Raw genomic sequence first — 72,089 nt, 5'->3', positions numbered from 1 at the left:
ATTAGTGTTATATTATGTTATATTTGTAGGCCGTTGTGTTGTACTACATTGTCATAGACTGTCCAACAGTTTCATTATAGCGTACTCTACATGCTATTCCATGTCAATGCTCTCCATCAGGTGGGTGAGATCTGCGGGCAGATGAAGGAGCACATGTACACTGTCTATGAGGAAAACAGCCATGCCATGCAGGTCACGCTCCAGGAGCTGACTCTGGTGCTGGAGAGCTGCAGTAAGCTCAACACTGAGCTCCACGTCTCCCAGGCCCTGGCAGGACTCAACAGGGGCCTGACTCTGCACCGGAGTACTGAGTGACTACACTCTTAGAAATAAAGGGTTCCAAAGGGGTTCTTTGCCTGTCCCCATAGGAGAACCCTTCTTGGTTCCAGGTAGTATCCTATTAGTTCCATGTAGTACCCATAAAGAACACTTTACACAGAGGGTTCCACATGGAAACCAAAAAGGGTTCTCCTGTGGGGACAGCCGAAGAACCCTTTTGGAACCCTTTTTTCTAAATGTAGTTTGACAGCCTTTGGGAAGCCATTGATGACCCCACTGTACTGTGCCAGCCCCCGTGCAGTGGTTGGTTATAGTATAACGGTGCTGGTTCAAGTGTTAACTAGCTGATTAAATATACCTGCCTTGTAGTTTCAAGTCTGGTGCTTTTGTAAGTGCTGTTTTGGTTAATAAACCTGAGTGTGTTGTTACAAAGCCAAGGCTCGCTTCTTTGTCATTTCAGTTAGTGTGATTGTGTGTCAATGGCTTTTTTGACCAGATTATGTGAAATAATGAGAAAGAAAATCATTTGCAAATGAGTCCCTAATCCTATGACTATGTCGATATGGCAGATCAATGAATTGGGATATTCTCTGTCCTCAAACAGGGCACTGATTTAGGTCAGCCGTCGGTATCACAATTACGAAATTCTACAATTCATAATTTCAAAATATGCTTTATGTACAGTTCATTTCTTTCACCTAGAAATAAATCAAATAGACCAGTTGTGAACAAATCTCTAAAGATACACATACATACTGTACAACCTCTCACCCATTAAGTGAACTTATTCCATCACATATCTTTCTAATCGATACAGATCCCTTATCAACATGCTACATGCCATTGTGACATCCCTTCGTAGTAGGAGACTGAAGCTACTGTATCAACATTCAAGCTGACATTGTATTTCAATCGTAGATTGATTGAGTACAGGTACATAAGCAAAACAAAAACCGTCTCATATTTGGACCCAGTGTTTCTTTCAGGTTGACTTTTACTTTAATATTCTCTCACCAAACAGAGGCACTTGGGGATGGAAGTCCATCAGCAGTCAGGCACACACCCTCACTGATTACTTCTCAGAAGGCAGATAGATGGGCAGCTCAAAGCTTTCCCAGTCTACTTTAAGTCCGTTATTCAGTCCGTTGTAATAGGAGGACAAGGAGGAGAGTTTACTGCTCAACAGTGAATGACTGCAGTCCAGTGATGGCTCGGCCCAGGATCAAGGCATGGATGTCATGGGTACCTAGAAGAACAAGCAAACACAACCGCATTGTGGGTAGATTATTTAATAAGAGAAATGTGCAAGTGAGGCTAAACTTTTTAATTTAAATTACATTAGATATTGTAGGGATATATAATACATACATACTGAGAGCACAGGAGGTTGGTGGCATCTTAATTGAGGAGGACAGGCTCGTGGTAATGGCCGGAGCTGAATAAGTGGAATGGTATCAAAGAGATGGTTTCCATGTGTTTGATGCCATTCCATTTACTCCGTTCCAGACATTATTATGACCCGTCCTTCCCTCAGCAGCCTCCACTGACTGAGAATTATACCACAAAACCAACAAGTAACTGTAACACTTCATTTGTACACTACTGACCTCTGTTGGTCATCCAGTCTCATTGTCTCTCTCCAATCCAGCCTACTTTCTGCTCATGTTCCAATCACCTGTTCTCCTATCCAACCTTTCCATCCTTTAAATACCATATTCAATCAATCTTCTCCTCACCTTCGTATGTGTTGACGGCCTCCAGGTTCATGACGTGTCTGATAATGTGGTACTCGTCTGCGATGCCGTTGCCTCCCAACATGTCTCGGGCCTGCCTGGCGATGTCCAGGGACTTCCCACAGCTGTTCCTCTTCAGCATGGAGATCATCTCAGGGGCCGCTCTGAGGGAGGAAGACACACAGGATAGAGATCAGTGTTTAATATAATGAACAAAGATGGACACATACAGTACACACAGAGATAGTCTCTCTTCACATATTAAAACTGAAACTAGTACACAGACGAATGCATAAACACACATTGCAGTCTCTCCTCACATCCAAAAGCAAACATTTCACTCACTCAGTGGGGACTACACTCACTTCTTGTCATCGATGAGTCTTCCTAGTGCCAGACAGGACTGCAGGCCGATGGTGATCTCTGTCAGCATGTCAGCCATCTTCTTCTGCATCAGCTGGTTCCTGGCCAAGGGCACGCCAAACTGGATCCTGAATGGACCAAAACAAAAGAGAACGAATTAGATATCAGCAACATAGAATAGGGTCCTAAAATTCTGTAAGAAGAGGCAGGATGGCAGCTTGACTCCCTTCAATACTCTTTACTACTGAGCGAACGTCTTCCTGAACAAGCTACTTCATCCGTTCATACCAAAAAATGCTCTGAATGAATAGAGTTGATGACATAATGAGTAGGGAGAGAGGTGTTTACCTGTCCAGTGTGTACTGGCGGGCAGCGTGGAAGCAGAACTCGGCAGCACCTAGAGCTCCCCAGGCGATACCGTAGCGGGCGTTATTCAGGCAGCCGAAGGGACCCTGACCAGAAATTAGACATATACAGTATTATATTTTAACAGAGCACCTTTTCTTCATCTTTAGAGAACTGACTTTGTTTTCTAGATCACATCTCAAGAGTTCTCTAAACATACACTATCTCGGCCAGTAACTTTGATTCAGTCAGAATTGTTCCTATAGTACATCATTTTATTTAAAGTATTTCTAAACATCATTATGTGTTTGAGTCCAACAGTTAGGCATACTCACAGCCAGTCCAGAGACGTTAGGCAACATATTCTCTTGGGGCACCTCCACCTCGTCCATCAGGATCATGCCCGTGGCCGACGCCCGCAGAGAGAACTTGCCCTCGATCTTAGGCGTTGCCAGGCCCTTCATGCCACGCTCCAGGATGAAGCCTCTGATCCTGCCATCCTCACACTTGGCCCAGACCACCGCGATGTCTGCCACGGGTGAGTTGGTGATCCTGGGGAATAGGGGAGAGAATACGCTAAGTCAGTTACCCATAGTGAGAGTTAGGGTATTATAGGTTCAACTACATCATATATGAGGGTAAGCGTATATAATATGGTGGGGGGGACAAGCAGGGAAAAGCTAAAGGGCCAACTAGATAAGCTCATAATTATGGCCCTGAGTTTTAATACAAGCGCAATGGGGTTACTGCTTGCATTACGAAACATATATAGAGACGTAACAGTGCCAACAGTCTGGTGTGGGCTTTGCCAACAACTGGTGTAAGGTTACTGCATCTATATATGGATGGCTATGCATGAAGCTGTGCATGAGGTCCCTCTCATAACGTTCTTTCCATAATGAGACGGTCACACGTACATCTAACCTTCATGTCATGCCACCTAAGTTTCCCACAGTGGAGACAACAAACATTGTGGAAGTACTGTTTGTTACACCTGCATTTTACAGCAGCCATATAACTGAAGGGATATGTCTCCTCATTGGGACATTTTATAGTTGACTCATAACTACTCTACCTACCTAGCCTGGTCTTTCAAAGAAGTGAACTAAAGCAGAAACGTATGTTAACCCAGACTAGAACCTCCCCAGTCAGACATACATGCCGACTGGTCAGATAGATAGACTGGTACCCAGGTTAGAAGAACCTTACCATGTCTTGGCTCCGCTGATGGTGAAGGTGCTACTGGAGGTTGTATTTGGCCTTGGTCTCCATGCCCGGGGGTCACTGCCGTGGTTGGGCTCAGTCAGGCCGAAACAGCCCAAGATCTCCCCACGAGCTACAGCATTACAGAGAGAGATGGGATTATGAAGAGGCCTTATCTAACTGGAATATGAACTCTGCTTCAGTCTGCATTAGTTTCATTCTCACTTTCGCACCACATTTACTTTGTACAACAACTTAGACTTTTGTCTATGTGCCAATATTAACTATCTATAAACACTTGTTGTTTGTTCATCTACGTTATTTTTCTTCATACTTATGAACTGAAACCCAACACAGTTTCTAAACAGAAAATGATTGATACTGACCAAACCAACCATTTATTGAGGACATTGATATCGATAATAACGATAAGAATCCTTTACTAGAGGAATGTGAAGTTTGAAATGAAGTAAGTCTGCTAATATGGGCTATTGCTAATGGGACAATTGATAGCTGAGTGAGTGCAGGTTTTTCCTTTCTTCAATCGATAGCTACAACATCTAAAGTAGTAGTAGTTTTAAGGGTAATGTAAAAAAGTAACTGGCGCACATTAATGTTATGAATTTATTGTTATTGTGATGCTTCAGTCAATTTATCAGGATATGGATTTTTTTTCCATATCGCCCAGCTCTAGTTTCTATACTATGTCATTTTACTATGGAACATATAGTAGTTATTGCTTACCTAGCCTGGGTAGCCACTTCTCCTTCTGTTCCTCTGTGCCGTAGGCGTTGATGGGTGCATGACCAGTGAGGACTGGACACTCATGACTGAGCGGTAGCCACTGTCCACCCTCTCCACCTCCCTGGCAATGAGCCCGTAGGCCACGTAGCTGGTTCCAGCACAACCATAACCTGGGTGAAGAAGAGACTAAGTTGAGGAAGATGGACAGTTAGTGGACTAATCGAGTTGAGGATGAAGATTGAGTATGAACACATCAATAACAGGATGATGCATGTTTCATATGTTATTTACCTTGGATGGTTGGCCCCAAGACACCCAGCTCTCCCATCTCTGAGACAATCTCACGGTGGAAATCTGTGGGGAGGGGGTGAACAAACAAACAGAAAGTGAGCATGAATAAATAGTTTATAGAAAGTTCCTTGTATGACATGAGAAGTCTTCTCTCCAGGCATAGCACCTCAGCCTGTGTTTACATTTGTGTCTGTTGGCCATGTGTCAGTGTTGACATTTATCTCCGTTGGCCTTGTGTCAGTGCTGACGTTCGTGTCCGTTGGCCATTTGTCAGTGCCTCAGCTTGTCGCTGTTGGCCATGACCATGCCTCAGCCTATGTCTGTGCTTACACACTGTGCCAGTGCTTACGTTCGTGTCTGTTGGCCATGACCATGCCTCAGCCTATGTCTGTGCTTACACACTGTGCCAGTGCTTACGTTCGTGTCTGTTGGCCATGATGATGCCTCAGCCTATGTCTGTGCTTACACACTTGCCAGTGCTTACGTGTCTGTTGGCCATGATGATGCCTCAGCCTATGTCTGTGCTTACACACTGTGCCAGTGCTTACGTCGTGTCTGTTGGCCATGACCATGCCTCAGCCTATGTCTGTGCTTACACACTGTGCCAGTGCTTACGTTGTGTCTGTATGACCATGCCTCAGCCTATGTCTGTGCTAACACACTGTGCCAGTGCTTACGTGTGTCTGTTGGCCATGACCATGCCTCAGCCTATGTCTGTGCTTACACACTGTGCCAGTGCTACATTCGTGTCTGTTGGCCATGATGATGCCTCAGCCTATGTCTGTGCTTACACACTGTGCCAGTGCTTACGTTCGTGTCTGTTGGCCATGACCATGCCTCAGCCTATGTCTGTGCTTACACACTGTGCCAGTGCTTACGTTCGTGTCTGTTGGCCATGACCATGCCTCAGCCTGTGTCTGTGCTTACACACTGTGCCAGTGCTTACATTCGTGTCTGTTGGCCATGATGATGCCCCAGCCTATGTCTGTGCTTACACACTGTGCCAGTGCTTACGTTCGTGTCTGTTGGCCATGATGATGCCTCAGCCTATGTCTGTGCTAACACACTGTGCCAGTGCTTACGTTCGTGTCTGTTGGCCATGATGATGCCCCAGCCTATGTCTGTGCTTACACACTGTGCCAGTGCTTACGTTCGTGTCTGTTGGCCATGATGATGCCTCAGCCTATGTCTGTGCTTACACACTGTGCCAGTGCTTACGTTCGTGTCTGTTGGCCATGACCATGCCTCAGCCTGTGTCTGTGCTTACACACTGTGCCAGTGCTTACGTTCGTGTCTGTTGGCCATGATGATGCGTGGCATTAGTTTCTCCTGGCAGTAGGTCCTGAAAGAGTCTCTGATCATCACCTCCTCCTCTGTCAGCAGGCCGTCCAGCTCCAGGGCGTCACGCCAGTTAAACTGCACCTTGGCTGTAGAGGGCCATGGGAATTAGAACATGAGGTGACACAAACATGGTGATGTCATACTGTCCACCACCACGTTTCATAATATAATACACCATGTCTGCATGTGTAGCCAGTGGCATCTAGCGGTTAAGTTTACATATGTAATACATTGGTAATGTACACAAGATGTGGTTTGTCCAATACTGTAGCTTTACGAGTTTAACTTGTATAAATGACTTACGTGCTTTTACTGGCTTCTTGGTGGTCACTTCGGCTTCTGAAAGAGTCAACGGCACAATAAGTCATCAACCGAGACCAACACAAAAGCAGCAATACAGTCTAGACACTTAAAAATGTCACTTTAATACAATCCCATTCTATGTTATTTGTTGCTCACATGTAAACTCACCGTTTTGGGCTGGTGACGCTGCTGCTGTGCCCTGTGCCCGGGAGGCTGAGACTGCAGCACGTTTCCCAGCGTTGGAGAGCAAACGAGTCACAGCACCTCTGAGAGCCATGGTACACAGTCTGAAAGAAATCACAACACAGGACACATTTAATGGTACACTAAGGAGAGTAAAGGTTATACATTTACAAAACATGATATTATCATATTATCCATTTATTTTGAGAAAAATGTATGACATTTAAAACAATGTGATGGTCAAAAATCACATTTGAAGCATTTCAGTGACAATACTGTAAGATATTGTACCAATAATGGCAGTTATAATCAAAGGAAAAAAAATCCTATGGTACAGATTCTTGTTTTAATATCATTTTCCTGGTGTTCCTCCATAGCTCTATTTGAACGAATAAGATAAGAAATGTCATGTTTTATGGTAGCTGTCCTTCATTACACAAGCCTGTTACAAAACATTGTATAACACATGTTGAACAGCAGGTTAAAAACGTTCTGAACAGTAGCAGTAAAAACAGGTCTTCCTCCGCAACAATGTAACATTGCAGTGAGCAACTTCATGCACAACATAGTATCATTACTGTACCTGTTCTTGTCTGATAATTATTTCCGATGATCTGATAACGTCGAATGGTGATGGCCTTATCTCGTGCAATGCTGGTTGTTTTGTAATCGCTCCAATGTGACGTCAAATGGCTGCGTGGGGACAGCTTTTCATCATAAACGAGTCAAGCCAATAGACACGATACCTGTGATGTTGAAGATTATGCAACAGAGTGCGTTATGAAACTTTGATTTTGTTAACCTTGAATGAAAGCATAAAAACAAAAGCATATATATTTGCATTATAAAATTATTTACAGAATGTAACGATTCATAAAGTTATGTGTGGGTTAAATACTTTTGTCATTGATTTTTCTCTTTTTGGATCATTTTCGAAAAGTGAAGAATGCCACACTCAAAATGGCGCTAATGTATAGCCATCTGACCGAGGAGCGTTGGCACACTTCCTTCCCATCTCATTGGCTGTGAGTATATAAATGCCGCGTTCAAATACTTCTCGGATTTTTTGATTTGCCAATTCGTCAAATATGTTCGTCATATGCGCCTTCAAAACAACTGGCAACTGGGAATTCGTAAATATCCGACTTCAGTGGGGTCAAGAAAACTGGAAACTCGGAAAAAACGAGCTCCGACTGGGAAATATTATTTTGAACGGTCATCCAACTCGAATTCCAAATCGGCCTAGAGGGCCGACTTGAAGATCACTGACGTCATTATTTGACCTCGTATATTTCAGTGTTCCCAGTTGTCTTGAATGCACCACTTGATTGTAAAAAAAATAGGTACAGCTGACAATGGCCAAATGGACATGTGCTTCTGAAGACTAGGTTCAAAATACTGTATCTTAACCAAGCCCGAAGAGACCACAATTGTATAGGAATATTAAAAGTATTATGCAATTATAGGGTTTATTTACCATAACCATACACATATTTGTTAAAAAAACAAAACAAAAAACATATTTGTTGAACGTTTTCAATTAAACACATTGAGAAGTGAAATGTAAGCTTTATATTAGGCAGTGGTGGAAAAAGTACTGAATTGTCATACTTGAGTAAAAGTAATGATATCTTTAATAGAAAATTATTCAAGTAAAAGTAGAAAGTCACCCAGTAAAATACTACTTGAGTAAAGTCTAAAAGTATTTGGTTATAAATGTAGCAAGTATCAGAAGTACATGTAATTGCAAAAATATACATATAAAAATAAAAGTAAAAGTATAAATCGTTTCAAATTCCCTACGAGCAAACCAGACAGCGCGATGTTCTTGTTTTTTAAAATTTATGGATAGCCAGGGGAACACTCGAACACTTAGGCAATAGTTTACAAACAAAGCATTTGTGTTAAGGAGTCCTCAGATAAGAGGCAGTAGGGATGACCTGGGATGTTCTCTTGATAAGTGTGTGATTTAACAATTTTCCTGTCCTGCTAATGTAATGAGTACTTTTGGGTGTCCGGAAAATATATGGAGTAAAAATTATGTACTTTTCTTTAGGAATGTAAGAAGTAAAGTAAAATTTGTCCAAAATATAAACAGTAAAGTACAGATACCCACAAAAACTACTTAAGTAGTAATTTAAAGTATTGTTACTTAATAAGTACTTTACGCCACTGATATTAGGCTATGTGGCATTAATCAGAATTGAATGACATAAGCCTAAATGTGTTTGTTTGGTGAACAACATGTGTGGTTGGGATATTTTCATATAGAAAAAGTAAATAGCTCAACAGGATACTTGAATAGATCGGTTTGCTGAATGAAATGTGTATAATGATTACAGTTGTCAATGCAAATGAACAACAACATACAATGCATTATGCAGAAATGATTAATTAGGCAAACATGATTACTCAAACATTCAAAGGCCAGGAAACTAAATATAAGTGTAACCTCCTTCATTATTCATGGTATGTTATGTTAGACGAATCTTGGCATAGTTCATCCACATGACACCCCTGAAAGCAAGGATAGGGTTGTCAGGCTGACCACAATAGCCTCTATTTGCCATGTCACCTGACCACACGGTTTGCCGAGGTAGGATCTCTCTCTCTCTTAAATCAATTGAAAGGGGCTTTATTGGCATGGGAAACATGCTTTGTTGCCAAAACAAGTGAAATAAACAATAAACAAAAGTGAGAAGATACAAAACAACATCAACAAAAACGATTTGAATTTAACAATAGTAAATGTTGCACTGAAAAGGTTTAAAAAATATAAAGACATTTCAAGTGTTATATTATCAGCTATGTACAGTGTTTTAGCAATGTGCAAAATAATTGCTGTACGAATAGTAGGGAAGATAAATATGAAATTGGTGGCATTTACAATGTTGTTTGTGCTCCACTGGTTGCCCTTTTCTCAAGACAATGGACCACAAATCGTGTTGCTATGAATGCACACTGCAGTATTTCACCTACCAAATATGGGAGTTTATCAATATTTGATTGTTTTCAAATTCTTTGTGGGTCTGTGGGAAATATGTATCTCTAATGTGGTCATTCATTTGGAAGGTTAGCAAGTGCAGCTTAGTTTCCACCTCATTTTGCCAGGAATGCCTACGGCGACCTCTATCAATAGCAAGGCTATGCTCACTGTCTGTACATAGTCAAGGATTTTCTTAATTTTGGGTCAGTCACAGTGGTCCTGTATTCTGCCACTGTTTACTCTATGTTTAGGGACAGATAGCGTTCCAATTTTCTCTGTTTCTTGGTTGATTCTTTCCAGTGTGTCAAGTAATTGTGTTGCTGTCCTGAAGCTCTGTTGGGTCATTTTATGTTTGTGAACAGAGCCAGCTGGCTGAGAGACTCTGCAGGTGAGAGCTTTGTGGTGGAACGTGTCGACATTGTTTCCTTTTAGGTGGTCGTAAAATTGAACAGCTCTTTTTTCTGGTGGGTCTAGTCCTAATACTCTGACTGCATTGTTTGGGGTTTTGCGTTGTACACAAAGTATATTTTGGGGTGTTTGTTCCATTTTGTGAATTATTGCTGCTGAGGGACCCCAGACCACACAACCACAGAGGGCAATGGGTTCTATAACTGATTGAAATATTTTTAGCCAGATCCTGATTGTGATGTCGAGTTTTATGTTTCTTTTGATGGCGTAGAAGGCCCTTGCCTTGTCTTTTAGATTGTTCACAGCCTGGTTGAAGTTACCTGTGGTGTGGATGTTTAGGCCGAGGTAGGTATAGTTCTTTGCAGTGGCGATTTTAGCATGTAAATCTTGGTGGGGCAAAATAAATCAAGTGGGATTTAAAAGCCACAATACAACACTAAACAATACATGAACTGTACTATAACGGTGACAAACGGTTCCCCACAAACTGTTAGGGCCTACATGAAGCTGTCCCAACAACAGCAGTTGTCTGGCAGCGAAACAGCTTCAACTGACTTTAAATAATATAATAATAATAATACTGCTACACCTGGCTACAGTCATGTGTGCATACACCTTGTCTGGTCCACGCGAACCCACACCCTGGCGTTCATTTACTGACTTTAAAAAAACATAGCTGCTATTAAACAAATATGGTTTCTAATGACAATTGAGATGTACAAACTGTGGTATAAGGGGACGACAAGTGGATAAAAGGCAATCCGTGATTTAGATTAAGACATAAATGAGCGAGTTAGGACGGACGTAGTCAATATAACCATTTTTTAAAGCACTTTTGAAATGTACAGCGACAGAATTCAGAACATGGGCCGTTCTTACAGTGTTCTCCCTGTACACCAAGTCAGAACCATAGAATAAATAAAGGGGCATATAAACACACAATGAAAGCTCTTACAATATTCTCTCAAATCTTTCTCTAAAACAGGCTATAGGCTACATGTGCACCACCAAGTCAGAACAGTAGGCGAAATTAAGATGGGTAAATAGACCAAATTATTAGGGTGAGGCACATGGGCCACTAACAGCAGCATACAATACATTTTTGGACTCACCTTGTTGTGCTGTGCTCACTTGAACAGGAAGGTGGTGTGACGGTCCTTCGTGGGCAAATTTTGCTGTCAAAATTTGGAATTCTCTGGATTTACGGTGATTTCAAAACATCTGGAAACACAGTTGAAATATGATGATGTCATAGATCTTCAGGTCGTAGCTCTAGAAAGAGGCCAGATTTACAATTCTGAGTTGGATGACCATTCAAAACTTATTTTCCCAGTCGGAGCTTGCTTATTCCCGACTTCCCAGTTGTCTTGAACTCACTGAAGTCAAGTTTTCGCAGTTACGAGTTAACAGTTGTTTTGAGCACGGCACAAATCACACTTCATTGACAGCATTGACCATGTTGAACGTTTATCATTTTAAATTTGGAAAATCCCAGATCTGGGACCCCACAGCCACTGTCACTGATTCCTTCCAAACCACACATTGTTGAATTTACGATTTCCAAATTGTTGTGTAATGTTTATGTCCAATGGCCGATGAGCACCGATACGTTTTATCTATACTTTTTCTTCATTATATATCTTTGTATGAAAAGGACTAAAAAGGATTTGCTAGTAGATTGTCGACTTCATTCATGATGATGACTGCTAGCTAAGATTTTGAAAGTATGAAGTTGACATGATCAGTCCGATCAATGCTACTGTAGATATAACATGATTTGATGCCATTTTATCTGTGGCCAATGACCTTGAGCCTTCTTGGATGGGAACTTCTAATTTAACTCTATGGCAGCATCCAAAGTGCTAGAATTTTCAAGGTCTACCCTTAGACTTGGAGGTGAAGTAGTGTCCCCATGAGTGACAGAACACTGAGCCAATCGCGCCGTAAAGTTCTGTATGTCCTGTTGGCTTGATCCACCACCACAGAAAGCACTTAGCTAGGCTGAAACACTGTCATTATGGACCTACCTGCCTTACTCAAGAAAACAAAAATAGACCATGTTTGTATGTGGCTCTATTAAGTCCATTATATATATTTTTTATTTACATTGTTTGCAAACTGATATGTGACACACATTAATGACAAAATTACATGCAAAACAGGCAAGACCCCCAGAAATGTGGGAATTAGCATACCCCCTGAGTCTCTTCCCTGTGTAACACCTAGAGGGCAACCAGTCGGCCCATCTCCTTTATACCATGTTTCTGGCAGGATGACAATGTCTATATGCCTGATTTCCTTGGTGAAGTCTGGGTTTCTGCTCTTTAGGTGAAAAGCCTCAGAACCCCCTCTCTCTCTCTCTCTCTCTCTCTCTCTCGGTTATTTTAACACAAGTGCTCTCTTTCTTCCTCTCTTCACTGCATGCACCTTTTTACTGTTTGCATTCTTTTCGATTTTGTTTGCTATCAAGTGAATTTTTCCACTCAAAGCTGTGAGAGATTTCCTTTAAGTTTTAACAACTTACAGTCTCTATATTTTATTTGCATGTTGTAAAGAATAATTTTGCCTAATGATTTTTACATTAAAATAGGCTATTCACAGTGTCTGACAGCACAACCCTTCTTCACATTCCTTTGAAGTGGCAGCAAGAAATAAATAGTTTTGGTCCGGCCTTCAGGGTTATTTAATTGGCCGAGCAAGCTGTCAGTTGTTAGTTTTTATAGCTGATTGGCCACTGTCTCTCTCTCTCGTGGTATGGAATGTATCATGATTTGGGATGGGGTCTTGCCACACAGTACGTTTGGTTTTGACAGCGAATAGGGAATCGCTCACTGTGTTATTGATGTTTTTTTCTTCGACATTTCCATGGTAACTGTCCAAAATTTGATCAGCAGGCAGCAGCGAGAACACCCAAGTATTCAACCATGGAGCTAAACGAGAAGAACCCGACTCCGGACTCGAAATATGGTAAGAAATGTTCCCTTTCTTCGCATTCTCTTCGCACTGTTATCTTAGAAAAATGGGTGTGGGTGGAAAAAAATGGAAACAATGACTCGTGAATGATGGGTGGGGACCGGCCGCGTGTGTCCCACTCCCATACAGATTTACATCGCAACATCATCATAATCAGCGTGCAGAATAATAGTTTACGTTTCCCATTAAAAATACCCTTTACAAATAATCAATCCTGCATTTATCAAAGGCTTGCAGCTGTGCTGTTTCAGCCTACATCTATCAAGAGATTTTTATTTTTATTTTGACCTTTATTTAACTAGGCAAGTCAGTTAAGAACAAATTCTTATTTTCAATGACGGCCTAGGAACAGTGGGTTAACTGCCTGTTCAGGGGCAGAACGACAGATTTGTACCTTGTCAGCGCTCGAGGGTTTGAACGGTTTTGTTTATGTTCAATTTAAGGACTAAGTGATATTCATTGTTGCCCTATTATGTACACTGATCATATGGAAATGAATAACCCCATATGGCCTCGGCAATATGTCTCCCACATGGTCCATTGTTCCCACTAAATGGAATCAGAAGAATCAGAAAGCAAAGTCGGATAGTCTATTCTACAGCCTTTGTCCATTTGACTTTAACCAGTATATAGGACAATGCTATTAGTCAAATGATGCTTTGCGGGCAATGATTAATTCATTGCCAATTCATTTATATAACAGAATAATCAGAATAATCAATAGAGTGAATGTGTACTGACAGTTTATAACGGTGAGGTTTGCTCTCTCACAGGAGCAGAAGTTGTTTGTGTGACAACACCCATGTGGTGATATCTAGAATGCCATATGGTTATTACTCACACACACACACACACACACACACACACACACACACACACACACACACACACACACACACACACACACACACACACACACACACACACACACACACACACACACACCACCGCTGCGGAAACAATTGGCCCTCAGCTATAGTACATCATTAACACTGATTTATTTAAGTTTTGCCATAACGACTTTCTAAAATGTCACTCATTGCGTGGCATGTCACATGTCTCTCAAGAGGTAGACAGATAGTCAGCCTGTCCTTCGCTGCAGTTGCACTTCCAAATGGTGGTTGGACTTTGGGTTGAGTTGTTGTTCAGAAGATCTGTTGAGTCATCGAGGTCCTCCATCCTGTTTAGCCTTAATCCCTCCAGTCAATGTCATCACATGTTGGAATAGACCTGCACTTCAAACCTCAACTGATTACCAACATAGCAGGCTTACAATACGTTGTCGGTAATTCAGCATTTAGGCCCCACCCTAGTCATATTATGATGAAGATAGAGGCCTAGGTTTGTAATAATATATATAATATATATATGCCATTTCACAGACACTTTTATCCAAAGCGACTTACAGTCATTAATTCCAAAGTAATCTAAGTCATGTTAAATTGGATTCACTGATATCCATTCAGTATGACTGGTTTGTAAGAAAGGGAGTGAGAGACGGACAATAGTTGACTTATAGGCACATTCTCTATGGCAGGGTTCCCCAACTGGCAGGTGATTTTATTTGGCCACCCAAGTTATCTGAGCCAAACAAAAATGTATTTGAATAATCATCATTTTTGGTTGGAATTTTCATTGGTGGACATAAGACTGTAAAAACACCAGAAAATCAGCTCCAAGTGATTTTAACTTTGGAAATCTGTTACAAAGTATTCCCACGCATAATAGAGACATGATCGTATACAAATGTAAGCAAGGTTTGAAATGATTATGTCATTATCTGTTTGGGCTTCTTGCAGTCAATTTGCAGTCTACAAATGATTTGTAACTATGTTCCGGCCCACCGACCATCCGCTCAAGAAAAAATAGTCCTGAATCTAGTTGATGATCCCTGCTCTATGGTTTATCTAAGGAGCCACTGATGTCAGTACAGTATCCTTGTGACTTTCCTGTTGCCATGTAAACAGGCCTTGTCCTCAGTCAGCTCCCTACCCACACATCACACATCAGCCAGAAAGATCATAAACTGAACTGGAAGGCCTTTAAACCTAATGTTTCAGGTACCTATCTAGAGAGTCAAGGAGCCTGGATCCCAGTTTTCTGCTGATCTAGCTGATCAGGGCCTGTATCCATAAAGTGTGGTCTCAGAGTAGAGGAGTGCTGATCTAGGAGGAGGAGTGCTGATCTATGAGGTAGGAGTGCTGATCTAGGAGGAGGAGTGCTGATCTAGGAGGAGGAGGGCTGATCTAGGAGGTAGGAGTGTTGATCTAGGAGGAGGAGTGCTGATCTAGGAGGAGGAGTGCTGATCTAGGAGGAGGAGTGCTGATCTAGGAGGTAGCAGTGCTGATCTAGGAGGTAGGAGTGCTGATCTAGGAGTGCTGATCTAGGAGGTAGGAGTGCTGATCTAGGAGGAGGAGTGCTGATCTAGGAGGTAGGAGTGCTGATCTAGGAGGAGGAGTGCTGATCTAGGAGGTAGGAGTGCTGATCTATGAGGAGGAGTGCTGATCTAGGAGGAGGAGTGCTGATCTAGGAGGAGGAGTGCTGATCTAGGAGGAGGAGTGCTGATCTAGGAGGTAGGAGTGCTGATCTAGGAGGAGGAGTGCTGATCTAGGTGGAGGGTAGTGCTGATCTATAAGAGGAGGAGTGCTGATCTAGGAGGTAGGAGTGCTGATCTAGGAGGTAGAGTGCTGATCTAGGAGGTAGGAGTGCTGCTCTAGGAGGTCTAGGAGTGCTGATCTAGGAGGTAGGAGTGCTGATCTAGAAGAGATAGGGAGTGCTTATCTGAGGTAGGAGTGCTGATCTATGGAGTTAGGAGTGCTTATCTATGAGGTAGGTAGGAGTGCTGATCTCGGAGGAGGAGTGGTGATCTCGGAGGTAGGAGTGTTTATCTTGGAGTAGGAGTGCTTATCTGAAACTGATCCTGAGATCAGCACTATCTCTGAGACACATACAGGCCCTGGTATCATGTCTCATTGTGCTGTTTTGCCAACAACCTGGAGACAGCAAAACAGACCAAACAGCCCACGGACCAGGCTAGTTTCCTGCCATGTTGTCTGTCTATATGAATATCCTCTGACTGTGTATTAGTGGGCCAGTGTCTTGTCTTGTCTAGTCTAAAGCACCCGCCGGTAGCAGCATGCACAGGCCTGTTGCTGAGTGTCTGATGTACCCACTCATCACACTGAGTCTAGGGGCACTGAGTCAACTCATGAACTCAAGTGGCACACACACACACAGCATATGAATGAGTGTGTTGTTTCACAATGATCCTTTGTCATGCTGTCTCTGGCTGTCAGGTCACAGCAAAACTGTTAGACAGAGTTGCTTAGTGTGATCGTAGTGAGCCATGTAGGGGAATGAGAGGGGAGCGGCAGGCAGGATTTGGGATGGATTTATTTGGCAACCAGCGGCAAGTATAGACACTTCAGAAAAGGGAATTGAACACGCCCCCCTTCAGTCTCAGGAATATCTGACGGCTTCTCTCAGGCTACTGCCAAAGAAGAGTTTACTCTGGAAGCAGTTGAGTTGTGCAGTATAAACTACACCATGACCTATTCCATATACACATCAATATGATGTACTGTTGTTGAATTGCCACCTACACCAGATAGGTGCAATGAAATGGGTTGTTTTACAGGGTCAGCCATAGTAGTACAGCACCCTGGAGCAAGTTAGGTGTCAGTGCATTGCTCAAGGGCACATCAACATATTTTTCATCTTGTCTGCTCAGGTATTAGAACCAGTGACCTTTTCATACTGACCCAACAATTTAACCACTATAGTAACCTGTGTTATTAGCGAAGTCCTTCCAAACTATTCCTGTACAGACACATGGAATTAGTAATAACTCATCAATATACAAGATTCATATCGACACTCAAATGCCATGTTTTTGAGTAACATTGGAACGAGAGGCTTCTTTCTCCACCACCTATCTGCTGCTACTGTTATGTTGGCCATCCAGCCATGGCAGTAATGCCCTGTCCCTGTGTGCTAGACCACAACAGACCAGCAGACACTAAACCATTAGATCACTAGACCACAACAGACCAGCAGACACTAAACCATTAGATCACTAGACCACAACAGACCAGCAGACACTAAACCATTAGATCACTAGACCACAACAGACCAGCAGACACTAAACCATTAGATCATTAGACCACAACAGACCAACAGACACTAAACCATTAGATCACTAGACCACGACAGACCAGCAGACACTAAACCACTAGATCACTAGACCACAACAGACCAGCAGGCACTAAACCATTAGATCACTAGACCACAACAGACCAGCAGACACTAAACCATTAGATCACTAGACCACGACAGACCAGCAGACACTAAACCATTCGATCACTAGACCACAACAGACCAACAGACACTAAACCATTCGATCACTAGACCACAACAGACCAGCAGGCACTAAACCATTAGATCAGTAGACCACAACAGAACAGCAGACATTAAACCATTGGATCACTAGACCACAACAGACCAGCAGGCACTAAACCATTAGATCACTAGACCACAACAGACCAACAGACACTAAACCATTAGATCACTAGACCACAACAGACCAGCAGACACTAAACCATTAGATCACTAGACCACAACAGACCAACAGACACTAAACCATTAGATCACTAAGACCACAACCCCATTAAGAGTGTCTAGGTAGTGGACATTCAATAGTCCCACTGGGTCTGGAAGTGGAACATGTCCATCATGACAGCACTGTGTGGCTCAGCTGGTAAGGGCATTATCCCAGCAACGTCAACCCTTGCTTATAATCATGTGACAATTGACAAGACAGCACAAACAGATCTGCTGCCAGGCTACTCCCACTCTAGGTCCCATTGTCAGACTGAAATCTGTCAATACATACAAGTCAGTATTGTCTCCGCTGTGTGTCTATCACATGGCCTTGGAGGTTGGAAGGTGGGAAGGTGTCATGGCCAGACCAGGGAGAGCATGTAGGAGGGCATATGTCCTTCCAGAACAGACACAGATATGTATGGTGGTCTATGCAGGCTGCATTTTCATTTTTGATTGAACCTTTATTTCGACTGGGAAGACATATTGAGAGCTCTCTTTTCCACATGTGCCCTGTCTAATGCAATATAAAATACACATTCAAATACACATTCAAATACAATACAGTACAAAAGAAAATGCTGGGTAGACTACAAACATTGCCAGTGTTTTGTTGAAAACTCATAAATAGACTATAGACTTATAGATCATATATTTGATAGTTAATCAATTGTTTGTAAATCATATGTAGTCTAGTTATAGATACTTTCAGCACGGTTGTGAAGGCAATCAGGAGTGAAACGTTAAAAAAATACGTCTTAACTTTGAAACAAGAAGTTAGAAAGTTCAGAGAAGTCCCATCATCGCTGGCTAGCGAGAGAACTGCCGACTCATATGAAGGATCCTCTTCCTGTAGGCTTTTTACAGATATAAGGTTGCATGTGTTATTTGAAGGAACATTCTGGATGAACCACTAGACCTAACTAAGTCATGCACAGTGCGCCACACACTGTGTGTTCTGCAGTCGACCCAGTTAGTGCATAGCCTGTTGCTATCCCCTGAATAGGAAGGGAACTGCAGTTGAGTTTTACGAATGATCCTATTATATCAGTGTCTACATACTTGACCTACATGAGAGTGATAGATGTTTAGCTTCGTTTCTAGTCGCCCTGACTTTTGCATCCACACCCATCTATTTTAGGATAGATGCAAGTCCTGTAAAGCTTTTAAAATCCCCTCTATTAGGGTGAACTCACCAAAAGTCATTTTAGGAGTGAAAAAGGTTAAGTTATGCCGGTGAAGGGAAAAGAAAAACACTGTTACCTCTCTCTCTCTCTCTCCTCTCCAACCCTCCTGTGTGCCACCCATTCCCATGATAACAGCCCAGTAAAATAGGCAAAGAGAGGGAGAAATGAAGAGAGCGAGGGAATGGAGGGAGCTTAATGGTAAAGGAAGGCAGAACAAGATTTGACTCGTTCTTTATTTTGCAATACACAGGAAGAAGGAAGTGAGGTCTGAGGTGGTGGTCTGGAGTCGAGACACACTTAACGCATTAAAAGTGTACTGAAATAAATATAGGCAACACAACACAACACATGAATACAGCCAACCTGTTGATGAAAAAGACAGAAAGGGAGTGACTGAGGAGTGAGAATGGCAAAGAATAAAGGTATTGTAAATATTCAGGACGGCGGTGTAACGGTTTTCGTTGTGCCTGTTGTTTCTTTCACTTCTCACTGATTGAGGGCATGATGGGAGTAGCCTTTTCAGTTGTTGTCTGTGACGTTGTTTATGTTTTGAACTGAACATTATGGGCTGTAATTATAGACAGTAAATGAATGAGATTGAGGCAACTCACTTTTGTTTACAAACCAATATGGTTTATTTTATGGGACACTGGGTGTTCGATGGTTGCAACGTGTGTGATCTGATGACACAGTGAAATAGTGTACACTCTTAGAACCAAAAAGGGTTCTCCTATGGGGACAGCCGAATAACTATTTTGGAACCCTTTCTTCTAGGAGTGAAGGCTACAGTGTGTCATCACATTGCAGCTGTTGTGTACAATGGGATTTCCAACACTCATACAATAATGTTCTTAAATACTGTACAGTCAAACTAATTGTTCTGCCATCTGAAGAAAAGGGGTGTTTCCTATTTTTTGTTGAGCAGGATGGAAAGCCTGACTCACTGTTATATCTCACGTTGACAGAACAGTATATCATGGCCACAAGAAGCTGCAACAATGTTCTCAGTCACACTGTGCTCTATGTTCAGAAAATAATGTGACACGTTCGTTAACAAGACACATGGCCATATGTCATAACAGGATAAGGGTCAAGATCTTAGATGCAAAACAGGAAATACAATGTTGCCCCACATCATTTGCGTATTGTAGAACTGTGTAGCCCAGTTAGTAGAGCATGGCATTGGCAATGCCAGGGTTGTGGGTTTGATTCCCACGGGGGGGGGGGACACTGTATGCACTCAGTACTGTAAGTCACTCTGGGTAAGAACTAAAAATGTTCTTGAGCTTTTTGTGTTGGTTTCTAGATGTTATGTAGAATACATTTTATCAGGACCATTCCGACTGTATACACAGCATTATAATTGTCTTGCTCTGCTACCAGACTATGGTGAATTGAGTAGATCCGCTGTCTGATGTGGTGCCTGCCTAGTCTCTGAGGTGTTACCATAGCGTTACTATGGCGCCTAAGAATTTCCACCGGGAGCTCTGAGTCACCGGGGAGCCATTTTGTGGGTTGCTAGGCATGTCAGTCTTGCGGGAGAATCCTTTTGTTATGGAAAATATGTCTCAGCGTTGTTAATGTGTACACACACTTACAGATATACTGTTACACACATATAAACACACACACACACACACACACACACACACACACACACACACACACACACACACACACACACACACACACACACACACACACACACACACACACACACACACACACACACACACACACACACACACACACACACTGTGTATAAATATAAAGAAAAATAATAAACTCTCTTTGCTTGTTCACAGGTGAAGCACGGAAGTTTGACCCTACCTTCAAAGGACCCATCCACAACAGGTAATCATCTCATTATCACCTTTGACAGCCAAACCTCAGTCTATCAATTACCTACATAGCAAAGCTTAATAAAGCTCAACGTCAAAAAATAGCAGTCGAACCATCTCTCTCTCTCTCCCTCCCTCTCTGGTTGCCAGGGGCTGCACAGATGTGTTCTGCTGTATTCTCTTCATCTTGGCCATACTGGGATACTTTGCTGTGGGGATCCTGGGTCAGTGTCTCCACAACTACACTATTACTGGCCATTACATCAGTTCTAGGGCCCTGTGTTTTGGTTAATCATGTCACATGAGCTGGATTTGAACTTTTATTGTAAGCCTTTTCCAGAAATGATAATTGGACCAAAAATGTAAGAAATTGTCTGAGGATGGTGCTGGGCCGTCGGACATAAAAAGAAAAGGGGGCAGTTTGATGAAAGAGCTTTAAATAAAATTTCAATTCCAGGTCATGTGACATGATTAACCAAAACACAAGGCCCAAATATGACACAGTAAAGTTATATTTTATTCTATTTGAAATTATTCTATTAGATTCCATCATGTGTCGTTATGATAACTGGACAGTATCTGAACTACAGTGTTGTTATACTTCCTCCTACTCCAGCCTGGTCTCAGGGGGACCCCAGGAAGGTTATCTACCCGACTGACAGCAGAGGACAGTTCTGTGGCCAGGCCGGGACCCCCCTGGAGTAAGCCCCTTCCATTACCCCCCTATTTATTCTGCCTTTGAACATCTCTCTTCAACACTGATCCTTTAGAATTCCTCTTGTCCATTCACATGTCAAGATATTATCTGTCTCTTCGTGTTAATATGTCCTGTGGTATCATCCTGATGCTCTGTGGGGAGCCTGAAAAATGGCTTAAGGACAACAAAGTCAAAGTATTTCTGTGGCCATCACAAAGCCCTGACCTCAATCCTGTAGAAAATTTGTGGGCAGAACTGAAAAATCGTGTGCGAGCAAGGAGGCCTACAATCCTGACTCAGTTACACCAGCTCTGTCTGGAGGAATGGGCCAAAATTCCCCTAACTTATTGTGGGAAGCTTGTGGAAGGCTACCTGAAATGTTTGTCCCAAGTTAAACAATTTAAAGGCAATGCTACTGAATACTAATTGAGTGTATTTAAACTTCTGACCCACTGGGAATGTGATGAAAGAAATAAAAGCTGAAATAAATTATTATCTCTACTACTATTCTGACATTTCACATTCATAAAATAAAGCGGTGATCCTAACTGACCTAAGACAGGGAATTTTTACTAGGATTAAATGTTAGGAATTGTGAAAACTGAGTTTACATGTATTTGGCTAAGGTGTATGTAAACTGTAATTGTCTCTAACAGGAAGAAACCTCTCCTGTTCTACTTCAACATCCTGAAGTGTGCCAGTCCCCTGACCCTGCTGGAGTTCCAGTGCCCCACCACTCAGTTATGTGTGGAAAGTTGTCCTACCAAACACACGACGTTGCTGAAAGCCTACCTGAACAAAGGAGAGCAGGAGTACTACAAGCAGTTCTGCAAGGAAGGAGTGGACTTCTCCAAAATGGTGGGTGACAGAGGAGATACATTTGCAGTGGTAAAGTATGTAGTTAGGGAAATAATGTGTAACTAAGGTTGACTTTGTTTTGTTTCGCAGAGTGCTCCCGAGATCCTAAGGGATGGCCTGTGTCCTTCCATGCTCATGTCCAGCAAACCATGTAAGTCTTCTCAGGAGCCATAGCGTGCACTGTATGTGTGTGTGTGTGTTTTTATAAAGACTTAGTAAATGTATAGTGGCCACACAGTTAGTGATTCTTGATCTCCACTCTCTCTCCTCTCCCTCCAGTCACTCGTCGGTGCCTTCCAGCTCTCAGTACCATGAAAGGTGGTGTGGTTGTCGTTGGCAACGAGACTATTTTTGACAACGGGGAGGGAGAGAAGGTGAACGCCACTGATTTTCTGGACGCTTCAAAGTGAGTCCTCATGCCTCAACCTGAAACACCGTCAATATACAGTACCAGTCAAACGTTTGGACACACCTACTCATTCAAGGGTTTTTCTTTATTTGGACTATTTTCTACATTGTAGAGTAATAGTGAAGACATCAAAACTATGAAATAACACATATGGAATCATGTAGTAACCAAAAGAAATGTTAAACAAATTAGATTCTTCAAAGTAGCCACCCTTTGCCTTGAAGACAGCTTTGCGCACTCTTGGCATTCTCTTAACCAGCTTCACCTGCAATGCTTTTCCAACAGTCTTGAAGGAGTTCCCACATATGCTGAGCATTTGTTGGCTGCTTTTCCTTCACTCTGCGGTCCAACTCATCCCAAACCATCTCAATTGGGTTGAGGTCGGGGGATTGTGGAGGCCAGGTCATCTAATGTATCACTCCATCACTCTCCTTGGTCAAATAGCCCTTACGCAGCCTGGAGGTGTATTGGGTCATTGTCCTGTTGAAAAACAAACGATAGTCCCACTAAGTGCAAACCAGATGGGATGGTGAATCACTGCAGAATGCTATGGTAGCCATAAGTGTGCCTTGAATTCTAAATAAATCACTGACAGTGTCACCAGCAAAGCACCCCACATCACACCTCCTCCTCCATGCTTCACGGTGGGAAACACACATGCGGAGATCATTCGTTCAACCACTCTGCATCTCACAAAGACACGGAGGTTGGAACCAAAAACCTAATAATTGGAATCATCAGACCAAAGGAGAGATGTCCACTGGTCTAATGTCCATTGCTTGTGTTTCTTGGCCTAAGCAAGTTTTTTTCTTATTATTGGTGTATTTTAGTAGTGGTTTCTTTGCAGCAATTTGACCATGAAGGCCTGATTCACGCAGTCTCCTCTGAACAGCTGATGCTGAGACGTGTCTGTTACTTTAACTCTATGAAGCATTTATTTGGGCTGCATTCTGACGTGCAGTTAACTCTAATGAATTTATCCTCTGCAGCAGAGGTATGAGGTAAGAGTCTTCCTTTCCTGTGGGGTCCTCATGAGAGCCAGTTTCATCATAGCGCTTGATGGTTTTTGCAACTACACTTGAAGAAACTTTCACATTCTTGAAATGTTCCTGATTGACTGACCTTCATGTCTTAAAGTAATGATGGACTGTCGTTTCTCTTTGCTTATTTGAGCTGTTCTTGCCATAATATGGACTTGGTCTTTTATCAAATAGGGCTATCTTCTGTATACCACCCCTACCTTGTCACAACACAACTGATTGGTTCAAATGCATTAAGAAGGAAAGAAATTCCACAAATGAAGCTGGTTGAGAGAATGCCAAGAGTGTGCAATGCTGTCATCAAGGCAAATGTTGGCTACTTTGAAAACACTTATTTGGTTACTACATGATTCCATATGTGTTATTTCATAGTTTTGATGTCTTCACTATTATTCTACAATGTTGAAAATAGTCAAAACAAAGAAAACCCTTGAATGAGTAGGTGTGTCCAAACTTTTGACTGGTACTGTATGAATGAATGAATGAATGAATCAACCTACCTACCTACCTACCAACCAACCTATCAGTCTGTCTGTCTGTCTGTCTGTCTGTCTGTCTGTCTGTCCGTCCGTCCGTCCGTCCGTCCGTCCGTCCGTCCGTCCGTCCGTCCGTCCACCCGCCCGCCCGTCTGTCTGTCAATTGTTAGCAAAGTGTTAAGTGGACTTGTTGTTCTTACAGGAAGTCCAATGTGGTTGTTGAGGCTCGCCAGGTAGCCATGAGGATCTTTGAGGACTACACTGTGTCCTGGTACTGGATACTGATGTGAGTGTCTCTCTGTGGTAAACACACTCATGACACAAGACAATAAAGAAAGTTGCACACTCTATAGTTACCTGTATTATCCCAATAATGTATTGCTGAGCCAACATTTCCCCATAGAGATAAATGTTCCCTCACAGGAATAACAAAGTTCTGTGAATTTGAATATTATCTGTATTCCTCCAGCAGTCTGGTGACAGTGTGTGGGAGGGGGGTCAGTCTCATCTTAATAAGGTTCTGTGAATGTGAATGCGATTTCCTGTCTCTCCTCCAGTGGTCTGGTGATAGCCATGGTGGTCAGTCTCATCTTCATCGTCCTCCTGCGCTACCTGGCCGGGATCATGATCTGGGTCATGATCGTCATGGTGATACTGGTCATCGGATATGGTATTATATTCCCCTTTCCCGAAACCTATCTAACTGAAAACATACTGTTGTTTTACCTATTTAAAGTACCATTAAAAATAATAAAATCAACATTGTGCTTTATCAAGTTAACTTTTGAGAAATGTTAGAGGTAGGCTCAGTGATATGATGTAGGTGCACTAAGTAAACATCAAGAGTGGGTCAATTTCCGCAACAACTAAGAGCGTTGAAGTGCAAGGCTAAACTTCTCGGCTGATTTGGTCCCATGGCTACCAGGCTGTAACGGTGTGAAGAAAACCCCGTACACGTGTACAGATACTGTGTCACTGTGTGAGAGCCAAGTATTTCATCTTGCTCATCGCAATATCTGCTGTGCTGCTCGTGCAACGTCATTTGGCTGACTCTTACCTTTAAAATGTTTAGGGATCTTCCATTGTGCCATGGAGTACCGCAGCCTGAAGGGAGAGCCGGGTTCTGACGTCACTATCCGTGATCTGGGACTGCAGACAGACTTCTCTGTTTACCTGCAGATCAGACAGACCTGGCTGGCTTTCAGTGAGTACATGCACTCATTCTCCCTCTTTCTCTCTCCCTCTATTTATTTTTCTCTCTCTTCTGCTCTCTCACTTTCTCTTTCTCTCTCAGTTCATTTGAATTTGCTTTATTTGCATGATGTACATATTGCCAAAGCTTACTTTGGAGATTTACAATATTAACATAATTACAATAATAGTAATCAATATAGTCAACAGGACAACAGTAACAACAATAATCAAGGGTCAAAATAACCATACATTGAACAATAACAATAAGCATAGAGGACATGTGCAGGTTGGTTGGTCTGGCAGACACTGTCCCTCATGTTATGGCAGGCAGCAATGTAGTGCGCTGCCAACCCACAGCTCTCTGCGTCCTCCCCCAACAGGACAGGCAGCCTACTCTCATCAGAGAGGTCTTTGAAACCTTGAATAAGGATGTCAAATTTGGGGAAATGACACTCTCTCTCCCTATCTCTCCCTTTCTATACTCTTTCTCCCTCGCTCTCTCACATCAACTCATTCAACTCAAGTTGAGACACACACACACCAACACTCTAACTACACTCCGCTCCTTCGTCAGTGATCATCCTGTCCATCGTGGAGGTGGTTGTCATCCTGCTGCTCATCTTCCTCAGGAAGAGAGTCCTCATCGCCATCGCCCTCATCAAGGAGGCCAGCAGGGCTGTTGGCCATGTGATGTCATCACTGTTCTACCCTCTGTTGACCTTTGCCCTGCTGGCCCTGGTCATAGCCTACTGGGCCATCACTGCTGTGTATCCTTCAGCTGTCAATCATGTTATTCATGTTTACATGTCTGTCAAGGGAAAGAAGTGTTCCTGTATCGGTCCTTGTAATGGTGTGAAATGTGCTAGATTACTTTTAGTTATAGGTTTTGTTGTAGCGCTAGCCTAGATAGCCGTAGATGGTGAAGGGAACCATGCAGATTGAAATGTGGACAGACTGAGACCGTCAAGGAAAATAACTGGGACGACTCCTCCACAAGTCATCGCTGCGGAAACTAAATGTATCCATAAAGTTTCCATGCAGATGGTCACGTCTGTATGACATGTCTCAGTATCTACTTCTTTAGTGATGGAACCTCCTTGACCACCTTTCCCAGCTTCCTGTCCACCTCCAATGAGCAGGTGTACAAAGTGTTCAACACCACTGAGTGTAATTACTCCAGAGACACCTGCAATCCCGAGGTGAGCCACAAGATGTCTCTGTTCTTCCATATCTGCCTGTTTACACATCAGGCTTATTTCTTGTAAACTTTTATATTCCTTCTATTCTATCTGTATATAGTGTTCAAAAACGGCCTTTTTTCTAATTTATTGAATATAAGTGGACTACTCCTTTAAGACCAGCAGAAGTGCTAATATCACAGAGATTTCCCCTCTCTTTCCTCAGACGTTCAACACCACCAACATCACAGCCCGGTGCCCGGACGCCGAGTGCCTGTTTGCCTTCTACGGAGGCGAGACCTACTACCATAAATACCTCATCCTGTTCCAGTTCTACAACGTGTTCCTCTTCTTCTGGTGTGCTAACTTTGTGACAGCGCTGGGTCAGGTGACCCTGGCTGGGGCCTTCGCATCCTACTACTGGGTCTAATTATTACAAGAAGCCCGACGACATCCCAGCCAACCCCATCTGCTCCTCACTTGGTCGAGCCCTCAGGTAGGCGGGGTAGTGTGTGGGATGGGGGTGGGGGTTTGGATGCATGTGTGTGTGTGTGTGTAAGCAGTGCACGTGGGTGTGGGGGGCGTGAGTGACTGAGTGAGTGTGTGAGTGAGTGATAGGGTGAAAGAAAGAAAGAATGAAAGAAAAGAGAAATCAAGAAAGAAAGAAAGAAAGAAAGAAAGAAAGAAAGAAAGAAAGAAAGAAGGGTTGCATGGAGAGTTAGTGAGAGACCAATAATTTGGACACAATCTTTTACCTTCTTCCCCCTGTCTAGATACCATACAGGCTCCCTTGCCTTCGGTTCCCTCATCCTGTCTCTGGTTCAGGTCATCAGGGTTCTGCTGGAGTACCTGGACCAGAAGCTGAAAGGTGAGGTGGTGTTCTCACATATCCTGTTCCATTCTCAGATGTGAATGACTGGGATACTTCCTCATTGACATCATACAGTGGGAAATGGACCAAAAAAATGTCACTACTAATTATTACATTGTAATAGATGGTTGTTATCTAAATGAACAGGAACAGATGTCATTATCTCCTGTTTGTTTTTATGTACCCCACTAGCTGCCCAGAATCGCTTTGCCAAGTTCCTGCTCAGCTGCCTGAAGTGCTGCTTCTGGTGCCTGGAGAAATTCATCAAGTTCCTCAACAGAAACGCTGTGTGAATGTACTTCTTTGTGTGATCATGGTGAGTTCATCAACCTAACTGTGTGAATGAAGACAGTAACTGTTGAATTGAAGACAGTTGAACTGTGTTAAAGACTGTGTGAACAGTGTGAATTGAAGACAGTGTGAACTGACAGTGTGAACTGTGAAGACTGTGAACTGAATTGAAGACAGTGTGAACTGTTTGAATTGAAGAGTGTGAACTGTGTGAATTGAAGACAGTGAACTTGAAGACAGTGTGAACTGTGTGAATTGAAGACAGTGTGAACTGTGTGAATTGAAGACAGTGTGAACTGTGTGAATTGAAGACAGTGTGAACTGTGTGAATTGAAGAAGACAGTGTGAACTGTGTGAATTGAAGACAGTGTGAACTGTGTGAATTGAAGACAGTGTGAACTGTGTGAATTGAAGACAGTGTGAACTTGAATTGAAGACAGTGTGAACTGTGTGAATTGAAGGCAGTGTGAACTGTGTGAATTGAAGACAGTGTGAACTGTGTGAATTGAAGACAGTGAATTGAAGAAGGCAGTGTGAACTGTGTGAATTGAAGACTGTGTGAACTGTGTGAATTGAAGGCAGTGTGAACTGTGTGAATTGAATACAGTGTGAACTGAGTGAATTGAAGACAGTGTGAACTGTGTGAATTGAAGACTGTGTGAACTGTGTGAATTGAAGACTGTGTGAACTGTGTGAATTGAAGACAGTGTGAACTGTGTGAATTGAATACAGTGTGAACTGAGTGAATTGAAGACAGTGTGAACTGTGTGAATTGAAGACTGTGTGAACTGTGAATTGACAGTGTGAACTGTGTGTGAAGACTGTGTGAATGAGTGAAGACAGACACTGTGTTGAATACAGTGAAGACAGTGTGAACTGTGTGAATTGAAGAACTGTGTGAAAGACTGTGTGAATTGAAGACAGTGTGAACTGTGTGAATTGAAGGCAGTGTGAACTGTGTGAATTGAAGACAGTGTGAACTGTGTGAATTGAAGACAGTGTGAACTGTGTGAATTGAAGACAGTGTGAACTGTGTGAATTGAAGACAGTGTGAACTGTGTGAATTGAAGACAGTGTGAACTGTGTGAATTGAAGACAGTGTGAACTGTGTGAATTGAAGACAGTGTGAACTGTGTGAATTGAAGGCAGTGTGAACTGTGTGAATTGAAGACAGTGTGAACTGTGTGAATTGAAGACAGTGTGAACTGTGTGAATTGAAGACAGTGTGAACTGTGTGAATTGAAGACAGTGTGAACTGTGTGAATTGAAGACAGTGTGAACTGTGTGAATTGAAGACTGTGTGAACTGTGTGAATTGAAGACAGTGTGAACTGTGTGAATTGAAGACAGTGTGAACTGTGTGAATTGAAGACAGTGTGAACTGTGTGAATTGAAGACAGTGTGAACTGTGTGAATTGAAGACAGTGTGAACTGTGTGAATTGAAGACAGTGTGAACTGTGTGAATTGAAGGCAGTGTGAACTGTGTGAATTGAAGACAGTGTGAACTGTGTGAATTGAAGACAGTGTGAACTGTGTGAATTGAAGACAGTGTGAACTGTGTGAATTGAAGACTGTGTGAACTGTGTGAATTGAAGACAGTGTGAACTGTGTGAATTGAAGACCGTGTGAATTGAAGACAGTGTGAACTGTGTGAATTGAAGACAGTGTGAACTGTGTGAATTGAAGACAGTGTGAACTGTGTGAATTGAAGACAGTGTGAACTGTGTGAATTGAAGTCAGTGTGAACTGTGTGAATTGAAGACAGTGTGAACTGTGTGAATTGAAGACAGTGTGAACTGTGTGAATTGAAGACAGTGTGAACTGTGTGAATTGAAGACAGTGTGAACTGTGTGAATTGAAGACAGTGTGAACTGTGTGAATTGAATACAGTGTGAACTGTGTGAATTGAAGACAGTGTGAACTGTGTGAATTGAAGACAGTGTGAACTGTGTGAATTGAAGACAGTGTGAACTGTGTGAATTGAAGACAGTGTGAACTGTGTGAATTGAAGGCAGTGTGAACTGTGTGAATTGAAGACAGTGTGAACTGTGTGAATTGAAGACAGTGTGAACTGTGTGAATTGAAGACAGTGTGAACTGTGTGAATTGAAGACAGTGTGAACTGTGTGAATTGAAGACAGTGTGAACTGTGTGAATTGAAGACAGTGTGAACTGTGTGAATTGAAGACAGTGTGAACTGTGTGAATTGAAGACAGTGTGAACTGTGTGAATTGAAGACAGTGTGAACTGTGTGAATTGAAGGCAGTGTGAACTGTGTGATTTGAAGACAGTGTGAACTGTGTGAATTGAAGACTGTGTGAACTGTGTGAATTGAAGTCAGTGTGAGCTGTGTGAATTGAAGACTGTGTGAACTGTGTGAATTGAAGGCAGTGTGAGCTGTGTGAATTGAAGACTGTGTGAACTGTGTGAATTGAAGACTGTGTGAATTGACACTGTATGTAACACCACATGTTTCCCCTAGGTGGCAATATATGGTAAAAGCTTCTGCACCTCAGCCAGAGATGCCTTCTTCCTCCTCATGAGAAATATAATCAGGTGAGTGTTGTTGACTACTGAGACGCCCTTCATAAACCCTACATAAACCCTCCATGAACCCTTCACATCTCCTTCTCAAACCCAAGTCTCTGGGACCTTTTCTGAAGAGCAATAGCATCTTTAACAACTCCACATCTCCATTCATACAGACAGTATTCATGTATCTCTTTGGGTTTCTGTCTCTTTTGATTCATTTCTCTGTTGGCTTCTCAGGGTGGCTGTCTTGGACAAGGTGACTGACTTCCTATTGTTTTTGGGGAAGCTCCTCATCGTTGGAATTGTGGGTAAGTGATCCTCAGAAACACAAGCAGAGAGACTTGATTGACACCTTGTACAGTTTCCCACCATCTGTGATACCTTTCAGTGAGCCCTCATATCCTAATAATATGCATCTCTTCTTCTCTTGCTAGGAATCTGTTCTTTCTTCTTCTTCTCTGGGAGGATTAAGGCTGTGGAGCAGACTGCCCCCTCTCTCAACTACTACTGGGTTCCCATTCTGGTGAGATACAGGCCTGAATGAACTCTTATACTGTTACTTCAATCCATGTTTCTCAATGTTTTTTGTGCTAGGGATTGGTAAGCTAAAGGTCATACTTATTTAAAGGACCCTTACATTAAAACTGGTCAACATTATCCCAGGGCCGGTCTACTGACTCAAGACTGAGGAATACTGCCTTAGAGTGTCTAAGTGTTGTTTGTATTGATTCCAACACTGTGCGTGTGCCTGTTTCTCTCTTCCTAGACGGTGGTGGTGGGATCCTACCTGATTGCCCATGGATTCTTCAGTGTGTACGCTATGTGTGTGGACACACTCTTCCTCTGCTTCTGTAAGTAATATCCTATTTTATTGGTATACTCTTTAGTCACTCACACAACTTTCCAAATCTGAAATGCTCTTTTACCTGAGATTCCTCTTTTTGCCTGCCATGTTTCTGACTTTTCCTTCTCTTTGTCTCTTCCCTCCTTATTCCACACTTCACTATTTCTTATTCCGCACTTTTTGCTTCTGTTATTTTTTACCACTAACCCGAACAAACATAACCCCGTAATACACATCAAACACACACACAACGAAGGCGAAGACCTGGAGAGAAACGACGGCTCTCCAGAAAGGCCGTACTTCATGTCTCCGGAGCTTCACGAGATTCTCTCCAAAACCAAAATGGCGGAGGAAGAGGACAACAAAGATGGTACGGAACAGCCAGACGCTGACCCAACTGAACCTACACTGATGGACGAAGTTCGCCTGGAGGAGGAAGTACCGCTGAAAGAACAAGATGGAGAGATACAACTGAAACGCCAAGATGTGTTCATGCAGGCCAATGAAGAGGAGCGACCTCTGAAGGAGAAGACCGAAGAGGCGGAAGTGGAAGAAACACAAGAGAAATCTGAAGTGAAGGAGGAGGAGGAAGAGAAGGGACCAGAAAAGACGGGACCAGAAGAGGAGGAAGGAGTGGAAGAAAAGGGATCAAAGGAGGACAAACCTGAAGAGAAGGATCACCAGCCGACAGAACCTAAAAAGGAAGAGATAGAGGAAAAGAAACCTCAAGAGGCGGAGCCTACAGACCATTCTTCTACACCCCAGGAGTAGTGGTTTACGTTGTCATGGAGACGTGAAGCTTGGTAAACCTCATAACTAGGTCAGGAAATGCTCCTGGCCCTCCTCATATAACATGTGCCGTATGGAGCCAGTATACACTACCTGTTACTAACGACGTAATATGTAATTCTATGCTAATATGTAATTCTATGCTAACGACTGTGTGATTTGAACCAGTTAAATGTATGACCAGCTTTTAAATGCAAGACTTTTCACAGTGCTAATGTATTGTATTCACACATAGGGTTGTTTTAACATAAAGGTAGATGGTTTTAACAAGGTCCTGTGGTTGTAAAAGGCTGATCAAAAACCCAGTGCATCTCTGTAGCTTGAAAATATTATGTTTATTTATTGATTATTCATTTATTGTGTTGGTTTGGTTTTAGACAGTGATGTTTTTTTTATCGTGAGGATCTGTAGATCTGTGAGTGCTGAACCTGTGCCTGACTACTACAATTGTTATTATGAATATTTAATTGTCTTAATATCATGAAGTAATGAGTAATGAATGCACTATGAATTCACTATTACAATGTTTACAGTCAATCAAAACAAAACTTCAACTAACGATGAAAATGAACAATGTTTACATTGATACCAGCTGACACCAAATGGTAAATCCTTTGATATCCTTTGATATGAAAATGTGATTTCCAATGGAATCAATGTGTATGTACAGTATGTATTTATTAATAGGTATGCTTATTATGTCTTATTACATCTGTGTGCAATTATTTATTTAGCTTATTAAGTTCTGTATCAATTATATAGATGATCCCTCCAGCCAAGAACACGTTTTTGTATTGTAGGGAAATTCCACAAACTACTTGCCTTGGAATTTCAGACTGGCTTAACTGCTGTGATTGTGTTGCTGTGACGCAATCGTTTTAACCTCTCAGATCTAGGTCATATTAACCACAGGTGGTCGGTTGTACCTTAATTGGGGAGGACAGGCTCTTGGTAATTGCTGGAGCGGAATCAGTGGAATGGTATCAAATACATCAAAAACATTGTTTCCATGTGTTTGATGCCATTCCATCTACTCCATTCCGGCCTCATTATGAGGCGTACCTGAACTTGTTTTTGTTTTCCGTTGCAAAATGTTTTTAAACGTTTTCTGCTGCATGGCCTAATGAATGCAAGCCCTGCTCAATGTTTACTGACCCTATTTGCCTTTGTTTTCTTCTTTCTCTCGCTCTCTTTCTCTCTCTCTCTTCCTATCTCTGTGCTGCATGGTGTTTCAGTAACATTGCCTTTGAGTGCTTTATCAAAACTAACCTTGCAACCTTCTGTCAATATTTTCTATCTGTTTCTGTCAGTGTGTGTCACATTGTAACCATGTTAGCTGATGTAGTATTTCACTTATATATGATACATTCCACTCAGTTTGCTTCTGTTGGATGCAGCTGTTGATTAAAGTTTGTTGTATGGATCAATATCTAGCTTTTTTTTTTGCATGTAAATGACAAATGTAATCATATTGAATGACGATAGGACAGTGGGAGAATGACACAATGGTGAGTTTCTATTCACTTTGGGACAGTTTCCCAGATACAGACTTAATAAGTTTAGTCCTGGACTACACAAGCACTTTCATCAACGCATGCTTTTCAGTACAGGATTAAAAATAATAATGTCTAATATATGCTTAGATGGTGTCTGGGGTAATTCTACTTTGGTCCCGGATGAACCCACTTGTTAGACGAATGAGCCACAGAAGGACCAGCTACTGATGGTGTCTGGGAACCTACCTTTATGTTGTTAGGAATAGAGTTTTACCTGAAGAGATGTTGAGTTTGACAATGGTTGCTTCTCTTATTGTTGTCTCATCAATCCATTGATTTTCCAGTGGAAGACCTGGAACGCAATGACGGAACTGCAGAGAGACCCTACTTCATGTCTCAGAACCTTCTCACCATTCTGAAGAAGTCCAACGAGGATCAGGCCAAGACTGTAGACTAGCTGTTGGTGTGTGCGTGCGTACGTGTGAGGAGAACAGAGAAAGATGCGGTCAAGCCGCCTTGCCTGCGCAGTGTGCTGTGTGTGTCAAATGTGCCTTAAGATCACGATACTGTATGGCTACAGAAGGATGCCATCGTCACAAACGGAGAGGTCTGAATGAGTAGCCAACATATTTCGTTGTGTTTCCCACAGAAGGTGTCTATGACAGAGCTTATAATATTTGTTTTTTTAAAGATGTAAATCTGTTATTGTTTTATTATCATTTTTGTTGTTGCTTTTTGCTCTGCCTTTTGTTTGGCGAGGCTGTTTTACTTTGGCTAGGTCGTTTTACTTTGGCTAGGCTGTTTTACTTTGGCTAGGCCGTTTTACTTCTAGGCCGTTTTACTTTGGCTAGGCCGTTTTACTTCTAGGCCGTTTTACTTTGGCTAGGCCGTTTTACTTCTAGGCCGTTTTACTTTGGCTAGGCCGTTTTACTTTGGCTAGGCCGTTTTACTTTGGCTAGGCCGTTTTACTTTGGCTAGGCCGTTTTACTTTGGCTAGGCCGTTTTACTTTGGCTAGGCCGTTTTACTTTGGCTAGGCCGTTTTACTTCTAGGCCGTTTTACTTTGGCTAGGTCGTTTTACTTCTAGGCCGTTTTACTTTGGCTAGGCCGTTTTACTTCTAGGTCGTTTTACTTCTAGGCCGTTTTACTTCTAGGTCGTTTTACTTTTGGCTAGGCCGTTTTTACTTCTAGGCCGTTTTACTTTGGCTAGACCGTTTACTTCTAGGCCGTTTACTTTGGCTAGGCCGTTTTACTTCTAGGCCGTTTACTTTGGCTAGGTCGTTTACTTAGGCCGCTTTTACTTTGGCTAGGTCGTTTTACTTTGGCTAGGCCTTTGTTTTACTTCTAGGCCGTTTACTTTGGCTAGGTCGCTTTTACTTTGGCTAGGTCGTTTTACTTTGGCTAGGCCGTTTTACTTTGGCTAGGCCGTTTTACTTCTAGGTCGTTTTACTTCTAGGCCGTTTTACTTCTAGGTCGTTTTACTTCTAGGCCGTTTTACTTCTAGGCCGTTTTATTTTGGCTAGACCGTTTTACTTTCTGCAGTCCTCTTGAAACGCTTTGAACATACAAAACTTTGTTACCTTTTGGGGGTTTTGTGGCTGACTCTGTATAATGTGTTCAAATTGAACACATGTTTTACATGAGAATTCTCCAAGTTTTTGTCAGTTTTCTCAAATGTATAATGAATTACATAGATTTTCTCACATTTCATTTACAAAAATGTTTTGCTTTAAATGCTAAATAATTTTTGCATCAGGTTTGTTAATAATATTATTTTTCACTATTGCTGCTGTTGATCTTGTATAATGGCTGCATATTGCAGTGTAGATTTACTGTAACTTACCAAAGTAAAGAAAACATGTTCTAATGCAGTATTAGTTTTGGGACTGAAGATTTGTTAAGTAGTCCATAGGCCAGTGAAAAATGTAGTCCACTTTGGGGTGGTAAAGGTTTAATAGTCTCATCTTATTCCCCCCATTCCTATGAACAAATAGATATGATGCCCACTCCAAAATAGTAGCTTTCCAAGCTTTTCACACCTTTATATGTCTTGTTGTTTGGGAATCTATGCAATAGAATGTTTGCAGGCTGATAAATACATTTTAAGGCAAGTTGGAATGTTCACATGCTCATTGAAAATGACTGTGTCAAACAACAATAGAACATTCCATTGGGTGGATCCCATCGTAAAAACATGGTACTTGGTACATTTTTGCCATCTCTTCGAAATGATTGACCTAGACTGACTCATCGTTGAAACAACACTGTTCTGAATGGCGGAACTAGATATTTCTATACTTCCCATTCTGTCTTGATATTCCCCAAAATGCATACATTTATGACCTTTGACCCTGAAAGATTGGACCATAGAGATGTCATTACCATTCCTGTTTTTTCATACCTTAATATGTTGTATTATGAAGTGAATAACAAAGAAAATTCAATTTGTTTGAAAAGATCCCAGATAATACAACATTATTTCATACCATCAATCCTGTGGCACCAACTAACCACATAGAGGTCAAAACATAAAATGCACACATTTATCTACCTCAGAATCATGGATATCATACCAACATGTAACCTAAATGAAAATCCTCATTAGACTTTGCCACCCCAAAGTAGACAAATATGTGAAATTTGGCCTGCTGGCCCATCTCCTTAACCTCAAATGCAAGCTTTTGTATATTTCATTTTCAAGAGAAGGATTGTGTAAACGTGTGTTTTTGTAACAGGATGTGTTGTAAATAATACAGTTTTTTTTTTTACTGCTACATACTAAATTATTATTTAAAGTTATTGTGTCTAGAAAAATACATAATTAAGGTGAGCTGAAGTCAAGTCGGTGCTGCTTTGTGGTTTGCTCTCCAGGTTCGTGTTCGGTCTCCAGCCTCGACCTGATAGGGAAGTCAGTGTACATGTTGCTAGGCAACGAGAGGCCATCTGAACGACGGTGTTTTCACGCGAATTCTGCTCATACAAGGACAAAACTACCTAAAAGTGCGTCAGTTTGCATCTAATGCTAGCTAGCTACTTCTAAAGTCGACTATTAGTTTGTGATTAGTGCACACTGACAATGCCGTTCAGCGCCGAGGCCATTAAGCCGCCCCTTCATGACCAAATAACAGAACTGCAGAGGAAAATTCAACTTCTTGGTAGGTTAAGACTTGCAGCAGGCTAGCTAGAACCGGTAACTTATGCTTGTTAACTAGCTAGGCCTAGTTGTGTGTAAACGCCATGTTGAATAGCAAATTCAGACTTTGCATTAGCGCTATCTTGCTAACATTATACTAAAGATTCAACGTTACCTCCATCTGTGAGGTTACTTACAGGTTAATTTACTCTCGCTGAGAAATGTATGGCCACATGAAGCTATGATGAAAGATAGAACGTTAACTACTAGCTACTTTGTTGCAATCATTTTGCAAGGCCAGATGATGTGTAGGCTATGTTGCCAGCAAAATGGGCTTAGCTAGAAATAGTAAAATGTCTGTTGAGATATTTAGCCTACCTTTCCAGCCATTAACACCCCTGAGTAATGGGGAACAGTTTGGGACACAAAAATATAAATGGCATTCAACTTTTTATGTAACAGCTAGTTCCCTGTTTCTTTGAATAAGACTAAGAGAAGGCCAAAAGTCAGTCAGAGGATGCTGAAATAACGAATTTGTGAATTCGCCCAACAGAGGGCGACAGAAGTGCATACTATGAAATGTCTCAGTCAAGCATCAAGAAAAACAGGAATTCTATCCTTCAGCTGAGGCAGGAGAACAAGAGACTACACAAGAAGTTGGCTAACGCTCTTGCTGTAAGTAAAACCGGTTATTCTATCAAAGACGTTTTGGTTTCAATGCTCAGCTTGTACTTCCCAGGTTGTTTTTCCCTGTTAGAATGTTGGAGTGCAGGGTCATATTCATTAGTGCACATCGTAACAAAACATTTTGGAAGTTGAGGTAGTCCTTCCCGGTTACAGACCGTTTTCTTTCTCTCTTCCAGGGGGACGAGCAGGTGATAAAGGAGGCCTTCCAAAGCCGAGGCATGGAGAAAGCTGCCTTCAGAAACATGTCAGGAAGGTGGGGACATCGCAAACACATAGCTATGTTAGTTTGATGTATGTGTATTTTGATGTATTATTGACTATCATCTGTAATGCAAATTGCCCATTGGGGATAATCAAGATGATCTATTTTGCATTCTGGTGAGCAGGCTGCTCTCAAGGTGCTGGACCAGAAGGTGTGTGACAAGATGAAGAAGCTGAACGCTCTAAAGCACACCACCCAGACGTACCGTCGTCGCCTGGAGGACCTACAGACACTGTACCAGAGTATGAAGCCAGAGAACAGGGGACCAGAGAGAGACACGGAGAGACGCAGCGAGGAGGCCAAGGTACTATATAGAGACAAACAGTGCAGCAGAGGATGCCACTGGAATGGAACCCTATTCTCTATGTAGTGCAGGACCGACTGACTGACTGATTGATTGACTGACAGACTGACTGACAGACACACACACACACACAAAATAGTGAATATGGTGGTATGAATATAGTGGAGGTGACTGATGTGTTGCCCTTGGTCCACAGAGTGAAGGAGAGGCAGCTGAGGAGCATCCCCAAAAGGTTACGCTCTTTCCTTCCACGCTGCCTCACCCCTCTGATTCTAGCCAGTCTTATCTACAATCAGAAACCTTTCAAACACTTAGCATGCCCAGCTCAGGATCAATCAACCGTCTATAAGTGTGTGTGTGTGTGTGTCGTCTTCCAGAACTTGCGGGTGCTGGAGAATCGTCTGGAGAAAGCCCAGCTGAAGTGCCAGGAGGCTGAACACATCATGAGAGGCTATCTGAAACTAAAGGCCCACCTACAGGTTAGTCCTAGCCTGGTTCCAGATCTCTTTGTGCTGTTTCGCCAGCTCGCCCCCACATTTAACTTTATGCAACCAAGCCATGCCTACATACCCTCTCCAATGTGCTCTTTGGGTAGTTGAATCCTTTTCCACGACCTACTCTAATGTCTCATTTTTGTCCTGTGTGGCTCAGTGGCTAAGTCGTGGGTTCAATTCCCGCTGGGGCTACCCATACGGAAACGTATGCACTCACTGACGTAAGTAGCTTTGGAGAAAGGCGTGTGCTAATTGGCATATATTATAATTAGGAGGAGAGCCTGACCTTCCAGTCCCAGCTGGATAAACTAGAGGCTGAGATCCTGAGACAGAGACAGGAGCTGAAGGACCTGCAGGTCCTGAACAGTGAAGCACTCCTCTCCAAAGACACTGCCAAGGTGACCAGCACACATACACACTCCTCTCCAAAGACACTGCCAAGGTGACCAGCACACATACACACTCCTCTCCAAAGACACTGCCAAGGTGACCAGCACACATACACACTCCTCTCCAAAGACACTGCCAAGGTGACCAGCACACATACACACTCCTCTCCAAAGACACTGCCAAGGTGACCAGCACACATACACACTCCTCTCCAAAGACACTGCCAAGGTGACCAGCACACATACACACTCCTCTCCAAAGACACTGCCAAGACACTGCCAAGTGACCAGCACACATACACACTCCTCTCCAAAGACACTGCCAAGGTGACCAGCACACATACACACTCCTCTCCAAAGACACTGCCAAGGTGACCAGCACACACACACACTCCTCTCCAAAGACACTGCCAAGGTGACCAGCACACATACACACGCCTCTCCAAAGACACTGCCAAGGTGACCAGCACACATACACACTCTCTCCAAAGACACTGCCAAGGTGACCAGCACACATACACACGCCTCTCCAAAGACACTGCCAAGGTGACCAGCACACATACACACTCCTCTCCAAAGACACTGCCAAGGTGACCAGCACACATACACACTCCTCTCCAAAGACACTGCCAAGGTGACCAGCACACATACACACGCCTCTCCAAAGACACTGCCAAGGTGACCAGCATGGGTATTATTATTGTAACTGAGGACTGTCCCGTATCTCTCCCCCTCATGCATCACCTTACAGTCATCGATGTGTCCATCGTGTAAAGTCCAGCTGTCTGAGTTTACGGCTATTTGTTGTGAGTTGAATGCTTTTCTTTGCTGTTTGTACGATAAACGGTAGTTAATTGACTCTCTTGGTCTCTCTCTTTCTCTCTCTCTCTCAGGCAGAGCTGCAGCGTCAAGAAGAACAGATGTATAGGGAGAGGAAGGACAGAGAGTGTATCCTCACCCGTTACAAGAAAGAGGCAGAGGACCGTAAGGCTCAGGCTGAGAGAGTGGAGAGAAGGGTTGGTCCCCACCACTTTACACTTACATCCATAGAATAACAATGACAAGAAGGGGATTTTCCTATTCAAGTCAACGTTCCATGATGGCTGGACCGGCTGCCATATTGGGTGTACCCAGGGCCGTTTCTAGCATTTTGGGGCCCTATGCGAGATTTGGTTGGGGGCTTCCACCACCTAGTGGGCAAAACATTTCAGTGGCCACCCTCTTGGAAAATTGTCAAGTTAATGACCTGCAATTCTACATGTTTTTCCATGGGGCAGAGAGAACATTTAGCAGTTTTAAAACATATGTGATTCTACTAATTTTGGCGTCCTGGGCAGGTGCCTTGCGTGCCCGGTCAGTAATTCAGCCAGGAATACTACAATGTTTAGATAGCAACTGACCTAACAATCTTTAACATGTCAGCTGACATGGATAATTGAGTGACTGTCAGTGACTGACATAACAAGAGAAAAACTGCTGATACACAACCACATTTCAAAATTGCACCTTGTGTGTTCTACTATTGTAACTAACAGTAAGTTAAGACCCCGACTGACTTCCTAAAACAAATCTAAATAAATGTTGTGTTATGCCTAGAGACGCGGCACTGGGTGTACCCATATCAAGGAATATAACATGAGGTGCTGTGTCCATTCTATTTAGCTATATATCTACACTTCTTACATATCACTTAGTCTACAGAGTAAATGTCCTGGACGTCTGCCCCCTTCCTCCAGGCCCAGCGGGCAGCCATGCAGCCTGACGAGCTGAGTAGCGACGCCCAGCGCAGTGCCACCGGGCTGGGGGAGGAGGAGAGGGCCATCTCCACCTTCGAAGAGGCCTTCAGACGCATCAAGGAGGCCACGGGGTCACTGACACACGGGTACGGAGAGGAGGTCATTTTATATGATTCTTTCATTTTGTGTGTCTTTGTATGCAAGTGTGTGCGTGGTACATGTGTGTTAGTTTGTCTATGCACCTACTGTATCCATGTGTGTGTATGCAAGTGTTGTTTGTTTTTCAGCTACTTGTGTGTGTGTGTGTATTAATCTATATCTGTGTGTGTATTGATCTATATCTGTATGTGTGTGTGTATTAATCTATATTTGTGTGTGTGTGTATTAATCTATATCTGTATGTGTGTGTGTGTATTAATCTATATCTGTATGTGTGTGTGTGTATTAATCTATATCTGTGTGTGTGTGTGTGTGTGTGTGTGTGTGTGTGTGTGTGTGTGTGTGTGTGTGTGTGTGTGTGTGTGTGTGTGTGTGTGTGTGATCCATCTCCATGTCCCTATGCAGGAGGTGGTGGAGAGGTTCATCTCCCAGGGAGACACCCAGCAGCACCTGGAGGATCTGAAGAAGGAGAACCAGAGAACCCTGGTACAGCTGAAGGAGGACAGGGACCGTCTGCAGGAACACTTCCAGGACATCAAGTACTCCGGGGAGACCAAGCTCTCCAGGTCAGTGGGCAGGGGTTAGAGGTCAAGGGTAAGGGATTACACAGCAAATGTAGCAGACCAGAGAAGTTGTAAGCGGATGCTGACACCTTCAATGGAAGGTATTATTTATTAAAACAGTGACCCTCAGAACAGATCCTTGAAGATTGTAAATTGTGGGAGAACTTGTGGGAGAAGACTTGTGGTGGAACAGAAGTTGGTCTGAAAGGTTCCCTTCCTAGTGTTGAGTTGAGTGTGTCTGTAAAGTCATTCTGATGGATATTTCTTACTTTCTTCTACAGTGGTCAGCAGATGCTGGAGGACTGTAAGCGCCACCTGCAGGCGGAGCAGGGGAGCCGTGACGCCGCCAAGGAGCCGTCTGGACTGGCTGACCCGCACCCTGAACACGGTCCGGGCCGGGTGGAACACCTATCTGACAAACTGCAGCACATCAAGCTGGTACAGAGAAGACCCCATTAACAATATAATGTACACTGACCTGAGACCCGTCAGATTCTTTAGATCAAGTTGAAACCTCGTAAATAAATGTGAAGGTGCTCAGAAACATTACGTCAATTGTGTCCTCAAACACCTCCCCTCCTCCAGGGTGACCGACTGGAGCCCCAGCTGCCCCCCGGCTCAGAGGAGTACGTGGTGGAACTGCTGTCCCAGTCAGAGCAGAAGCTGCTGTTATTGCAGGAGGAGCTCCAGGGGAAGGACCTGGCCGCCGTCATGAAGGAGATGGAGGAAGAGGAGGTGAGGAGGAGGGGGAGGAGGAGAGGTGGGGGTAAGGGGAGGGAGAGGGGAAGGACATGGCTGCCATCATGAAGGGGATAGAGGAGAGGATCAGAGATACGACTCTTCCTTATTCGTTAAACATTGACTGTTGTTGCCATAGAAATTGAATGAATGGAAAAGCCCCTTAGACCAGGGCAATTTGACAGTACACATGTGTAAACTCATTATTTTTTTTTCGGTGGTTGCTGCTCCCAACAGTGAATGTGGTATTGTAGAGACAGACAGGTGTTTCAGACAGTACATGGAGCATCTACTCAAATAGGTCCTGTAAAGCTTTGTGACCTGAAACCATCTTCTTATTTTCCGTCCATTCGCTAAGGTTTTTGCCAGCCACTCCAGGCAGACTAGTTGCTACATACAGACCATGTTCTTTAATCTGTGCACTGGTGCTTGAATAGCTTATCTGTTCCTGGATGGAAATACGGCTATTAGGTGTTTGATCTTGATTATTAACGAGTCACAGTCAGCCGGCCACCTTGAAGTCACCCCCTGGTGTGTGTTTGAGAACACTGTGTTCAGGAGTCAGAGGGTACGGGTTGTTCAGGAGTCAGAGGGTGCGGGTTGTTCAGGAGTCAGAGGGTACGGGTTGTTCAGGAGTCAGAGGGTGCGGGTTGTTCAGGAGTCAGAGGGTACGGGTTGTTCAGGAGTCAGAGGGTAGGGGCTGTTCAGGAGTCAAGAGGGTACGGGTTGTTCAGGAGTCAGAGGGTACGAGTTGTTCAGGAGTCAGACGGTACGGGTTGTTCAGGAGTCAGAGGGTACGGGTTGTTCAGGAGTCAGAGGGTACGGGTTGTTCAGGAGTCAGAGGGTACGGGTTGTTCGGGAGTCAGAGGGTACGGGTTGTTCAGGATTCAGAGGGTACGGGTTGTTCGGGAGTCAGAGGGTACGGGTTGTTCGGGAGTCAAGAGGTTCTAGGTTGTTCAGGAGTCAGAGGGTACGGGTTGTTCAGGAGTCAGAGGGTACGGGTTGCTCAGGAGTCAGAGGGTACGTGTTGTTCAGGAGTCAGAGGTTACGGGTTGTTCAGGAGTCAGTGGGTACGGGTTGTTCAGGAGTCAGAGGGTATGAGTTGTTCAGGAGTCAGAGGGTGCGGGTTGTTCAGGAGTCAGAGGGTACGGGTTGTTCAGGAGTCAGAGGGTACGGGTTGTTCAGGAGTCAGAGGGTACGGGTTGTTCAGGAGTCAGAGGTTACGGGTTGTTCAGGAGTCAGTGGGTGGGTTGTTCAGGAGTCAGAGGGTATGGGTTGTTCAGGAGTCAGAGGGTACGGGTTGTTCAGGAGTCAGAGGGTACGGCTTGTTCAGGAGTCAGATGGTACGGGTTGTTCAGGAGTCAGAGGGTACGGGTTGTTCAGGAGTCAGATGGTACGGGTTGTTCAGGAGTCAGAGGGTACGGGTAGTGGTACACCGTTAGCTCTTGTGATGTAGCAATGTCTGTCTGGGATTCTCTAATGACGTTGGCTTTGACTGGTCTCAAGTTGTATGCCTTTACATTTTTAAGGCAGATCTTTGTGCTTTATAGCCAACTCCTATGGTTGAATAAACAGATCTTCTTGACTAACATGTTCCCTTTGACATCTTATTATGATGAGAACAACTGTCTCTCTGTGTCTGTGGTTTTGTGTCTGTCAGTTCCATGCCAGCATCGAGGGGAAGCTGCCCCATTGTAACACCCGCATCAAGCTGCCTGAGGCTCAGAGACAGGACCCATATGATGGTGAGATGGGATCAGACGCATAATTGCATACATACCCACAGACACACAGACACACTCTATCTCGCGATCCCTCTCCCTTTTCCCTCTCTTTCAGAAGAGGAGGAGAGCGGGGACGATGAGGGTGACATTATCACCAGGGCGATACTGAAGCACCAGTCTCAGCTCATCATCGACTCCAAGACTAAGAGGAAGACCAGGACCAAGAAGAAAAAGGGCAAGCTCTGATCCTAGATCAGTTAGGCTGGCTAGAGGTCACAAGAGCCATAGAAATATAATTGCTAGAATGGGGAGTTTGTGTTTAGTGATAGGTCATAGGTCATATTTGTGCCCTGGATTGAGTGAAAATACTTTTGCTTAGATGGCATAGGGGACTTGAGTGAAATCTTACTCCTCACATATAATTATTCAGTTAGCTAAATAATTATATTCCTTATTAACTAATGGAATGCACAGTAAATGTATATTGTATATTTGGGATGATACTATAGCTAGGGAACGTTGTGGTGGCAGATCATATAGTACCTTGCAGTCATCACATTAGCTACTTTATGAATGCAAGACTTGATTTTATCACAAAGCAGTTCAACACAAAATAATTTCCCACTTGCACCACTGATTTGTAGATTATAAAATTGTAATCAAAATAGGAATGAAAATCAATAAAAAGCTTGATTTGAAGAATTACTCAATTACTCAAGGTAAGATTGCTCTAATGCAGGGGTGTCAAACACACAGCCCGTGGGATGTTTTTTGTTGTTGTATAATATATATATTTTTGAATCTGCATTGAAATTACTTAAATATTGAAACTGTGTAGGAATCAGGGCTTGACATGAACCTTTTTAGCCTTTGGACAAGTAGGACAGATTTTTTACTTGTTTACCAAAGTCACTTGTCCGCCCCAAAAAAGGTCTGTATCACAAGTCAAAAGGGTGAGTGAAAATGAGTGAAGTACACATATCCGTGGGAATTAGGGGTGTTGAGGGTGCAGCATCACCCCCTAATAAATCACTTTATTCATAAATGAGTGATTCAATTAGTGTACTAGGCCTTTATTACTCCTGTATGATTACTGCTGTATGATTACTCCTCTTTGATTACTACTGTATGATTACTGCTGTATGATTACTGCTGTATGATTACTACTGTATGATTACTCCTGTATGATTACTCCTGTATGATTACTGCTGTATGATTACTCCTCTTTGATTACTATTGTATGATTACTGCTGTATGATTACTCCTCTTTGATTACTCCTGTATGATTACTGCTGTATGATTACTCCTCTTTGATTACTACTGTATGTTTTGCGCTGCTTTGGTGACTCTTAGCTGTCTACATTGTCCTCTTGCTTTTTGTAAATATAACATTTATTGAAATAGGCTATAGCAAATAGGAATATAGGCAATTTACTACCCTGCTGTCTGATCCAATTCTGATCAGAGTAATTGTTTGATATTGTGATTTAAAAAAACTGAAATCTATATATTCTGGTTGTCCGATTTTAAAAACTTGCACCAGGCAAGTGGACAAACCTTAAGGTTGAGCCTTGGAAATGATAATGGCCCTACATCTACAGTCTCTTCACTCTGCCCAGATTCATAACCGTCATCGGAACGAAAGCTAGACAGTCAGGGAGCATGGGGAAATTCCAAAAGCAATGGATAGAGATTTTTGCTAATTTTGACAGCTAGGAAACATAATCAATCTAAAGTGAGGCCCTATTGACCTCGGGGAAGACTGAATGCGGCACTCCTGCTCTAATTTTGTACAGGGTTTCCCAACTGCCGGCCCGCGGGTCCTCAATTTATTTGTAAATATGTTCCGATCCCCTGACCATCCACTCGAGAAAAAATCATCCTGCGGCTGAATCTAGTTGATGATCCCTGATTTAGTAGAATATACAATATAAAAAACGGTTGAATTAGTCATGCCATGCATCATTTCCCTATTTCTCCGTAAAGCTGGTAAAAGAAACTCCATTTATAACAGGCCATGTTGTTACAACAGAAATGTTATACGGCATCTTCTTGTTGGCACAACAGATATTATTTCTATTTTGTACTGCTTGTATTTACTTCCTCTGTTTTACCAAGAAAAACTGGGCTGTTCTCAGATCTGTTTGTACTGTCTTGCCAAATCATATGGTCATTGTCATGCCAAACATGGTTGCCTACCCACGAAAACATTTCCTTCACTATTACTCACACCTGGGTCTCTGGAGTGGCCCAGCGGTCTAAGAGACTGCATCTCAGTGCAAGAGGCGTCACAGCAAATCCCTCGTTCAAATGCAGGCTGCATCACATCCGGCCCTGATAGGGAGTCCCATAGGGTGGCGTCCGATTTTGGGCGGGGTAGGCTGTCATTGTAAATAATAATTTGTTCTTAACTGACTTCCCTGGTTATATAAATAATATTCTGGCTTCATTAGAATTTTGGACCCACTGTCTTTACACATCAATCACGCCATTCTGTACTGTATGTCTTTACAATATGAAACAAAACACCAACTTTAATTAGTGTACTGTACACACTCTGAAACTGAAAATAATTGAATAAGTGTTTACCCTGACAATATAGTGTATTTGAATGAAACTACCGGTACCAAGTATATTGACACGTCCACTATATACTTAAGGTATTGTGAATAGTATGAAAGCATCACTTGGTTTCATAAGAACAGGTCCCCTGTTTCTGTTCTTGACTTTTTCTCTCTTTATGGTCGAAACCCATCTATTGTAATCATTTTCAACTTCATAAAAACACATTTTCCCATCTGAAGAGGTTAAATACATAAGAATACTATACTAAATGCCTATTAAGTGCCAAATAAAGTAACAGGGTTGACCGTGACAGGGTTGACAATTTCATCTTAAATCAGCCATAAATTCCCTTGTGGCAGGGGGAATGGAAGTTTGTTGTGAACCACAGGGAGGTGCAATTGAATGCAAGTTGGGTAAGAGGGTTGATGTGTTATTGCTTGAGCCACTCAGTTTTCCACCACAAAACACCCCAAAATTGGCCAAAAAAGTATAACAGTATCTTAAAAAGCTTCTTAGATTGATGGCACCTGACACATAAGTTCGTTTTAGTATTTAATTGTAACTTAGAATAACATTCCCTAATGCACCTGGCGTAAGCTACTTGCGGCTTTCTCAAGAACGATTATACATGGCAGACATAGAAAAACTATCTTTTGGTAAACATAAATATACCAGGTTACTACATTCCCCCATTTAAAGCTAATAACCCAACTTAAACATTTGATGATTTTCTAATAACAACCACATGCTATTTTTATATGACATTTTTTTTCGACCATGATCTCCCTTAGGATCTAAAATAGTCTGGCGGACGTATCTCTAATAGAACGTCTCAGAGTACTTCACCCCCTAATGGTGAAACAAAGTCCTTTTGTGGAGACTTCACAGGAAGGGGTCATCCTGGAATGGTGGTCTCAGGAAGTTGAGACTTGTTGATCTCAGGTTGTTTGTCCAACTACAACTCTGGGGAACGTTCCAATGTCCTGTCCTGCTCGTTTAAGCATTGATCCATGTCCACGGATGGAACTGGAATTCGAGCTCGGATCTGATCCACGTCTCCTTAGTCTTTGTCCACTTCTGATGATCACAGTATAGGATACTGGTCCTGAGCAATCCTCAATTGTAGCTGGAATCCATTTAGGACCAAACCCATAGTTCCTTGTGTAGACATCTCCAGGTGAGAAACCTCTGAGTGTGGCTCTGTTGTCATGATTCTGTTTTTGATTCCATTGCTTTTGTTTGTATTTTCACTTTCAGGTCTGGTCTGATGAGATCCAAGGTTGCCCTTAACCTCCTTGACGTCAGCATTTCTTCAGGTGACAACCCAGTTGTAGCTTTAGGAGTGATCCTGTAGCTAAACAATAATCTGGACACCTTTGTTTCAATGCTGTCCCCTTGTATCTTCCTCATCCCCTCCTTTGTGGCCTGAACTGCATGTTCTGCTAATCTGTTTGAAGATGGGTGAAAAGGGGCCAACATTATATGCGGAATTCCATTTTGTTTCATGAAACTTGTGAATTCAGTGCTTGTAAAACAAGTAGCATTGTCGCTAACCAACATCTGAGGCAATCTCATGACACTGAACTTCTCAATCGTAGTGTACGACGTGGACATGTTCACGGGGTTAACATCCATCCACTTTGAATGAGAATCAATCAGCACAAGGAACATTTTCCCGAGGAAAGTTTCAGAATAGTCCACATGTAGCCCTGTCCATGGTTTTTCTGGCAATTCCCATGGATGTAATGGTGCGGTGGGGGGTGACTTCCTGTTACTCTGACAATCTGTACACCGGCTAACCTCATTTTCTACATCCTGGTCCATCTTTGGCCACCAGACCTATGACCTTGCTAGGCCTTTCATTCCCGACATACCTGGATGTGATTGGTGCAAGAACTTCAGTAGCATACCCCGCCCTTGTGGTGGGATAACTACTCTTGAACCCACAGAACACAACCATCTCCAACACTCAAGGCCAAGCGACAAGCGTAGTAAGGCATGATCTGAGGCTCTGTCACTGTAGGCCATCCTTTCAGGATAAATTCATGCACTTGTGATAACGTCACATCCTTTGAAGTCCATTGGCTGATTTGTGCTGTGTTCACCAGTGTGTCATCCAACACATCGATCATCAAGACTTGGTCATTTTCTCCTTCCTGAGCGATGATTTGTGGAACGGGCAGCCTACCCAGAGCATCGGCATTCCCATGGTATCTACCTGGTTTGTAAATGATTCTGTACTCGTAGGCCCTGAGCCACACAGCCCAACGTTGAACTCTTGGAGAGACCATTTGTGGTACTGGCTTTTGTTCATGGAACAGAGAGATCAGATGCTTTATGGTCCATTATTTCACATTCCTTCCATCTTTTCCGATTCTCCCCTCACATAGTCAATAATTTGTCCTATCCGTATCCAGGGAATCAATCCTTCCGAATCTTCCACCGCTCACCTGAGTCTCACATCCAGCGCCAAACACCAAACACTCCGTTGAATTCGTGACAAACAAATCCAAAGCAGTCCTCCATATTCATCCTCGTCGCCAAATATGTAGTAGCTTAAAATGCATCTTAGATTGATGACACCGAACACAAAAGTACATTTTAGTATTTAATTGTAACTTAGAATAACATTCCCTAATGCACATAAATATACCAGGTTACTACAAACCTCTTCTACTTTTGTTTATTTTTACCCCTTTTTCGTGGTATCCAATTGGTTGTTACAGTCTCGTCCCATCGCTGCAACTCCCGTACAGACTTGGGAGAGGTGTGTGTCCTCAGAAACACAACCCAGCCAAGCCACATTGCTTCTTGACACAATACCCGCTTAACCCGGAAGCCAGCCGCACCAATGTGTCAGAGGAAACACTGTACACCTGGCAACCATGTCAGCGTGCATTGCACCCAGCCCGCCACAGGAGTCTCTAGTGCACAATGGGACAAGAGCATCCCTGCAGGACAGACCATCCCCTAACCCAGATGACGCTGGGCCAATTGTGGACAGCCCATGGGTCTCCCGGTTGCGGATGGCTGTGACAGAGCCTGGACTCAAACCAGGATCTCTAGTGGCACTAGAGTGCTCCACTCGGGAGGCCTCCACTTTTACACTATGATTTGACTATTAGATGTTCAATGTTTCTTTTGAGAATTTATTTATATATATTTTTATTTAAAGTTTCACCATATTAAAACAAGAGAAACTTGTAGAAATGTTGGAGTTAAAATATTCCTAGATGTCACAGAGGATGCACAGAGAGACATTTTGGCACTAGTTAGTCAGATTTATTGAATTCTCCATGTGGTCTATACTAAAGGGCACTTCATTTAATATAACAGGCTTTTAAAATTCAATATTGATGCACAATGTCTACTTAAAATATCAAAGGGATGCAAAGGCACTCATTTGGTGTAACAACCCAGTTGTTTGTGCTTGAGTTGAACTATGACTAATGACACTGTCATCTCCTCCCAACACGTTGTTGATGGGACAACCTTTCCTCATATCGTAGAATCAGAGATGCAAGTCCAAGAACGTTCACTCTCTCTCTGTCCTCTCCCTCCCTCCCTTCCTCCTTCTCCGTCTCACTCTTCCCCCCTCTCTCTGTCTCTCTCTTCCCTCCTTCTCGCTCTCTCTTCCCCTCCTTTCCTCTCTCTGTCTCTCTCTCCCCCTCCATCTCTCTCCCTCCCTCCCTCCATCTCTCTGTCTCTATCTCTCTTCCCTCCTTCCCTCCATCTCTCTGTCTCTATCTCTCTTCCCCTCCTTCCCTCTCTCTCTCTTCCCCCTCCTTCCCCTATCTCTTCCCCTCCTTCCCTCTCTCTATTCCCCTCTGTCCCTCTCTCTCTCTCTCTCCCTCCCTCTCTCCCCCTCCCCTCCATCTCTCTGTCTCTATCTCTCTTCCCTCCTTCCCTCTCTCTCTCTCCCCCTCCTTCCCTATCTCTTCCCCCTCCTTCCCTCTCTCTCTTCCCCCTCCTTCCCGCTCTCTCTTCCCCTCCTTTCCTTCTCCTCTCTCTCTCCCCTCCATCTCTCTCCCTCCCTCCCTCCATCTCTCTGTCTCTATCTCTTTCCCTCCTTCCCTCTCTCTCTCTTCCCCTCCTTCCCTATCTCTTCCCCTTCCCTCTCTCTCCCCCTCCCTCCCTCCTCTCTCTCTCTCTCCATCTCTCTCCCCTCCCTCCATCTCCTGTCCTTCCTCCCCCTCCTTCCCTCTCTCTCTCTCTTCCCCTCCTTCCCTATCTCTTCCCTCCTTCCCTCTCTCTCTTCCTCCGTCCCTCTCTCTCTTCCTTCTTCTCTCCATGCTCGCTCACATGATGCTGGCTGTGTGACTTATGTAACGAGACAGACAGACAGACAGACAGCTGGGGGTGAGGGACATGCAGAGGGACAGAAGTTTTTTCAAACCAGCACAATGAGTCATTGGGATTAAGCATTCTTTGTTGTGTGTGTTTGTGTGAGTTTGACAGTATGAGTGCCTGGCATGCATGGTGCACAATATGTTTCAGACAGTGTACTGTAAGAGTACAGAGGAGAAATGTACTTGGAAATCGCTTTAGTCCTGCTTGGTTAATGAGAACAGGCTTCAATTAGTAGTTTTGTAGCACCTGCAAATCTATCTGATATTTCATTATTGATACTCAAAGGGCTGTAACAGGCCTTAGCAACCAATGTTTAAGCGGTACATTTTTTCCACAGACGCAACAAGAAAGAAGGATGTGCTAGCTTTAGATTGGGCGTTTGACGTTTCTGAAGTTATGACGCAGTTACAGAGGGTAAGAGGTGAATGTCAAGCAGGGAGGCAGAACAAAGGCCAGGGGCGTAATGGGTGTGTATATTTGTTATTCTTCTATATTTTTTCTCCTAACAGGAAACAATATTGACTTCATTTCAAAGGGCCTAATAAAGAGCTCTCCGGCTAGATTTCCATTGGTTGCTCTCACACCATACACACAGACACACCCATTAGCCTACACATGAAATGTATAGATTGAATGTGACATACATTTTTGCAGTTTTATTGAATTCTCCATGTGGTCTATATTAAAGGGCACTTCATCTAATACAACAGGCTTTTCATTCTTAAAAGTGTAACTGTATAAAAAATATTGAATTTGGCCTTTACTGCTATAGCCAATATAAACTCATTGAATGACATTCATAAATGGCAAAAAGAAAATACCTGTAAACAAATACATCATAAGGAATAAGATTTGGAAGCATTTTCACTTTTCATGTATAGGCCTATACCGTTAATCTAAGCTTTAAAATATTCATGATTTGTGTGCTTTGAATCTTAGTTTTGGATATAAAACTCATAGGTTCACACAGGCAGCCTAATTCAGATATTTTGTGAATTAGGCTGCCTGTGTGAACGTAGCCAATGAGACACACCTCCCAAATGTCTTTATTCTCTTGAAGAGTACGTTCTAACAACCTGTCTGAACATCATTCAAGGCACACTACCTCATGCCCTTATTCAACCTGATGACTTGAGAGAGAGCGAGAGGGAGACCAACAGGTACCCTCCCTCTTTAAGATAATTAGCTAGGCAATCAATTAGTCATTGTACACCTGTGGTTTCCTAAATTGAACTACCCTTCCACTCCACACACTCTGTCAATTAGGCCAGTGTGTATGGATGGACTTCTAATCGAAACAATGTTTATGAAATGACCATCATGTGAAATGATAATGAAACATGCTATCAGCCCTGGTTAGAAATCAATGCAAATGTGTAATGTGGGGGAATTCTCAGGTAAGAAACAAACTATTGTCTATATAGTTGACGGTCAAAAAATGGTTTAATCTTAATAGTTGTAGGCCTTAGGCCTAGTATTTCCTTATATGTTAATGGTCAGAAATACAGGCACGATGCACACAGAGCCAGTAGCATGGCTCATCTCTCCAGTGTTGATGTTTTGCCAACAAGAAAACAAAAGGGAGTTGGGGGCTCGCTCACTTTTAATGAAGAGATCTGTTAAGCGGAAAGATATTGGACCTGACAGATCTGTAATCAACAGATTACTTATACAGGACCGTAATTACACAACGGAGAAGAGGGGAGCAGGAAAGAGGAAAAAAGGGACCACCATTTCCTTCTTTCCTCTCTCTCTCTCTCCATAGTTCAGCTGTTAAAGCGCCAACCAGTACAAGCAACAATCACAGAGTGACCATTCAATGCCACTCTCTCCTGCTCCAAGCTTCCCATCAACACAGTTTCCCTGTATGGAATGCTCTTGTCATCACTCAGAGAGAAACTGTACAACCATCATGGCTCCAGAGATGAATCTGGGCTGATCTGTCAAACTGCGGTTTAGGAGACACTCGCCAATCGAACGCAGTAAGTTACTGTACTTTCTATTTGTGTTTCCTAGCCTGGGAAGCTAGTCTGTTTTTGCTTTAGCCAACTCCTTCTCTGTGTTCATTCATTGCCATGAAGAGTTGGCTAAGGAACTCTTAAAGTCCTAGGTCCAGGCGATGTGTTCTCTAGACCTTTTGGGGAAGGGACAGGTTGAGATGCATGTGAAATATTATAGACAATCAGATTGGTATGACCAATAGTGTCATTCATGTTCATACATTATTGTGAAGCATTATTTAATTCAACCCATGTTCAAGCACCAATCAGTACAATCACTGAGTGACCATTCCATTTTGTCTTCTAAATATTTAATTGTGTTTATTTTTGGCACCACTTATGTTAATGACTCAAAGATGGAGGCGTGGAGTCAAAGGATTATGTGGGTAAAAATGGCTGTGATATTATTATTGTTATAGGTAGCCTAAGTCATGCTATGCCTCCTGTCCCTATTTCTCCGTAAAGCTGGTAAAAGAAGCCCCATTTATAAAAGGGCATGTTGTGACAACACGTTGTCTGGCATCTTCTTGTTGGCACAACATATATCTTCTGTACTGTTTGTATTTACTTCATCTGTCTTAGCAAGAAAAGGTTGGGTGGTTCTCAGATCTGTTTGTAGTCTTGCCAAGTCATATGGCATCTCAACACAGTTTCCCTGTATGGAATGTTATTTTCATGACTCAGAGAGAAACTGTACAGCCATTATGGCTCCAAAGATGAATCTGGGCTGATATGTTAAACTGGGGTTAAGGAAAAGCTCACCAATCAAATGCATTAAGTTACTGTACTTTCTATTTGTCTTTCCTAGCCTGGTAATATAGTCTGTTTGTTCTTCAGTCAACTCCTCTGTGTGTTCATTGCCATGTTGTTGGCTACAGAACATAGCCTGGTGCTAGACTATGTGTTGTCTACACGTTTGGGTGAAGGGACGGGTTGAGATGCATGTGAAAGACTATAGTGAATCAGATTGGTATGTATGACCAGCCTCACTCATGTTCACACAGTACACTATTGTAGACCGTTATTTAGATCAACTTAAGTGACGACAAAACTGTAACCATAATATTTTGTCACTTATGTTAATGCCTCAAAGGTGTGGAGTCAACAAAGGATTATATGGGTTTAGAATTAACAAAGCCTGTCGGTCCTGGAAAGAGCAGCGATTACGTAGACAGACGGCGACTTCTTGACTGACTTGGTCATGGTTTCATAGATTGACTGGAGGAGTTTTCAAATTTATTTTGGGTATTTTTCCTGTGCTTAAAAGTAGACAACATTCCCTGGATGTCATTGTGCTTCTATGAACCAATGAATATGTTAGGGTAATGTACAGGAATTGCTATCCAGCCCTCTAAATACCACTAAGAAATTCCCATGTTGAATGACTCTTGTCTTCTTTATTGAACCTCTTCCTTGCAACATAATATTACTGAATTTCCTAGACAATTGGCAATAAAGTATCGGCATGTAACATATAACAAAGGAGGACTTTCATTCTGTCCTGTAGACCTATCATTCATTCGTTGTCACTTGTCCTACATAGTTGTACTATAGTGTGGTGGCTAAGGGCTCTCTCTACTCTCCCCTTGTCAGGTGAGAACCTTGATGACTCTACTACCTGTGGATGAGGATGCGGTCTACACTATCTCTCTGTGGAGGAGAAGGGGAGGGCAGGGGCCTGAGAGCCCGGGTAGGCAGGATGAAGAGACTGCTGTGCCTTCGACACACCCACCGTGTGGATGTCCTGTCGGACATGGAGCCAGGGCTCTGGCTGAGGCGCTTCCAGCTGCTGGACACAGACGTCACTGAGGTGAGTTGGTGGAAAGGCGATGTTTGCCCTTTGTTATAGCTAAGGGCCAAAGAGAGTGGGTGGGTTGCATTGCGTGTCAATGCGTAGAGGATTAAAGGTCTGTCTGACTCAGTATTGTGTAAAGTACCTATCAAATGGTAATGTATTAATTTAGGAGGTTAGATTTGGTGGCATGGTGTTTCCCCTTTCCAGTTAGGTAAAGAGTTGCTTGAGTCTGAATGTGTAGAGGCTGAAGGGTTTTGTCTGACTGATACCCTATATAGTTATTGTGCGTACACATTTGAGCAGTCAGTTAGCTTGGTAGCTCCATTAAAACCATATCAATGTCAGGTATTAGACCTACAGGGAATTGGCAAGTGAAACCAGTGAGTGGGAGCCTCCTGAATATGACATGAAAACACTTTTCTTGTGTCAGAATATCCAGTTGCCTTACTTTTGGAAGCTTCCGCTTACTAGGATTGATTTATAAGAGCCTGACATCTCCAGTGACGTCAGTTGCAGAGCTAGGGTTGAGATTTATAGGTGCCAGCTTTACTGTCTATGTTCGGGTACTGCGTAAATGGTATGAGGGAGGGGTCATCACTGTGCTGTATAACAGCTGTCATGTTGTACCTCGGTGTGAATTGGTTTTACGTCAGAGCATATGTGGTTTTCATGTAGGCTGCTGCTTCAGTTTCCTTTTTCTTCAGTAGTTTGTGTTGTTGAACACAATAGCTATTTTGACACTGAGGAGGAAGGAAGTCCACCAGGAAGTGTGTCTGTCACTTCTGAAGCGTGTTGGTTTTAACACGCCTCTTCTGATAAGGGCTATCATTTGGACATGTCCCACATTTGTAAACCGTATTTCATACCAACAAAAATATTGTTCCAAAAAGACACTTTACTCATGTCGTCGATTATACAAAATCGAGATGAATTTGTTTTGAAGTCATCTAATCGGACAATTGTTGTGCGTTGTTGTGAATTCACTGTGTCTCATTAACGTTAATTATTCACCCTGCCCCCTCTGCTACCCCCTCTCATTCTCTTTGTGCCTCTGGACTGGCAGAGTGTGGCATTGGGTGGCCATGGTTCAGATATTCAGAGGAGGGGGGGAAACTCATTAAGCAACAGTTACCCATTCTCCCCTTTTGAAACCCAATGTTTGCTAATGAGGGGGGTTTATAATAGAAACAGCCATTGATCAAACGCCATCTGCTGAGATAGACACTTTATCATTGGGAGGTCAAGGTGCTTTCTCATTGGGACAATTTAGGGATAAAAGTAGATTAGACTACAATTTTATAATCAAATGTGAGTAGTGAAAGGTTGGGAAGTCGATCCCTGGCCGAGTCATACCAAAGACTGTAAAAAAACGGGACCCGATGCGTCTCGAGTGGTACTCAGAATTAAGGAGTTATGTTGAGGGTAAGGCCCTGCGATAGACTAGTGTCCTGTCCTACATGTTTCTCTTCACTCTTCAAGTGATAAATATGGTCTGCTTGTAAGTCATTTTGGAACTTTCAGCCAGCCAGTAGAAAAGGACAGCAACAGGTGACACTGGCTTGGAACACTCAATAGGAACAAAACAGACTCGTTTTCCTGTGGAATTTCCAACCATTCCAACCTCTTACAGACACCATGGGTTGAGAGCAGTCCTGTCTAACTGTCCCGACTGGATTTTAGAATAGTGGCAGTAAGGTAGGAAGGAGATACCAGGAGCAGTCACCTGAGAAGCACATTACAGGCCCATGGTTCTTGCCTGAATAATTTTGTCAGACTTGTGATGGTTTAAGAATTCCCAAAACACTAATAGCAAAAGCTCATACTGTACCTAGAGAATAGAAAGTGGATTAATGCTTTTAAGGAAAACATGCAAATGTTCCCTTTATCGCGATAGTAGGCCTACAGTAATCAGACATCATCTATACCTACTAAGATGGTGCAAATGTTTGTTTACTACATTGTTTTCAATTATTTTTATTGACCTAAATAATCAGAAAAAAACATTACAAGTGTGAAAGTTGCCTGTTACCGTCAGTTTGTGACACTGCTATCACCAAATATGTTCACGTAAAAGCGCGTGGTATCGAGATTCCCGCCCTGCCCTCACCTGCTAGTACAGCCTCTGCTCACGCGCTCAGGTGCAGTTAGTCACTGCGACTTTGAACAGAAACCGGCTGTCCGCACAGCTCACAGCGAAGCTCACACAGACAGGCTGTGTAGCGATTAGGCTATCGAGTTTGAAGCTTGCTTAGAAGTATATTCATCTATTAATGTCGTTTGAGTTGATACAGTATATAAAATATACTCTATTATTATACGAAATTCAGAATTGTTCTTTTGGTCGGATCAGCGACATCCCAGGTAATTTGCGGAACTGGGCTACTGGCCATCCAATACTTATTTCGGTTACTCACGGATTACTTCATTGGAATATCAGTAAATACCAGCAGCAAAACAGAAGAAATGGCTCCCTAAACTACTGGAAACTTTAACTTCTTTCATCAACTAAAACGACTGGGAATATGGGAAATGGCGTTTGTCAATGGTATTAGTTTAACCTTTATTCATTGCTTACTGTACTTCTTTTGATATGTCTCTGTTCTTTTGGTCTACTAGTTGGTCTACTTTTCTACTTTTGTCACATGCAATCAATTAATTACACAGCTTTTTATCCTGTGAGATTTTAATATTTAAAAAAAAAAATAGCCTAAAATAATTAAATCATAATATTTCAAATAATGAATACATTTACTGACAAAGCAGAGAGTAAAAAGTATTATTATAGGACCAGATTGTGATTTTTCCTGCTAATATTATTTTGTTTTCCATATAGTGTAATCACAACTTTAACTCAACCAAAATCTTAAATCTTGAAGACAATATTATGTCATTTTTTGATTCTTTTGAAGGTGAATTTGTGTGTATTTGTTCACACACCAGACAGGGACAGAACATTGAGGGTGCCTATTGGTCCAGACCAGTGTACCATGGAGTTATCAACAAAACTTGCATGTCTGGCATATGGAGGACACAGATCTGGAGGGCACAGTAAATAGTGGCTCTTGTTCTCATTCCCTCTGCAGCCAGCCAGACTCCATTAGGTGTTGTATAATGACAACAAACAGTCATTTGGAACCTGTCAATGTTCTTTACGACAGACTATGGATATCGACAGGCTTTTAGTGGCTGTGAAAAGCATCAACCAGAGACCGATATAGGGAGAGTTTGGACGTTGCCGTCTATATGACTCGGATCCAATATGTCTGACCGTGTGGAAAGTTCCATGTTTCCTCATCCTCTATTTATGGCTTGATTCTCCATTGTGTGCCAGTGGGCTACTAGCTAGAATCTTCACCCTGGAAGATATTATATGGAATTAATGGGATCTCCAGGGACTGAGAACTGCTAGATGTTACTGAAATGTGTTACTCCGATTTGGTTACCGACGTGAACAGAACACAGCGATACTGAGAGGTACTGTAGTGCTCTCCAGTGCATGGGTAGGCAGGCCCCATGGATACAGTGAGTTCTGCTTTGCCTAAAAGCTACAGGTCTAGGTAGGGTCTTCTGTCTACCCACCCAGTCGGGTCAAAGTCTAGGGGCTACAGAGCTGGTAGCGCCACACCCTACCCGCTCTACACTCTGCCCTATCAGTGAAACTGAAACTTCATCCTCTGGTTACATTGTGAGGGTATAACCTCTGTCAAGTCTATGGGATGTTGGGCTAATATGGGCTATGTGGGTCTCCTTCTGTATGTCAGGAAGTGTCTGGCTGTGTGTCAAATGGCACCCTGTTCACTATGTAGTACACTACTTTTGACCAAGGCCCATGGGGAATAGGCTGCCATTTGGGATGTACCCTCTGTGTGAAATGGTGTTTGGTTGGTTTTAACACCATACGTTGGCGGCTTCTTCAAAAGAGATGGAAATGCCATAGTGGTTTTTTGCAATTGTATTTTTTTAAACAATTTTAATAGCACAATTGAACAACACATGGATGCAATGCATTTAAAAACGTTGAGAACTTAAACGTATTTCCATTGTGGTTCTCTTTGATGGAGATTGAATATTATCTTTACTTTGCTCTGGGTGATGGAATGGGAGTTGATGTAGTATAGCTTGAGTGGAGGGAGCAACGATGTTGCATATGTCTTGCTTAAAACGTTCCACATTTTAGACATGCAGGTCTATAACTAGCAATTATACATTTCAAAATGTATAATGTGCTCTCATACCAGTCAGATGGGATATAATCATACAGTATAGTAAAAACATTTCTAGCTGAAAACATGCCACACGTTGACATTTAGGTCCCTATACATTGTGAATGTATAATATCTATTTAATGATGTCACATACCTGTTGCTGTACAGGCATTCAGTCTAAAAGCAGGTACCTCTGCAGCATTTACATTTGCATAGATGGATGTCTAGCTACAAATGTGCCACACGTTTACATTTGGTCCCTTAACATTGTGAGATGTGCAATCAATGTTTAAAAAGCTCTCATACCAGCTGCTAGACAGACTAATTGATGCCTCTGCAGTGCCTGCGTAGATTGAACTGAGAATTCTATGTTGTTTGAAAGCAGCGTCTGTGGAACGTTGCTATTGACGTAGCTGTACTTAACCTTCTCACTTAAACTGCTCATTTCCTGAATGCTTTGAATGTGGCTAGTGGTGTTTGTGTCACAAAGCATGAGGAAAATGTAGGCCGCTTCACTGCAGTTGAAGTTGAACGTCTATGTGAATTTAGTAGAACCGGCAAAACCATTTTGATTAATTCTGTGTGTTATGGCACTTTTGGCTAATGCCAACAACCCTTAATGTGCAATTACTATTCTAGTCTATTGAAGTCTCACCTCCACTTCCTTTGTCTCCCACCAGGACCCAGTGCAGGAGTGGGGGAGGAGGTGGAAGAGGGGGCCGTGTTCGGCATAACCCTATGTAGGGAGCCTGTGCTCCCCAGCCCCTCCACCCAGGTCCCCTCAGAGCCTCTCACTATGTCCCTGTCGACTCCATCGGCTTTCAACTTCATCCAGTACCACACAGTGAAGGTAAAAGCACTTTGAGAGAATGAATGATCAGAGAGAGATGTGGAGAAGGAAAGACTGGGGATAGACAAAGGACAAGAGGTGGAGAAAGGGAAAGATGTAGGGAGAGGGAGACGGGCACTTTGTGACAACTGCTAATGTAAAAAGTTCACTATGAATAAAGTGGATTTGTATTTGATTGAAGGTGCGTCGGTTGAAAGCGGGGACCCTGGAGCGCCTGGTAACCCACCTGCTGGACTCAGAACACCAGGAATCTGACTATGTCAGAGTGTTTCTGTCTACCTACAGAACCTTCACCACCTCCAACACACTCATAGAACTGCTCTTCCAGAGGTGAGACACAGAATAGGATTTCATGGTGGTTGTTGTTTTTTGTTATTCAGAGCAACATACTGAATTACATTTGTGTTAAATGTATGTGGCACTGTGCTGTTGCTCTTCCAGAGGTGAGATGGTTACAGAGATTATATGATGCTATGTTACTTCTGAATGTTTTGTGATATGATAATGTATTTAGCAGACACTTATTGTTAACTTTTAAATGCATGTGTTTTTGTAAATGGGAAAAGTAATTGAAAACAGTTGACTAAAGACATCTTGTGAAGTAAACCCTTGAGTCTTGCCTGGAGTCCTTGGCCTAGATAGGACCCATACAAAATGACCTGAATTCTTATCAGACTAATAACCTTTGACTAATCTCTGAGGCTGCACTTTGGTTGCACCTCTTTCAACAATATTTGGAAGGCATCTGGCATGATGTAGGACTACCAGTCAAATGTTGTAAGTCTTTCCTAGTTTGAATAATTCAGTTTCACCCCATACATATTTGTGTGACGTCGTGGGAGGCGACAGTCACTCAGTTATGAGTTTGCCTAACCGGTTCCTAATTACCTACCACATGACAGGTCCAACAAGAATGTCTAAAGACTCCTTTTAAAAATGCTGCCTCATAGGTTATTAATAATATTTTATGCAAAATAAAAATAAAATAAAACTGAGGTTTTCCAGATATCATAGTTTGAGGATTCCTGGATCTCCTGCTTATTCCCTCGCAATATCCAGTAATTCTCTAACTGGAATTTCTGGAAAATCTGGGAACCTTATTCTGTGATAACATTGTATTTAACTTTTCTGAGCTATCCACTAGTAAGACCCTTTACCAGTACAGTAGTTAGCATTAAACTCCAGTAAAAAGCTATCTGCTTTGACATTTAGAACCCTAGAAATAATGATTAATTGGTTGTTAAGCTGTCATCATAATTTCTGCAGCGCTGGTAGCAACAGGCTACCTTATGAAACTGATGTCACCATATGCTATCCCCAGGGCACATGGATTGTAATCGACAATAATGGGCTTTCCGCCGAAGGTCAGGTCTCTGTAGTTTATATGTTAGTAAAGGGCTACTCTTGCTTGTCAGATTCATGGTGTGGCAGGAGAGTAGCAGAGGGCCAACTATTTCTTTGACAAAGACCATGTTGGTCAAAACATTGCTTTGTACCCCTAAATCCCTTGTAGGAGCAGTAACCATTGAGCAAACATTCAGTTTTTTTCTAAGTACTGCATGTCTCTCTTTCCATAGGGATGATATGATTGCCAACCTGGACAACACAGTCTGCCCAAGGAGGTATGAGGAACTTCACTCTCTCAACTACTTCTACAATGTCTTTTTACCATAAAACACCCTTGATATTAATCACCCCCCCCTCCTCCTCCAGCACCCTGGTGCCCCTGATCAGAACCTGGCTAGAGGAACACAGGGAGGACTTTAGGGAACCCCCTCGGCACCCCTCCCTGAGGCTGCTCTGTTTCCACCTCCGCCACCGCCTCGCCTTCCGTCGCCTCGCACAAGCAGCTGAGACGTTGCTCAAGAAGCTCCAGGAAGAAGGTTGGTAGCATTCAGTAAGGCAAACCGTAGAAAAATGTTTTTCAACAGAAATCAAATTCTTGGTTTTTATTGGACAAATGTAGGTAGTACCTCGCTGTTTCAAGTTTTTATCCTTGCCCCTTTCTCTCACAAGCAAAAAACTGCATCCTACCTCACCAGCAGAAGTCTTACAAGTTGTGATTATGCTTATTTTTTGCTTATTTTCTTCCTAGATTGCATTAGTCTGCATCAGTCTGCACCAATAGATAATAGTGATTGTCAGCAGAAAGAGGAGGGGTCAGGAGAGGAACTACCGAAGGAGGCGACTGGAGACTTTATGGACTTCCCTGTCATAGAAGTGGCAGAGCAGCTAACACGATTGGACGCTGTAAGTGTTAATCATCTTTATCACCCAACCCTTTCTGTTCAATCACTCTGCATGAATGACAAATCTTAAAGTGTATTTCCCTCCTTTCTATAGGACCTCTTCATCAAGGTGGTCCCGTTCCAGTGCCTGGGCTGTGTCTGGTCTCAGCGGGACAAGAAGGAGAGCCGCAACGTGGTGCCCACCGTCCGTGCCACCATCGCCCAGTTCAACGCTGTCACCAACCGGGTCATCACCTCCCTGCTGTGCTCCTCGTCAACGTCTCCGATCTCTGTCTCCTCCTCAACCCTGAGTCCATCTACGGCCCCTAGCTCCCCTCTCCTCCCCGACACCAGCCCCACCCTCAGGGCCAGGGTGCTAGAGCGGTGGATCGCCATAGCACAGGTCAGCAAGCCCAGATGGTATACATAGAACATATTTTTAAGATCTTTAGAGACATGTTTAGCTTTAAATTTTTTTTAGATATTTAGGAAAGCAACAGGAAAACTGTTTCTTAAGTGGCTAAATGTAGGCATTGTGTTCGTTCCTGTCCTCTGTAGGAGTGCAGAACGCTGAAGAACTTCTCCTCTCTGAGAGCCATCCTGTCAGCCCTGCAGTCCAACGCTGTGTACCGCCTCAAGAAGACCTGGGCTGCCGTCAACAGGTAAGATATGCAGAGGCACGGTAGCAGGTTTACATTTTGTCAGCCAGTGATTCTGAGGGTAAGTTCTCAGACCCAGATTTACTCTACTTCTGAACTGAAACCACTTGAATATTCTTCTTTGAGCGGAAAGCAACCCTGAATATGGTGGCTGAGATGCATACTGCACATTTCTGAAAACTGACAATACATTTTATTTTAGGGATTGTATGGCCTGTTTTGACCAGCTGTGTGAGACGTTCCCAGATGAGAACTGTTTTCTGACCAGCAGAGATCCTGGTGGAGGTAAGAACCACAGAATAGAACCAAAGAATGGTAGTGGTTAGAGCGTTGAGCCAGTTACCGAAGGTCACTGGATCGAATCCCCCGAGCTGACAAGGTAAAAAAAATCTATCAGTACTGAACATGGCAGTTAATCCACTGTTCCCGGGTAGGCCGTCATTGTAAATAAGAATTTGTTGTTAACTGACTTGCCTAGTTAAATAAAGGTTCAATTTAAAATAAAAAAACACAGAATGGCACCACAACCATAGAGTTCAACAGTAAGAACACCACTTAAAAATACATTTTCCACCTGAGTAGCAACATTTACTGTTCTGTTCCATAAGCATTTTTTTTCATTTACATTTTAGTAATTTAGCAGATGCACTTATCCGGAGCAATTAGGGTTAAGTGCCATCCTCAAGGGCATATTGACAGATTTTTCACCTAGTCAGCTCAGGGATCCGAACCAGCGACCTTCCAGTTATTGGCCCAACCCTCTTAACTTCTAGGCTACCTGCCGCCAACTGAAAGACTGATATGGGTGTTAATACAGTATAATGATAGGGCTGTTATCATATCGGAAGTGTACACTTCAGCACAAAAAGAGCCATTGTACTTTGGCCACACAATCAAATAGGGTCCGTCATATCCGATAGCACTGTCTATCATATTATATTCACTTTTACTTGGCTTTGTAAATGGCCCACATCTAAGGTGGCATATTCAATATGACTGCCAGTTTCGGGCTGGGCACATTGAGTCACACTGCTGACTGAACCCACACACGCCTCCCGGGTAAAGCTAGCAACACCTATTACCAGGCGGAGGTGACTTGGTATGTGTTGATTCCAGAGGAAGCTGGTGAGGGAGGATGGCTCATAATGGATGGAATGGAGTTAATGGAATGGTATTAACACATGGAAAACCAGGTGTTTGATACAATTCCATTAATTCTGTTCGAGCCATTACTATGAACCCAAATCCTCTCATTTAAAAAGTACCACCAGCCACCACTGGCTGCTTGTCTAAAGAATCAATCTCAGCCTTATCATGACGGGGACAACCAATCAGACACCACACCCAATAATAACAAGAACTAAGTAGTTCTAATTTAATTAATTAACTTAACTATGTGCTATGCAGGAAGTATGATAGAACAGCTATTTTCTGGCTTTGCTATGATTTCCCACCCATCTCAAACTCTATGTACTTGTTTAAGCCCCAAAACAAGTAGATGCAGGTAGTGTGACCGTGAATAATGCACACTATTTCAAGCACTCTCATGTGTAGAACCCAGAGGACTTTATTGATTCTTGGCTAATGGTTGGCAATTGAATGAATGATTTTCCGTGCCATTTTATGCCAAGGCTAATGTGACTATTGTTTTGCTGTTCTTTAGGATGGCAGCCAACCGGATGACAACGCCACCCCAGAATCACCCCAGCTGTGCCCCATGTCTAAACAGATGGTAAGACTACTTCCTGCCCGTGCTTTAGGTGTTCTAACATGATTTGTACTAAAATGATAGAACTTTTGTCTGAGCACCTACAAAGCACCTACAGTATATTGTATGAACAGCTAGCATGCTGATAATATTCAGTTACTGTCCAATCGTGTGAATCCATTCAAATCTGCCGACATTATGTAGCTTCCTTATTCTTTGACTTTGGACCACAGAGCACGAGATACGTGGAGAATACTAAAATAATACTGTTAGCTCAGCAAACAAGTCTCTTCCTAATGCTTTAGAGCGAAAAGAGGAAGTGAGGTAGGAATACCCCTTAATGGTCCTGACCCGTCCTAGTTTCGACTTCTCTGAAACAAGTTACATGCAGCCTCTGTCTGTGATACTGGATGCTTCCTGAATGGCACCTATTTTCTATATAGTGCAATACTTTCTGGTCAAAAGTAGTGCACTATTTAGGGAATAGGGTGCCATTTGGGCTACACAGTAATTCCCTAATATAGATCTCTCTCTCGTTCCAACCTTCCTCCTTTTAATTTCCATCCTCTCGTCCAGTGGAAACTCTTAGTCAGCTCAAATCACAACACTTGCCTTTTGCACACTTTAATGACACTTGAATTTACGTTGTACAAAGTTAACTTAACTTAGACCATTTTTAGTCATTGTGGATCATCAGGTCAATGTTATATAAAGGTTAGGTGATGCTTTCTGTATAAACACAATCGCTGTGAACTGTTTTATGACGTACCATCCCATTGTCCTTCACACAATATAAACTGTTGACATTGTTTAGAACGCGTGCCCCAATGGCTTTATTTAGTGCACTTCTTTTGACCAAGGCTCTGGTGAAAAATGAGTGCACTAGGCAGGAATAGGGTGCCATTTGGGATGAATGTATAATACAGGATAGGCTGTGTATGACGTAGTGTCTTATCGTCCCTCAAACAGAGCCCCTACCAGTGGTGTAGTCCCTTACCTGGGCACCTACCTGACAGTCCTCACCATGCTGGATACTGCACTCACAGACACAGTAGAGGTGAAATCACAATTCTAATATCTAACCCAATGTATTCAATACGAGTGTGGCTTTGTGATGTGGCCTTCCTAGACCTTTGGTGGTCAGAACATTCTTAACTTCTCACTCCTATTTATGACCCACTTTCCTTATCTATTATTTGTCTGCATTTACAATGGTCTGGTATGTGAGCTCATTTCAATCCTATTTGTATTTTTAATTCACAGGGTAGCCTCATTAACTTTGAGAAACGTAGACGGGTAAGTGTCACCCCTAGTGGTTTTTAAAAGAAACAAAACCAATCTCAGTAACCATACAGTACTGTGTGTGGGGCTGTATCATGACATTCTCTCCTCTATCAGGAGTTTGAGATCCTGTCTCAGATTGGCCAGCTGCAGGCGTTCTGCCCTGCTACAGCCTCCCCGGTAGACCAGACCATATCAGCCTGGCTGCAGAACCACACCATGCTCAATGACCAGGAGAAAGTTATGAGCTGTCCCCGTGCTCTGGAGCATCCGGTCGACTCCTTGTCCAAACTCGCCCTCTTCCTGGAGCCAGCGCCTGCTCAACAAGAAGTTCCCTCGTAAGTCTGGCCTTCCTATGCCCAAATGTCAAGAATCCTTTCTGACACAATTTTATTATTTACCCTGTGCCACTCTCTCACCCAAATACAATACTCTACTGTGTTGTAGCTAGGCTGGGTACCAGTCTTTTTTCTAGCTAACATTCCACTCCTGTCATCTCTTTGTCTTCAGCCAATGACAGGAGTATATTTAGTGATTTAATGGGGATCCTAATAAATACAGAATACACTCCTGTCATTGGCCAAAGACTATGTTAGGAATATACTTTATCTATTGAGGGAAAAGAAGTAGCAAGAGTCCTGGGCAGGTATTCCCAAACAACAGCAGGTGCTCTTGGAGGAAGAATAGTCATTTCAAAAGCTAAAGGAAAAATTATATCCACAAATGGTTAAGTGTTGGTAAAAAAATCAAAGTCCAGGCACTTTCGTGGGGTTTGAAAGTTAAAAAAGCATTTGTGTGGGCAACAGCATTATTAAAACACACCAGCGTGTCTTGGCTAATGCCTTCAGGGTGTCTGTCTATACCTCAACTCTATTGAACATGTGAGTGTTTTTGAGAGCACTTTTAATTAACCCTTTCCTTTTTTTGTGTGTGTGTCGGTTGCTGTCGGGCACTGATGTCTCCAGCAGAAAGACCCATTCAGACCAGCTCAGTGTGTCGTCATCAGGCTCCAGTGGTTCTGAGATGGAGGATCTGTCCTCACCACAGCCCTCACCCCTCAGAGTCAAACTCAAGGTAGATAACCATGTCCAGGATTCAATCAGATCTGGGTTCAAATATTTGATTTCTTTCAAATATTTTTTTTGTGTTTTGATTGAGCTTTTTTGGGTGGGGTTTGCACTTTGGGGAGTATTCCAATGTGGTTCCAATGTGCCAGGAAAGTTCAATAAAGCACAGCTAAAGTACTCTTTGAATCCAGGTCTGAAGTTCTATGTTGACCTTGTTTATGTATAACAGCTATTAGCCAGTTAGCATGGAGCATTTATTATGCCTCCTCTCTCCCAGTCTCTGTCAGGCTCCCTCCACAACGTGTCTGAAGGCCTCTCCTCCAACACCACCTCCCCACTCCTCCAACGCCTCCTGCAGCTCCTCCCAGCCCGACCTCTCCTACTCCTCTATGGCCATGAGCCCTGACTGCTCCTCCTCCTCCTCCTGTTGCTCCTCCTCCTCTCCTCCGTGCTCTAAGCCCGTCTATAACAAGCAGGTAGCCGACTCCTGCATCGTGAGGGTGAGCGTGGGAGTGCGGCAACAACGGCAATGTCTATAAGAGCATTCTGGTGAGTGAACTCTAACAAATATTCCCCAATGTGCCCCAATGTAGATCTCTTCACTGGTTAGGGATGGTAGTTGATTTTCTAGATTGTAGTAATAATAATAATTGGGATTTCCACCTCCTATAAGAGTGTACACTTGAAGCAGCTTATATGTCCAGTGTGTTCTGCTAACCTTGTCTCTCTGTTCCTCTTGTCCAGCTGACCAGTCAGGACCACACTCCTCAGGTGATCCAGAGGGCCCTGGACAAACACAACCTGGAGAACATGAGCTGTACAGACTTCAGCCTCACACAGCTGCTGTCCCAGGACAAAGGTGAGCGCAGTCAGAGTAGGAAAGAAGCTTACTCTCCCTTGTCTCCTTTCTTCCTCTGCACTTTTAAACTACATTTTGTATTGTGTTCACCTCTGTTGTTGATCAGTACAGATAAAGGAGAGGAGACAAGGAAAAGAAGCCACCATAGACAATGGAGATACACCCCAAATGTGTATGGCACTCAATATAATCCCCATACTGATCTATATATTCCTTCCTCTCCCACCAGAACTCCAGATCCCTGACAAGGCCAACGTGTTCTACGCCATGGCCACCTCGGCCAACTATGACTTTGTCCTCCGCCAGCGCTGGAGGAGCCACAGCAGACGCCTAGGCACTTCTTCTAGCCCCGGGCCCAGGCCAGGGATGCCATGCCAAGTAGACGGCACCACAGCTCCACCTCCTAGTCTGGAGGGAGAACTACAGCAATAGAAAAGGGTGGAAGTGGAATTGTGCCCCACTGGAACCATGGCGTAGTCACTGTAACTGAGCTAGCTGCTGATGCTTGGTAGAAATGCGCATTTAAGCCTTTCATTGGCCACAGCCTGAGAACTTGCATTGTGAACACCATTATGAAGTTTCTGCACCAGGACGTGGTTGACTCATCATTGGAAAGGAGATTATTTTGATACTCATGGATTCAAGGATGGGAATAGATGCATTCCAGGAGGTTCCATATTGAAGGATGGAAAACCAAGAGATAAATATGCCAAGAGGTGCTGTTTTGAGGGGATAGGTATGTGGAAGATGGAGTACTCAGAGATTGAAACTGAACAGGTGAATTGAAGTGACGCAAGCAGACATTTTGTGGCCTCATATCCACTTCGGTGGGTTGAAGCCATCTGGATGTCAATGGAAGAAATGAGGAATCAACCACAACCATTTTTATTTTCTACACAAGACTAACACCAGCTAATGTCAACAAATATGCTATGGCACTTTAGAATGTTGACCAGTGTATTGAACCAGCACTGCATGTCATTAATTTAGCTCCGAACAGCAAAGACTATTATCAACACAAGTGACTATGCATCTACTTATTTGAGGAGAAAAGGAACCTGGAGGCAGGAAATCTCCTTTCTACTCTAAATAGGTGTTATCTTCCAACATAAAGGGCATGCAGGTCATTGACTCTGGGTCGATGGAAGTGTCCAACATGATTGAGTGGGGTGTGTAGGTCTCACATAATGATGCAGTCCTTATGGGCTGAGGGGATGACCATTCACATGGTCCACACACCTGGGTGCGCGGTTCTAACATTTCAGAAAGTGAGGAAGGAAAGGTACATTTAAGTGTTGAAGCAGGATGTGTTCCATAGGCTTTAGATATAACATACACATACACACACACACACAGACCGAGACAGAAATAATTAACAGCGGTAGATATGATAGTGTTATTAGCAATATGACTATAGACCAGATCGTTTCAGAAATTATTCTCAATGCTATGTTGCATTTCAGTGTTTCAGCTTTGAGCGAGGGGATTTTTTTTTTTTTTACAAATTATAAAGTGATATTTGTTTGTAATTTGAATTGTTCAATGGAGGGAGGGGCAGTGCCTGGTAAATGTACAGTATGTTTAATGTCTTAACTATAATGGGATGATGGCACTTTAAGTCTCTTATCAGACCGTTTGTTTTGAATGTCAAATGAAGGATATAAACAGTGTACAGAACATTAATGACTCACACTGACCAGGTGAAAGATATAATCCCTGATGTCACCTGTTAAATCCACTTCAATCAATGTAGATGAAGGTTCATGGATTTTTAAGCCTTGGATTTTCTGTGTCACAGGGTGAATGGCAAGACAAGATTTAAATGCCTTTCAACAGGATATGGTAGTAGATTGCAGGCACACCGGTTTGTGTGTGTCAAGAACTGCAACACTGCTGGGTTTTCACGCTCAACAGTTTCTTGTGTGTATCATGAATTGTCCATCAACCAACTTGACATAACTGTGGGAAGCATTGGAGTCAACATGGGCCAGCATCCCTGTGGAACGCTATTGGCACCTTGTAGAGTCCATGCCCCAATAAATTTAGGCTGTTTTGAGGGGAAAGGAGGTGGTGCAACTCAATATTAGGAGGGTGTTCTTACTGTTTTGTACACTGTGTTTTTCTATACGTGACTACAGGCTATCTGAAGAAATGCAGAAAAAGAGAGCGGAGGAGGGAGAGTGTTTCCCCCAAACAATGTCTGATAACAAACCCCTAACCCACCCTAACCCCCACCCACCCCGTGGTTAAAAAAAAAGGCCCATTTGATTTCAGTGGGGATGAGAATGACTATTGAATGTGGATGTTGAAAGACACAGAATGTGATGGTGTTATTTATGGTGAATTCATTAGCCGGTGTGAGGGCAGTGGGTGGTTGGTGAATGTGGGTATTGCTGATAGTGTTGTGAGGTGTAGAACTGTTTACAAGTCAGATGGGGAGACAGCAGAGAGAGAACAAGCATGAATTGACCTTTTGTGCTGCTTAAGATTTAGCTGAAACCCTATCAGTGTTTTATTCGGAGAATCATTTGTCGTTTGTGCACATTTTACTAAACTTGTGAGGACCAGAAGTCCTTACTAGAATAGTAAACCAACAACTTCAGAGCAGTGAGGGACGTTTGGCCGGTCCTCACTTATAAAAGGCTATTTTAGGGTTGTGGTTGGGGTTAGGGTAAATAGAGTTAGGGAAAATAGGGTTAGGGAAAATGGGATTTTGAATGGGAATCATTGTTGGTCCCAAAACGTCCTCACGAGTTTAGTAAGACATAGTTAGGTTTTTAATTCAAGCACTTTTCTTTCAATGTCACTTTGTTTTAAACTATGGGATATTAATTAATAAAGATTTAATATACTCAACTCATGTTGACTTTGCATTATATCTTACGCACTAGTCACCTAGTCCATGCTATTTGTCACCTAGTCCATGCAAAAAATATAGCTTTATTTTTCATGATCGAGGTCCGTATTGCCCCCGCTCTGGGACTATAAATGGGGAGGGACTGGTTAAAAGTAAACAAAAGCGTCCCTTCGACCTATGCAGGTGAGCATTTTTGTACCTGAAGTTTATAGAGACTGTGTGGTGTCGTTGCTATGCTGTGTCTGAACCATTTGGAGAACCATGCTGTTTGAAGAAATGTCTTGGGTGTGGAAAGGTAATTCCACTGTTTACTTTGATTGTTAGTGTTTTTGTTTTGAGTTTGACAGACTATTGCATTATTTATTGCTTTATCAATGAAAATACCTTACTGTCACTGCAGTAGTATCTTTGTTTGAAGTTTATTCTGTTTTATAGAGATGTGATTTTGAACCTGTCCTCCATTGAAATGTGGTGGCTGACTTTGAGCATTGAATAAATAATGTATGACATTTTAATATGGGCTATGCTCTTTCTCGCCACATGGTGGCACTACAGTCTGAGTGGAACTCTGAAACCGATATAGCCGGCCGGGGTGAAGTATTTGACAAAGATCCAAATGGATATAGAAAAGTATCGGTGTAGTAAAACACCCACCCCTTGCAAACCATGCTATCCAAAAATGTTTACACACCTTTTGTTGGCAATTCCACACAGTTGTCCATGTCTTATGTATGTTCATATGATACTAGGGGTCGAAGCCCGACTGAGTTCGCCCACATTTTTGTATTTTTTTAGTCTTGAATCGCGGCCAGTATTTCCCCGTTCCTGGTCCGGTTGTTGAGTAGGGAGGGTGATGGGAGACTGTTCTGACGATCTGCTGACTCCAGTCTGTATTTCAACCACTAGTGGGCAGAAGCGCTTTATGAAGTCTATTGGAGACAAAGAACAATGAAGAGAATGTAAGACTGTTCCAAATCCATTTCAACACCTCTGGAATGTACATACACTGAATTCACAAAACATGAAGAACCTGCTCTTAGAACAGCCGCAGTTCATTGGGGCATGGACTCTACAAGGTGTTGAACACATTGTCAAGTTGGCTGGATGTCCTTTGTGTGGTGGACCATTCTTAATACACACGGGAAACTGTTGAGTGTGAAATCCATCAGCGTTGCAGTTCTTGACACAAACCAGTGCGCCTGCTACCATACCCGTTCAAAGGCACCTGCTACCATACCCCGTTCAAAGGCACCTGCTACCATACCCGTTCAAAAGGCACCTGCTACCATACCCCGTTCAAAGGCACCTGCTACCATACCCCGTTCAAAGGCACCTGCTACCATACCCCGTGCTACCATACCCCGTTCAAAGGCACCTGCTACCATACCCCGTTCAAAGGCACCTGCTACCATACCCCGTTCAAAGGCACCTGCTACCATACCCCGTTCAAAGGCACCTGCTACCATACCCCGTTCAAAGGCACCTGCTACCATACCCCGTTCAAAGGCACCTGCTACCATACCCCGTTCAAAGGCACCTGCTACCATACCCCGTTCAAAGGCACCTGCTACCATACCCCGTTCAAAGGCACCTGCTACCATACCCCGTTCAAAGGCACCTGCTACCATACCCCGTTCAAAGGCACCTGCTACCATACCCCGTTCAAAGGCACCTGCTACCATACCCCGTTCAAAGGCACCTGCTTACCCCGTTCAAAGGCACGTCTTTTGTCTTGCTCTTCTCTTTCTGAATGGCACACACACACACACACACACACACATTCAATTTCTCAACTGTCTCGAGGCTTAAAAATCCTTCTTTAACCTGTATCCTCCCCTTCACCTACACTGATTTGGAAGTGGATCTAACCAGTGACATCAATATGGGATCTTAGCTTTCACCTGGTCAGTCTGTCATGGAAAGAACAGGTGTTTTTAATGTTTGTACACATGAAACTATAAATCTTGAAATGTGCACCATTCACAGCCTTATTGTGGTGCCTAAACAAACATCAACAGACAGGC

General features: G+C 42.9%; 1 long non-coding RNA gene and 4 pseudogenes across 1 annotated transcript; 4 read left to right on the top strand and 1 right to left on the bottom strand.

The window, feature by feature from the left end:
- Positions 1–936: 936 nt before the first annotated feature.
- Positions 937–7,509, bottom strand: LOC127924622 (glutaryl-CoA dehydrogenase, mitochondrial-like; annotated as a pseudogene).
- Positions 7,510–12,983: 5,474 nt separating this feature from the next.
- Positions 12,984–33,384, top strand: LOC127924635 (choline transporter-like protein 2; annotated as a pseudogene).
- A 532-nt stretch (positions 33,385–33,916) lies between these two features.
- Positions 33,917–46,090, top strand: LOC127924636 (outer dynein arm-docking complex subunit 3-like; annotated as a pseudogene).
- Positions 46,091–51,726: 5,636 nt separating this feature from the next.
- Positions 51,727–59,259, top strand: LOC127924627 (uncharacterized). The gene is made up of 4 exons (XR_008118438.1): positions 51,727–51,953; positions 52,449–52,538; positions 54,150–54,366; positions 59,237–59,259. It is a non-coding gene; the product is annotated as an uncharacterized LOC127924627 (long non-coding RNA).
- On the top strand, positions 59,258–69,444 carry LOC127924638 (ral guanine nucleotide dissociation stimulator-like 1; annotated as a pseudogene).
- Positions 69,445–72,089: the final 2,645 nt, after the last annotated feature.

This window comes from Oncorhynchus keta, unplaced genomic scaffold, assembly GCF_023373465.1.
Source record: "Oncorhynchus keta strain PuntledgeMale-10-30-2019 unplaced genomic scaffold, Oket_V2 Un_contig_436_pilon_pilon, whole genome shotgun sequence".
Lineage (NCBI taxonomy): Eukaryota > Metazoa > Chordata > Actinopteri > Salmoniformes > Salmonidae > Oncorhynchus > Oncorhynchus keta.
Note: the sequence above shows the minus strand (reverse complement) of the source record. Positions and strands in the feature narration are given on the sequence as shown.